We start from the raw sequence: 72,089 nt of genomic DNA, 5'->3' as shown, positions 1-72,089 counted from the left end.
TCAATATTTCTTCTCCCAGACACGTACAAATTATGTTTAACTCAACGACATTTCATCTCTGTTAGCTGGATTCCTTTCAAAGTTAAATCTTTGTTCGTGTTTATAACTTTCTCATTCAAAGCTGCTACCCAACCACCAGCAAGAGGTTTCATTTCCAATTCTTTCAACCTCTTTCACACTTGATTCGTGTATTTCACCATATCTAATAACGAGGTCGTTACTCTTTGCTGATATCTTGAGTATACTTCTAATATGTCACAGCTAAATATGATAATAAACGTAAGTTATTTAAACTGGTCTGCCAATTATAATATCTTTGAGTTTCTTTTTCATCGCCAATTTTAGATTGGAAGTACAGAGTTAAAACATTCCATGACAGTAAAATAGCTACTACTTATAGATTGGTGAATTCAGTACAACGAATATCATGATATTCAGGTAGACTCACCAACTGGAGACTTTGCCTTTGCCAAATCTCTCCCAAAAAAATAAAAGAAGCGATCGAGATGATTCTTTGATAATCTTTCCTATCTCAGGTTCAGTTTTAGTCGTTGAACCCAAGGATAATCCAGACTTAAAAAGTATCAACGTTTTTTTAGTTTTTTACTGTATTTATTGTTAGTGTAATGATTTAATATGTAGATGCAAATAATTATTTTACCTGTGCACACCATATTTTCAGATTTGGTGGTAAAGAACAATATTCCTTGGGAGTAAGGCTTTTTACATATTCTTCAAAAGACACCACAGAACATTTTTTTCAGCTGTATTCACGGAGACTCCGTCCGTAATCAGTGACGAAATATTTTTCATAATGTTTGATAACTTTTCTGATCCAATCGTCGATCCAATAATAGCATTGAGAAGTCCTTTTACACCCCGTTCTTGTAATTCAGATGCGCCAAGAAAATAAAACTTTTCAGTGCCATCTTGTGAAATAGTTTTAGCCATTGTGTACATTTTGTCAACTTGTATTCTGTCTATCGATCCATCACAACGTAATGAAATAGGTAATGTTTTATACGCTCCAAATTTAGTCTATCACATTTAACAATCATTTTTAAAAGTGTTGGATTGATATATTGAAAATCATGATGTAAAGCTAAGATTACATACTCGATAGATCTGCCACTCTGTATAAAAAATTGATGACAAAGTTCGATCCTAGCGACATCTCTCAAATTGGTTTAGTACCAAGAAAAAAGATTTCTATAATCAAAGATTTGATCTAAGGTTCATATCCATGCTAATTTCGCGGGAAATTTAAAAGTAACTCGAGTAATTTTAAATGCTCGAAGCTAGTTGTCGCATCAAATTGTGTATGAAACAAAAGTATTATGCAAAATAATTTCATTTCAAATTCAAATATTGTTGTTTACAAGAAAATATAAATACCTGAAATTAAAAAGCTGTTTAAATGAAGTATTTTGTAAAATATTTTGATTTCATTTACAATTTTTGTGAAACCAGATCCGACCACCTAAATTTCAAAATTAAATGGTTTATAAAGATATAGGTAGATGGAATATTGAAACACAGGATGATTATTATAATTTTTATTTTGTTTTGTTGAGATTTTATAAATTATAGAGTTGGCAACAATGCAGTTTGTCAATGATCCATTCATTGGCACTTTTGGCGCGATATGATGTATTAATTTAAGGTTAGCTAGTAGTTTTTCACTCACCACGTTGTGTTATATTTTTGACCAAAAATCAATAAACCTTTTATTTGGAGGATGTTTTAATCTAGTGACAACCTAAAACCGTAACGGGTTCTTAACAGGTTATGGGCCCAGAAGGCGAATAAGAAAGAAATAAAATTTCTAAGACATTAGAAGTTAAATAAGTTAATAAAATGGCCAATACCATAATAAAGCTTCCTCAACTCACAACTGCGACAAATTTCAATAACTGGAAGTTCAGAGTTACCATATTATTAGATGAAAGACAAATATCTGAAGTTTTGGAGAAAACAGAAGAAAATTACAGCGAAGAAAGACAAAAAGCAGAATTCAGAGCCAAGGACTCGAAAGGCAAAAGCATAATAGTACAATGTCTAACTGACAAGCATTTAGATCTGGTTAAAGATGCCAAGACTACCCAAGAAATGATTAAAGCACTAGAAAATATATTTGAAAGAAAAAGTGTGTTCACAAAGCTAACTCTTAAACGTAAGCTGCTGACATTGAAGCTAAGGCGAGGCGAAAAACTAGAAGATCACTTTTTAGTATTTGACACCCTTATAAGAGATTTAGAAAACTCAGGATCTAAACTGGAGGAGGAAGACAAGGTATGCCACTTACTATTATCGTTAAATGAACAATATGAATCAGTAATCACAGCTATAGAAACAATGAATACAAGTATTAAAATGGACTTTGTAAAATCAAGATTACTGGATGAAGAAATGAAGCTTAAGTCGAGGCAGGAGAAATTATCTACTAATGAAATGTCGTTTCAAACTAGTCTACAGCTCATTTGCTACAAGTGTCACAAACCAGGACACAAAATGTCTGAATGTCGACAAAAAAGGAGAGTGGATTCTAGAGGCCATCCCAGAGGAAATTTTCGAGGTGGTTTCTCTTCCCGAGAAAAATTTTTAGCTGGAAATTCCAACACATATAATGGGCAAAATCAAGGTAGTAGTCAATCACAAGCAAATTCAGCAAGTGACATAGCCTTCATTGCTTTAAGTGGCACTGAAGCTAGCTGCAATATAGCAACATCTGATGTGCAAACTTTTATTTTGGACTCTGGATGCACACAGCACATGGTTATGGGAGAAATGGTAAAATATATGACTGAAATGGTGAAGAATGGTGAAGCTTTGTTTGCAAACAAAAAAGGGACATTAAATGGCAAATGTCAAGGTAAAGGTATAAAAATTGAAGCGCTCATTGTATCAGGTATGTCACACAACCTTATTTCTGTATCAAAACTACTAGAAAAGAATTTTAAGGTAACATTTGTTAATGGGATTAATGGGACAAGACAAGCAATTTTAGATAAAGAACATTCTAAGTTTAAATGTGAAATGTCAAATAATTTATTTTGTCTTTATGTTGATTTTAATAATAAACCAGATGATGTAGCATACATGAATAATAGTAATACTGATGTAAATTTATGGCACAGGCGATTAGGGCACATAAATAGGAATAATTTGAAAAGATTAGGTTTACCCTATAGTTTAGAAATATGTAAAGCTTGTATGGAGGGAAAAAGTACACGTAAACCATTTTTTTTATGTAACAAAACCAGTACAAAAATTGGTCAATTGATACATTCAGATATTGCAGGTCCAGTTACAGTAGCTACACCAGAAGGGTACAAATATTTCCAAGTTTTGATTGATGATTATTCACATTTTCTGATAGTAAAGCTACTAAGAAATAAAACTGAGGCAGATCAGAATATCATTGACTTTATTAAATTGATTAAGACGCAACATAATTCAAAAACGCAAAGAATTCGTATTGTCAATGGCGGGGAGTTCATATCAAATGATTTTAAAAATTTTTGTCGAAGTAAAGGTATTGAGCTGGAATATACTATGCCACATTCTCCACAAGAAAATGGAGTAGCCGAGCGAATGAATCGAAGCCTACTGGACAAGGTACGCACCAAATTTGCCGAAACAAACTTGCCAAGAGAATTATGGGGAGAAGCTATTTTATGCTCAGCATATGAATTAAATCGAACGCCAACCCAAGCCAACAATGGGGAAACACCAGCAACCAGATGGTACAAGAAGAATGATTTAGAAAAATTGAAAATATTCGGAAGTCAAGCATGGGCAGTAATTTTACCAAGACAAAGTAAATTAGAAAGAAGAGCACAACCTTGCATCATGATGGGATATACCAAAGCTGGATATAGACTTTGGAATTATGAGGACAACAAAATTTTTCACTCAAGATATGTCAGATTTGATGAAACAACAACAGATTACAATGAAATTATTAAGGCTAGTGGGAAGAAAAGTATAAATGAAAAGGTCATAGAGATACAATACGAAAATGAATTACAAGAAGAACCAAATGCCATAGAGGAAGAAGCAATAGAAGAGACTGACGTCAGCAATAATAATGATGAAACAGAAAGCACAAGGTCAGAGGATGTAGATGAAAGCTTACCCAAAGTAGAGAGTACACAGAGAGGAAGAAAAACTAGACAGCCAAAATATCTGAATGAATATGAAGTCTACACAGCTTATTGTCTAATATCAGCAGAAGAAGATGACCCTATAAGCTATAAAGATGCCGTAAAGGACCAAGATTGGATAAATGCTATGAAAAAGGAACTAGATGCGCACGAGAGATTGAATACGTGGACAGAAACGGAGCTACCAACAAATGGAAATGTTATTCAAACAAGATGGGTTTTCAGGACAAAGGAAGATGGAACGAAAAAGGCAAGAATAGTTGCAAAGGGGTTCCAAATTAAAGAGGAGGATCAGTTTGAACCCAACTACTCACCAGTTGCAAGGATTTCAACGATTAAGTTACTCTTGTCTGTAGCATTACAAAATAATTTTAAGATCAGACAAATGGATATCCCGACTGCATTTTTAAATGGAAAACTTGAGAATGATGTCTACATATATGCACCAGCTGGACTTAAAGTGAATAAATCAAAAATACTAAAACTTAACAGAGCTCTGTATGGATTAAAAGAAGCATCAAAGGTGTGGAATAATACATTTAATGATTTTGCAATTCAGAATAATTTTAAGAGATCCTTATATGACTGTTGTCTATACAGTAATCAAAAGGTTTGGATACTTATTTATGTTGATGATATTTTGTTAATAGGAGAAGACAAAGATGTGAACGAGACTATGAATTTATTGAAAAGCTGTTTTCAAGCAAAGGATTTGAATGAAGTGAATAATTTTCTAGGAATGAAGATCACTAGAACAGAAGATATCATTAAAATCGAACAACAGCAATTTATTGACAAATTGCTAAATTATTTTAATATGAAAGACTGTAAACCAAAGAGGACTCCAATGGAAAAAGGATTCCAATATAACGACAAGGCCAAAATTTTGACAAACATTCCATATAGACAACTCATCGGAGGTTTGATGTATTTAGCAACGACTAGTAGACCTGACATCAGTTATGCTGTGTCATACTTGAGCAGATTTTTGGATCGTGTAACTGAAGAGACCTGCACTGCAGGAAAACGAGTCTTGAGGTACCTACAGGGAACTAAAACTCTAGGATTGACTTATACTAAACATACAAATAGTGACGTAATACTTGAAGGATATTCAGATGCTGATTGGGCAACGGACAAGGAAAGTAGAAAAAGCGTTAGTGGATCTATAATTTTATATGGTAATAACCCAATATCATGGTCATCCAAGAAACAAACTTGCGTGGCTTTATCAACAGCGGAAGCTGAATATGTGGCAGCAGCACAAACAGCTCAAGACCTAATCAACGTAAAGGGTATTTTAGGGGACTTAAATACTATTGCCAAAACGATTCTATATTGTGATAATAAGAGCACAATTTTAATGTCCAAAAGCAATGAAAATTCGAAAAGAACCAAACATATTGATATTAAAAACCATTATATAAAAGATTTAATTAGTAAGAGGGAAATAGAAATAAATTATGTATCAAGTGAACAAAATTTGGCTGATATGTTTACTAAATCATTAGGTACAGAACTCTTTACAAAGCTTAGAGACAAAATATGTATAATTTAAAGCTTCATGTTTTTAGTTGTATATTACATAATATCTTAAGTTGATTGAGCGATTTTCATTAATACATGTCAAATCGAGGAGGAGTGTTGAGATTTTATAAATTATAGAGTTGGCAACAATGCAGTTTGTCAATGATCCATTCATTGGCACTTTTGGCGCGATATGATGTATTAATTGTAAGGTTAGCTAGTAGTTTTTCACTCACCACTTTGTGTTATATTTTTGACCAAAAATCAATAAACCTTTTATTTGGAGGATGTTTTAATCTAGTGACAACCTAAAACCGTAACGGGTTCTTAACATGTTTTTGACATTTTATACCTATATCCACAAGCAAAAAATTTTCCTTCACACTTTGGCAAGCTTAGGACTGTCAACAGTGAGATGTTGGCATGTTTAAAAAATGTTTCTGTTTGTACATGGTACATACAATGGCATATAAAAAACTGATTTTATAACCATGGTTAATTAATGATTACCATTGTCTTTCTTGCAACTTTCCCTATATTTAACATATGCCGTATTCATCACAACATCATAGTCTTTATATTGTTGATCTTTGCCCTTCAAAATTTTATTAATAATACTTATGAAAGATGCATATGGTAAACTAATATTTACAAACATATTTACATAATCCTTATGATCTGAACAAAATATTGAGGAAATGTATGTCAAATTCTCCAAACGAAATATTTGTTTTTTTTTATGCCTAACTAATTGATTAACTGGGGCAATCTTTCGAAAATTTTATCAGAAAACCTTTTAAAAATATCATAGAATTTTGCTGAAGGCGCCCATAAAACATTTTTTTATGTTCCCTAGAATATATTAATGAATTGGCCTTAATTAATTCGTTTGACAATATTGTATTTTTACACAAGTGGCAATTTGAGACTTTTAAATAATTTCTTCCCTATTGAACCTGCTACATAAGGAGTGACAAGATCTAATCCAATATATTTTGAGCTTCTATTGAATGGTTTATAAATTGGGACATTGACTATTGCGAGTGATTTGTTCAATAGGTGTTTCACTGAGTAAATTTTTAAAAGTATCCAATGCCCCCGTTGAAAAGTCGTCTTCACAATTAAATCCTGGTGAATGTTTGGACATGAAATTATTTACAATTAAAGACTTGACAAATGCAGGAAACATGAAGGATTCGTATTCCTAATGCCATGACTTCTTACCATGCCAAAGAAATTTTCAATAGCATCTTGATTTAAGTTTCTGGCACTCAAATATTTGAATCCTTCTTGCCTTAACTTTTGCTAAATGTACACAAATCCTTTAATGGTGAATGGTAGTTTTTTAATTGATGGTGTTATACATCTACCACTCTTTTTTGATGGGTCTATAAAATGAAATGAATTTAAAACTGGCATTGCATTGAGCCAAGTATCTAGATGTTTGGATGTGTCAGTGGTAACTCCCCTCAATTCTTTCCCTCAAGGAGAATTTAACAGATTTCCATTAAGGCTGTCAAACAACATGTCCAAAAACAATAATAAATCTGCAGTTTTAGTTTCTTTGGGATTCAAGTAAAAATGAGATTCTGGCTGCAACTTATTGCTGATCTCTGCACGAGTTTTCATTGTCATTGCTACTGTCCGACTAAATACTTGCGTACAATTTTTCACCTAATCTTCTCAATTTTGTCTTTGAAAATATGTTGATCCGTTAGTTTGGGGAAGCTACTGAAAAATCCCATTTGTTTATCCATACTATATAATTTTATAATAAAGAAGATACTTTTGAAACCCCATTCTGAAAAAAATTGTAGATTTTTATTTATTAATCCATTTCTCAAACATTTAAATAACTGAAGATAATCAAACAAATGGACTATTTCTTCTCCATCTATTAAATACCCCTGAAATTTATTATCTATATTATTCCTGATACAGTACGCTTTTGTATCATCCAGCAGTTTATTAACAGCACTAGCATTAGTAGATCCCAAATCACAAACTCACCCAACTATTTTCAAGCCAGTACTACGTAGTGCTCTCACAGCATCCTTAATAATTCTTACTAAATCCACAGTTTTTGTGGAGTATATGTGAGCCCAGTATCTAATGACATTTCATCAAATATTAATATGCAATATTTATCAAGACTGACCATTTTCTCTACAATCCCTTTTAAGTGATTAAAAATATGTTTGTTTATTCCACAACTGAAAGGCATACGATTTAATAACTTAATTAATGTTCTTCGACTCAGTAAAGAAAATATTTTAGAAAGAAACCTGTAACCTTTTCGACTATTCCTGTAACAGGAGAGTGAAAATATCTTGTCATCTAAGGTAAATATTCTTCCTCTAGATTTCAATTTTTGATTCCTTTGCTGTTGCAGAAAAAAATTGTGAGTGGTTATATTTACATTTTTAAGCCATTTTAAATGTTCCAGATTTCTTTCTAAGTATTTTATTATTGTTTTTGAACAATATTTTTGCGCTTTATTAGCAGCTGACTTCCACAAACTGACTTTGCATCACAAAATATTAATGTTCTCGGGATTGGGGCTACATCTTTTATTAAGTTTTCTTGGTTGATTTCAATCTGAAAGCATATGACTATACTCACCTGTCACAGTCGAGTGCCCTTCAAGTTTAACTGTTTCCATATTAGTTGATATTGATGATTCATACAGGATGCTCGAGGAGCTACCTACAAATTATATAAATTCATGACTTCAGGTTCAATTTAAATTTATTATATGGACAGTGTCAATAGTTGTGACTACAACTATTACAATTATATATAAAAATATTGCCATTTTGAATTCATACTTACAAGATTCTTCAACAAAGGTTTGAAATAATCGCTTCCTTGTGTACACCTTAACAGGTTTTTTTGTTCCCCCTAGGGTGCTGGTGCTGATAGAGGAACTAGGCCTTCCAATTGGGTTTTTGGAAAAAAATTTTTTTTGTGATAAATGGAAAGATTATATATTAGTTTTATAACAAAACTATTTTATTTTTTTGAATCCAGTACCAAAGACATGCCGATAACTCCCGAACAAACCCGAGCGCGTGTGACGTCATAATGTTAGTTTTCACTCATTGCAGTTGATAGAAAAATAATAAATACAGTGTTCGTACAGAACTTCGATTACATCTTTTTCTAACTCTTTTCCTCGTGTCATAGCGCTTGTCTCATGAACTTTACTTGCACCAATGATTTGTTGAACTAGCGAACCATTATTACTTTTACAATGAGCAGCTTCATAAAATTTTGATGCAGTAATGCGTCCATAACGAAGTTCATGCCAAATTGCACATTCACTTTGCTGCTTGGTTAGCTGTTCAGCTTCTTCACACACATCTTCTGCCATTTCAGTTTTAGCGAATTCCAAAAATTTCTCTACTCACAAATCAATATTTTGATTAAAATCCAAAATTAATCGATGTAACGATAAATTGTAAGCTTTTTTGGATTCTAAATCAAAATTTAATTGCCCAATTTGAGAATTTATTTGTTTATTTTTGGCAAATTCAACAACTTGTAAAAATGTACTATTATCCAGAAAATTTTCAACAGGAGTATTAGAGGTTTTTTTTGTCAGTTTTTCTGCTTCAATATATTTTATAACTGTACCAACGCCTGATAATCGAGATTTTTTCCAATTGCAAGCGACTTCTATTGGTGTTGGATCTTCACTTTTACGATGGGTCCACATAAGTAATGCTAATGCATGTTTGCAACCACCTGTAGACACAATATAAAAGATTATTATTGCTTAAAACATCAAAAAACTTAAATTTAATAGGAGTATAAATTACCTGCTGAAGCTGCACAGTCATGGCATTGAACATCCTGAATTTTTTTTGACTTTTCATTAATAGTTAAAGTAACTGAATAAGCTTTACTCTGAACTCGGTGTTTTGGACATATCCTTTCACAATACGAATATTATTTTTACGACTTGTTGAACATAACCTATAGCTTTGTCTCCGTAACTCTCACGCGATGCTCTACAATTTATGAAATAAATAATTATATTTAATGTAATGGAGAATAAATACTTAAATATTTTCATTTATTATATTATTTTTTAACAGACTTACCTTGATGCCTTGGCACCTCGAACAGCAGAATTAAACTGAACGTCATTTTTTTAAAAATCGGTGATCATAAATATATCAACATCAGGAATATTATCAGACTTTGCCTTAATAAATCCTTTATCACACATAGCTAATTGAAACCAACTAACAACTCGTATTTTAGCAATTAATTTTCAATATTGCTGTACTGTTATTAAATAGCTATAAGATTATGACGTCACAACTATGGTGAACAATCATGGCGTGTTTATAGTCATGTGATTTTTATTTAAATTTCATCAATTTTTAATTTTTATAATTAATTGAAAAAAAATTTTTTTGCATGAAATATCAATATTATTAATAATAAAGTTTTAAAATATATAAAAAAAATCAATAATTTTTTTTTTCAAAAACCCAATTGATTCTAAAAAAATGTCTCAATATAGAAAATATTCAATGACATTTATCTTTCACTTAAATTATTATTGAGTAATCCTTTTGGTTATTAATATGAAATAAAAAACATGAATAGAAGAATTAACAGGCATATTTTTATGGAAATAATATAATACAATTCATACCTACCTATCAGCCTTTTTGGAGTTGAAAATGAAGATGGTTGCTCCTGTACCCAAAAAATATCATTTTCACCTTTTTCGTAACCTACAAACAAAAATGGCAATTCTTTCCCTCAGCATAACTTTTCACTAGGATTCATAAGAGGTTTATTGTCACAGTAAATATAAGTAAAATGTAGAGGTAAATGTAGAGTTGGCAGTGAAAGTTTTTTTAACCTTCCATTGGGGTTTTTACAAATTGATTCAAAATTAATATCACATATTCTATGTGATGTTAATACTGTATCTGCTATTATTAACTTGCGGTTATTTATTCTTTGCAACCAAATTCTGCAAACGTCTTCATTTGTAGGAATGGAATGTCTATAAAAAAGTAAAATCAGGATAAAATCATTCAACATATTTAACCATTCACCTTTTCGCTTGCTTATTCGTGCATCCTGGTAGACAGCAGGCCTTTACTTGTTTACTCATATTTACTAAGTAAACTCGACAGCACAATTCGCAACAAATAATAACTTTCAAATTCACAAAAATGCAAATAGCTAATAAACAAACAATATCAAACACCATTGCAAAGATTTTATACACGTTTAAAAAATGGACGTTGTTGATTCAATAATGTTGGTTGTTTCTCGATGCATGATTGCAACTTAGTTTCAGAATCCAGATTGACAAACATTCAAAAATAAAACACCAAAAAGTAAGCTTTTAGATGTAAACCGATAACATAGATGGCGCTTAAAATCGTCCTGAACTTCTCCTATTCCAATGTACAGGCCCTGATGTAAAGACTACAAGGTATGTTCTTCCCGAGGGCCCATTTTCGACTCGTTCTGCGCATCTCTCAAGAGCCAATGAGAAATCGCTCCCAAATTGGTGTTGAAAATCGTCGTGGGCGTTCCATATGGCAACTACAATTGTTGTGGTCGAGGTAAAAGCGCCACTCATGAAGTCATGACTAAAGTTCACGACTACCCTTGTCATGAGTTGAGTCGAAGCGAGCGGTAAAAGAATTAGCAGAATTTTCAAAATTCAAGCAACGCATATTGCAACCATGAGAATCAATCTCATTATTATATTTTCATTTTACTTCAATGTAAATTAGTTGAACATTTCACTAAAGAATGCAATGACTAACAAATTGTAACATAACTTCTTGAAGCTTTTGCTTTATTGTTTTTGTTTTGTCATTCGTTAATATTTATCTCAACACTGAAAACGCTTCGTAAGTCGTAAGTCATTCTTAGATTTACGATAATAATGCTTTAAACTAAATGGAACGTGAAAGGTCGTGAACGTGATTGTCGTGAGTGCTTAGCGGAATGCACTTGTTGTGTATAATCATTGCTCTACTCCAGTGTCTCTTTTCAACATATTAGTATCAAAATTTGGTTTAAAATGCCTTGGTAAATAAATAATTATGAAAACACCTTGAACCCAAACTAAATGAAGACACAGAAAAATTATAGATATACTTGAAATCTCATAGAAAAATTAATGCTCGTCACTGAAGCAATCACTTCAAAAGTTTTTGTAGTTTAGATTTAAATTTGAATTTTTAACTGAACACAAAACGCGACGTTCAGAAGCTTCTAAATTCCATAGATTAATATTTTTTATTTCTCTATGATAAATTCTTGTCCGAGGTTAGGATCCTTAATCTGCTAATATGTGAACTATGTGATGTAAGATCATCTAAGACGATAGTTTCCGAACAACACTAGATGATATTTGTCGCAAATTAAAAATTATAAAATAAGAAAAAGTCTTCAAAATTAAGAAAAATAAGTTAATTGTATTGAGCAAAATGGAATTAATGGAGTTTAAAGACCCCAAATGTATACCGGATATAATTCATAGTTACCCACTAACAATAAGAGAAAATGCTGTACCAATTGTAATCGATAATGGTAAAATTTTCATTTGCTGTAAGAGTGAAAATTTAATATTGAACCCTTTTAGGATCATACATATGTAGAGCTGGATGGTCAGTCTACGAAGCACCTTTACTCCAATTCAAGAATTTAATTGCAAAGCCCCGTAAAGAAAGACTGAAGAAGGATACTAGTGAAAATTCTCAAATCCCTCAGCTACAAATTGGAAATGATATAGTCAATATCGAGGCTGTTAGGTTTCAACTGAAAACTCAGTTTGATCGAAATGTTGTTACTCATTTTGAGGCGCAAGAACACTTGTTTGATTACACTTTTTCACATCTGGGAATAGATACAGATAACTCTGTTAACCATCCATTAGTTTTAACAGAAGCATTTTTGAATCCAAATACTTCACGTCAATGTAGGTAATAGAACATTACTTCTTTATTTGAGTATGGTAGATGTCCAATTGTAAGTCATTCAATTTTTAGTGATGTCAGAGTTATTATTTGAGTGTTATGAAATTCCTGGTTTATCATATGGTGTAGATTCACTTTTTTCATACCACTATGCTCAAGTAAAGCCTCTGGAAAATGCCTTGATAGTAAATTTGGGATACCAAACTTGTCATGTAATTCCTATTATCAATAATCAAACAATTTTTGAAAACACTAGGAGATTAAACATTGGCGGATGGAATGTAGTTACATTTTTGCATAGAATTTTGCAATTGAAGTATCCTGCTCATGCCACAGCTATTACTTTGAGTAGAGCTGAGGAATTACTGCATTCTATTTGTGCTGTATCACCGGACTATACAGAAGAATTAACTAAATGGACAAATCATGAATATTATGAAAAAAATATTAAAAGAATTCAACTCCCATATAGTATTATCACCAACAATGCATTAACATGTAAGTAGTTCAGTATTAACATAACAAATAACACCCCTCTCTTGATAATGATTTCAAAGTTGGTGTGAATGAATAATAAAAATTAAATATTAAAAATTAATTTTTAATTTTTCTACTCAGACGCAAAAAGATAAGTTGATATCTTCATTTCTAAATTTAAAATTATCCTACAGCATCAAAATCATGTTTTATCTAGATTCATTTTCCAAGTCATACAACTATCTATTACTGAATCAACTACTCTAATAAGAAAATTAGGAAACAAAAAAATACAGATAAAGTAAATGAAGTAATTTCTATTAATATTTTACAAAAATTTAAGGAAAAATGTCGAGAAAGAACTGAATAACTTTTTAATAAATGCAAAGAAAAACAGCAACCTATTCTTGAAAACACAAATGAAATAAAATCAAAGGGGACCGAGAATTTAACTGATACTCTCATACCAGATGAAGTAAAAGAAGTTTTATCTTTAGGTCCCAATTTTGCACAAAATATTTCTAGTGACATAGTGACCTGTAACAAATATCTCATGTAATATTGAATGCAACACCAATCATCTAAGTAACGAAATTCAAAATAAAATAAGATCTGATATTTATCACTATCACTAATTTCAAAAATAAATTGAAAAACAAAAGACAACAAAACAATATCAAACCTCAAAATATAACTAAAACCAAAGAACTCATAAATAAAAATAGAAATCTCAAAATTTTGAAAACAGATAAATCTAATAAAACTGTTATCATGAAATCAGAAGATTATAATAATAAAATGATGAAATTATTAAACGATAACAACAAAAATTAAATAAGACCCTATGAATTCTTATCAAAAACAATATAATTATCTAATTTGATCTTGGGAAGAACAATTTTTTATTTCGTCATCAGGTGCAAAAAAATGAAAATTCACAATGTCTTACCCCCCAAAATATATGGTTTACCAAAATTCCACAAACCTGACATTCCCCTTTGACCGATTGTTTCAAGTATTCAAACTCATCTCACCCCATTATCTAATTATTTGAACAATATTTTGAAAAAAAATTTATATCAAAATAAATACTATATCAAAATCAGATGGGTTTTCAAAGAAAAAATTAAAAGTATCAAAATTCCTAATGAATATGTATTTATTTCATTAAATGTAGTTTCCTTATATACAAATATTCCTATTACCATTGTGAAAAATATATATTAATGAAAAAATGGGACACAATTAAAGAATATACAGAAATACCTCAAAATGAATTTGTAAAAGCTATAGAACTCACACTTAACAACATTTTTCAAATATGAAAATGAAATATGGACAAATTGATGTTTGTGCTATGGGAGCTTCCATTTCAAGTGTTATAGCACAATTGGTAATGGAAGATCTTGAGGAAATGGTCTCTACAAACTTTATATAAATGTTCCATTCTTTTTCTGATATGTAGATGATTGCATTACTGTTGTACCAAAGAATCAAATTGAAAATATAAGTAAAAATTCAATTCTTATCATGAAAAACTTCAATTCACAATCGAGGTTGAGCAAATTAATAGAATCAATTTTATTGATGTCACATTATATAAAATTGACAATAACATAAGAACAGAATGGTGTACTAAACCAACTTGGTCCTAAAGATATTCAAAAGATATTCATCCTATGTTACAAAAAAGATTAGTGATAATAAGTTTGGTTGATAGATCTGTCCAACTATCAAATACTGACTTTAGATGTTTAGCTATTCAAAAAGCAAAAACTGCATTGAAAGAAAATAATTATCTGGAAAAAATGGTAGATAACATATTCAAGAAAAGGATAAACAGATACTACAATCAATTTAAAAACAAAACAGAAACAAAACATCAAAACATAAAACATTTTTCCTTACCATATTTATTTCAATTTCAGTATCATTTTCATTTCTGTTTAAATCATATAATCCTATATACTGTAATTCCACGTCTAAATTCTCTTTATCAAATAATTCTCTTTTTGTATCATTATTAATTTCTTTTTTCATTAGAATCTTTTATTCCGATTTCTTTTCTGTTACATTCAATTTATTTAATAAATTATCTCTTGTTTACTTCAGTTATAGATAAGAATAGAGATGAAAAAAGGGAAAATGCAAGTAAATAAGAAACTTGGCGCTTATAGATATTTGATGGCCGAGTCCTATTTTTTGTCCCTCGTAGATTGTAGATCTTAGCTCTACATATTAAGATATGGAGTCTAGTTTTTTATCGTGATACTGTGCTGCGCCAATTATAAATTTCACTTTCGAAACTTATTTTTTTTAAAAACTTCATTTACAAATAAACAAGTTACAATTTTACAATTTGGAAAGTCTTCTGGATGTTTCTAGATGTACCTCCAAAAATAGTTATTTTATCTATATTAGGTTAGTACATAAGCTTTTAAATTTTAAAGTATTTTGTGATCAGAAAATAATGTTCTTGAAAATGCTCTTTCAATATTAAAAAACCAAATAATTGATACAAGTAATGAGTTATTTCATCTTATTAAAAACAAGCACAAGAATAAACTTCCTATTCTCATTAAGAAAAAATTAGTTCTGTGCTTGATTCCCAATTGGATTAAAAATATTTCAAATAACTTAGGATATTTTACAGTTTCTATAACTAGTCCCCAAATTCAGTATTAAACATACAATTACTAAGAATATTTAAATTAAAATGATGTTATCCAATATTGATGTTGGTCTAAGAGGTCACTCACCAATTGGGTTCCATCATACAAAAGATAGAGTTAAGCAGAAATATTTATATAGTTCGTTAATTTTTCTTGACTTGTTTTGTCAATTTGATAAAAACTTTTTTAGCAATCTATTGCAATTATTAGTGCGATCATTCGTGAGTTCTTTATATGATGTATTATTGTCAATCAGTTCCCTGGATAAATATTAATATTACTATCTCTCCTTATAACTACATTATATATACAGTGCTTTTCAGATAAAAGTATCCACCTTTAATTACTTTTGTAATACTGGTATTTAGAAAAAATCCAAAAACACGTCAATTTATGTTGGAAGGGGTAAGCATTATGGCTTATTTAAACTTACTGGAAAAGCCACCCCCTCACCCCTAGCAGCATCCCCTTTATCTTTTTAAATTACTTTTCATATTTTTTATGTAAAATTTGGATACTCCTCTTTGAGCTGATTTCAAAAATGTATAATACTTCTAGGTTAAAGTGGTTAGTTTATGAGATAAACAATTTTTCTTTTAAGAGCACAAATTTTACTTATTATTTACTTTCACCTTATTTGCCTGTACTAAAATGGGTTGTACAACAGTTCAAACTCTTTAATCTTTTTAACTGTGCTATTTATTATGAAGTTACAATAAGTGTTCAAAATGAGTACCATTCACTTCCATACAATGGTATAATCTATTTTGAAATGCCTCTCTGACATTGCTTAATACGACTGGATTTAATTGTTGACATTCATTTTCTATCCTCTCTCGTAAATCATCCAGAGATTCTGGTTGGGTAGCATAAACTTTTGTTTTTAAATACCCCCCATAAAAAAGTCTAGGGGTGTTAAATCCGGTGACCTAGGTGGCCACTCCATCATCTGCCCCCTTCTACCTATCCAACGTTTAAAAATTGTCGGACAGGCATAGCATAGTGTGGGGGAGCTCCGTCTTGTTGAAATATCAGTAAATCTTCGGAAAGGTTATCATCATTTTCTATTATTGTTGTAATACGTGGGTCAACCCCTTCCCTGAGTAACTCAAGATATGATTCACCATTTAAATTTCCGTTGATGAAGAAAGGTCCGACAATGTGGTCACCTAGGATACCACACCAAACGTTTAACTTTTGGGGATGTTGTGTATGGAATTCACGCATAATATGTGGATCACTTTCAGCCCAATATCTACAATTATGCCTACTTACTAAGCCATTTAATGACCATGAGCATTCATCAGAAAAGCAAATATTGTTTAACAATTGTGGATTGTTATTGATAATTTGCGTCATTGATTCGCAAAACTCTAGACGACGATCAAAATCATCTTCATTCAACTCGTGCACCAACTTAACTTTGTATGGGTGGTACTTGAATTTATGTAGAACTCGGAAAACTGTAGAAGATGAAACACCGATCGCTCTACTTATTGTTGACAACGATTGGGGTTGTTGAGCCTCTGTCAAACTTTAATAAAAAGTAGAGTTTTTTGTTGTTTGGATTTTTTAAGTAGAATAAATAGCACAGTTAAAAAGATTAAAGAGTTTGAACTGTTGTACAACCCATTTTAGTACAGGCAAATAAGGTGAAAGTAAATAATAAGTAAAATTTGTGCTCTTAAAAGAAAAATTGTTTATCTCATAAACTAACTACTTTAACCTACAAGTATTATACATTTTTGAAATCAGCTCAAAGAGGAGTATCCAAATTTTACATAAAAAATATGAAAAGTAATTTAAAAAAATAAAGGGGATGCTGCTAGGGGTGAGGGGGTGGCTTTTCCAGTAAGTTTAAATAAGCTATAATGCTTACCCCTTCCAACATAAATTGACGTGTTTTTGGATTTTTTCTAAATACCAGTATTACAAAAGTTATTAAAGGTGGATACTTTTATCTGAAAAGCACTGTATATATATATATATATATATATATATATATATATATATACAGTGTGTCCAATTAAGTCGGAACCATATGGAAAACATTTTTTTCTTAGTTTTATGAAGAAAAGTAGAAAAGTTATTCTTCATAAAAAATTGTACATGGTTCAAAACCATGCACTCATCAGATATCAATATTTGTTAGTCTTATACGAGGAATTTTTGCTCAAGAGTAAAGTACCTTCATTTTTGAGAATATTGACAATTGTTATAACAAAAAGTTGATCATTATTGAAAATTATTGTCAGATATCCAATATTATCCATCTGCCATGAAAAAAAATTTTTTTTTGTGTTTATAACTTGTATATAACAATGTATCAGCATTGCCCTGACAAATTCAGGAGATTAGCAATTTGCGTATAGAAAGATTTGTCAAATCGCTAGTTAGATTTTATAAAATACAAGAAATGACGGTTCGGTTAAGTATTGAGGAAAAAATTGAAATAGTGTTGATTGTGGGAGATAATTATAAGACTCATCGAGAAGCAGCAGCTATATTTAACAATAACATCAGAATAGAAATATTCATCATTCGACAGTTTCAAAAATTATAAATAAATTTAAGACGTCTGGAAGTGTTCACAATAGTTTTAATAAAAAACGCCAAGAGGGTTGCCAGTGAGGACACGCAATTACAAGTGATGTTATCTGTAGAACACACTAAAATGTCATTAAGAAAAAGAATGTCTTTGATGTGAAATGAAGTAAGTAAAGGTACAATGGCAAATATTATAAAAAATTACAATTATCATCCATACAAACCCCAGTTTGTGCATACATTGAAAGATAGAGATTATGACAGACAGTTTGAATTCTGTTCCTTAATACACTAGAGTTAGAAGAGTATCCCTTTTTATTAAGAAATATAATTTTTAGCGATGAGTCAACATTCACATCAAATGGATCTATCAATTCACAAAATTGTCGCTGGTGGTGTGACAGCAATCCTCACATTACCACCAAAACCCAAGACCAATATTCATTCAAGAGGATGCATATTTGTTTCGACAATCAATGAATGCTGAACGTTATCTAAGTTTTTTACAATATGAATTATGCAATGGTTTTATTAGCGAACTATCCCTAATAAACCGTCAACGTGCATGGTTCCAACAAGACGGTGCTACATGCCATACCACAGTAATTGTGAGGGGATACCAAGTAATACACAGGCAATCACACATTTTTTGGACGGCTCGATCTCCAGACTTAACCTCTCTGGATTATTTCTTATGGGGCTACTTAAAACATAAGGTTTACCAGCAAATGCCTTTTCAAAATATTAATCATTTGGAAAGGAGAGACATGTCAGGAAATTAAAGCAGATATAATCAAGCATGTATAAAGGGAATTTAATAGACGAACCACTAAATGTTTAGAAAGAAACGGTGGATATGTTGGGGCTTTAGTCAATTGAAGCAGAAAATAAATTATTTTACTTCCATTTTTTTATTTTCTTTCGTTCAATGAAAAAGGGACCAATTATTTTGTCGCCTTTTATTTCAGCCCATATATTCAGTTTTTTCGAGATATTAGGTGTAGGATTCACGAATCCAACGAGGATTGTTACTTGATAAGTATCTACAATCATACCAATTTATACCATTTTTCTCTATCCTGCATCTGTTTGCTCCAGTCACGTACTCCCAGATTTTCCATATCTTGCACAATCTGATCTTCCCATCTATTTTTTGGTCTACCAGGCAATCTTTTCTCGCTCGGTCTTCATTCTGTGCTTTTCCTTGTGCCCTGCCGTTTTTCGATTCCTTTAATGTGCCCGTATCATTGTATTCTTTTTGCTATAATTGTATTTACTATATTCTCATTTTCTAATATATTCTTAATTTCATAGTTCATAAGTCTTCTATAGTCATTATTTCCAACTTTTACTGATCCATGAATTTTCCTAATTATTCACCTCTCATATATCCTCAGTTGTTCTTTGTCTATATTTGTTATTCTCAATGTTTCAGCGGCCTATGTAGGTACTGGTTTTATCGCAGTCCTGTAGACTCTTAATTTGGTTGCTCTGCTAATTCGTTTGCTCTGCATTATAGTTTTGTACTTATACATGTCCTATATCCCGCATAAATTCTTTGTCTTGTCTCGTTTTCTGTGTCATTTTTGTTGCTTATCATTGTTCCTAAGTACTTAAAGGTGTCGACTACTTTGAAGATGAGATCATTTATGTTCACTGGTTCTTGTTTGCAAAAACCTTCTTTCTTTCAATTTTCATATATTTTGTCTTTTTCTGATTTATTTTCAATCCTCTTTTTCCTTCCTCTCTTACAATTCTCTCTAATGTGTTCTCTAAACTCTTTCGGTCTCTTGCTATTAGAGTCAAATCATCAGCATATGCTATTACTTGTAATGATTTATTAATGATACTTCCATCGATACATTCTCTTATTATGCCTTCAATGTTAAACAAAACCCCGAGAGTCCGTCACCCTGCCTTACCCCAGCATTTATTTCAAATTCCTCAGCTGGTCCGTTTTTTGTTATAACCCTTGCCCTAGAATTTAGTATAGTCATTTTCACCAATCGTATCAACTTTTGGGGTACATGTCCTTTATAATCGTCCTTCTTTTCAGACTGTCAAATGCTTGTTTGAAGTCGATTAATAGCATTAGCATATAAATGTTGTGCTCATAGTTTTTTTCGATCACTTGTTTTATGTATGGCAACTACTGTAGATTTTCCTTGCCTAAAACCTTTTTGATATTTCCCTATTTCTGGTTCATTACCTTTTTAGGTCTATCATTTATTAATGTTATTATTTTGTATACGGTATTAAGCAAACTAATACCTCTATAATTACCACATATGCTGGGATTTCCTCACTCCCCTGGTATAATCAATTGAGTGGACCACTCTCTTGGAATTGCTTCTGTTTCCCATACTCTTTTTATGATCTTGAATATTTTATACCATATGTTATTTCCCCCATATTTTATTATTTCATTCACTATTTCCTCTGGTCCTTTTTTATTGTGTTTCAATTTTTCTATTATGTCATTACATTCTGCTTCGGTCAGTTCTTCTTCATTTTCTAGTATGGTACCATTATCACTTATATCATCTTCTTCGTATTCACTGTCTTTCGTTAATAATTTTTTGAAATACTGACTCCATTCTCTTTCATTGATATTTGTTATATTTCGTTTTCTATTTTGTTTCTTTATATGTTGATATAATTTTACATTATTTTTAATGTCATTTTCCAAGTTGTCCTTACTATCGCTTTGCCATTTTATTCTCTTTGTCTTTATTATCTTGGTGCTATCTTTTCTTATTTTTCTATATATATTATAATCATCTTGTTTCATAGTTCTTAGCCATTTCAACCTAACTTATTTTTTCTCTTCAATTTTTATTGTACATTCCATGTCAAACCTATCGTTATTTTTTCTAAAATCTCTTATACCAATGACTTTCTTACTTTTCTTAATCTCTTTCCCTTGCTCATCAATAGTATCTTTTCCTTCTTCTCTTTTGTAATTGTCTTTCTATCTCTTTTACGTACCCTTCTTCCCTCGTTTTCAGTTTCTGTACATTCCATTTTATGCTTTTTATTACCTTGTTCACTATATTTACTATTTTTAATTTAATTTTGATTATTACTAAGTGATGATCAGTCTCAACACCTGTTCTTCTGTATGATCTTACATCTTGTACCATTTTTGATATTAGGACGTGATCTATTTAGTTTCCCTTGGTACTTCCTGGTACCATTCACTCAATTTTATATTCTGTCTTGTGCTTAAAGCTACTACTATACATGTTGAATTCCTCGAGTATACTACATATTCGCCCTCCATTATTGTTAGTTGTTTCGTGTAGGGTGTGTTTTCCTGTCACACTTCTTAAATAGTCTTTTTTCCTATTTTTGCATTCATATCTCCAATAATCAATAATGTATCATGTCTTGTGACGTCATCGCATACCTTAACCAGGTTTTTCATAGAATTCATATTTATCTTTTGCTTCTTCAGTTGGTGCGTAAATATTAATTATTATTATGTTTGCTATAGTTTTTTTATTCTTAGCTTTAATATTCTCCCACTTATAAGTTCATATTATAGCACATTTCTTTTCATTCTTTTACTGATCATAAAACCTGTACCGTTCCACCCTTGTTTATCTTCCCCGCCATAAAATAGAGTATATTTTTCCTTATTTATTTGTCCTTTTCCCTTTCATCGTATTTATTGGAGTGCCAATATATGTATTTTGTATTTCAACATTTCTTTTGCAATTTTTCCCATTGCCAGCATTGTCCTGATATTCCATGATGCTATTCTCTCTACATCCTTTCATTTGTTTTTCTTGTTTTTACCTTTAGCTCTTATCCATTCCATTGCGTTGTCGACATATATCAATGCTTTATTATTATTCCCTCTTCCATTTTCTGGGTAAAAATCGCTGGCTGCAGGTTTCTTGTTATCATTTTATCTCGACTTTTCCTCCATACACTCGTATGCCTCCATATATTTTGTTATTTACAATTAATTTGTTATATTTGAGACTTGCGTTGTGCCCTTGTTCTCTGGCTAATACCACGTTAGGTAACAACTTCTTCCTTTCTATTTGCACTTTCTTTTAGTAATCTTTATTAATCCATATATTGGTATCTTACAGTTTTTTAGCTTGGTTCAAAATTTCTAATTTTTTGTTCCATTTTTATATTTTAACTATAATCGGTCTCTTTTTGTTTATTTTAAATTCACCTATTCCGTAGCATTCTACTAAATCAGCTTCCAGGTCGACTCCTCTATTTTCCCCATTATGAATTGGATCTTTTCTTCTATTTTTTGTTGACTTTCATTTTCCTCATCTTCGATTCCTTGAATCAGTAAACAGTACAAGCTCTTTATTCGCGGAGTATATGTTCCAAAAATATGCCGCGAATACAGAAACCGTGAATACGGAATGGTAATTTGTATGGGATTATGGGGGATACGTTCCTAGGTGACAAAATAAATAAATAAATACATAACAAACAAATATATAAAAAAATCAATTTTATTTAAGTTTTTGAACAATTTGATTAATTATCTTTAGGCTTAGGCAATGGTTTGACGAATTTTGTAATTTTCTCTTGCTTGGCAGTTTTTAAAAGCTCCTTCAATTCAGACTGACACGGAGCAGTCGCATTAGCAATTTGCCTCTTAAAAATAAGGCTTCGTTCCATAGACGGATCAATGTTCATAAAGAAATCGCAAAGCTCATTTGTCATTCTTAAACCTTCACTAAGATTTTTCAAATTAAATGTTACGTTTCGAGTGATTGTTGAAGCCTCTTCTTCAATAGGCTGTGAATTTAACATTTCCTCTAAGTCGGTTTCAGTCATATCTTCATCTTGCGATTCAAGCAATTCCTGAATGTTACTTGATTTCTATCTGCTCGAACCCATCTCGTCCTCGATTACAATTTTTATAACGAATGTGAAAGACGAAAAAATAAAACACGCAAAGCGACTTTTACCATAGAACGGAACAGCAACATTCAAAATATGTATATGTACTTCATCATTGAATAATAAGGTTGCTTTCATTCTGTTTATTTACATTCTAAAAAACACCGATTGCGGCGAAGGCGGCTTATTTCAAAGTCGTCGGCAATATCATTTAACAACATATTTTAGGCAAAGTTTTTATAAGATCTATTTTACTTTTTTATTAGTCCATTTGACGGCATTTACAAAGGATTTTGGGTTGGTTACCTATTGGAATCCTTTTATTATTATGTATGTACTTATTAGATCCGCGAATAAAGAAAATTTTAGCCGCGAATAGTGAAAACGCGAAAGAAGGAAGCGCGAATAAGGAACTTTTACTGTATTATATTATTGCGCCTCATTTTTATTTCTACGTTTTCCAGTTTTTCTTCTTGTTCGGCTATTATTTGATGAAGCCTTTGATTTATTGTTTTAATTAATCTATAATATATGTATTTCTGTCTATTTTTCCTTCCATGCTCTTGAGACTACCATTTATCTGAAACAACTTTCCTTCTATAGTTTCCATATCGTCAATTCTTAAGTTCCACGTCCCGTTCAGTTTCGCTAGGCACCTACCCAATTCAGCACCCAACACTTACCCGGGCTGGTAAAAACTCGTCTAGCTACGTTATTAGTGTGGTTTAATTTTGCTATTCTATTCGGATTCAGTCCGGGTCTGTATTTTTATCAGTTTGGATTTCTATTTTTATTGGTTTTTAAATGATATTGGTTTATCGCTTTTTTTGTTGATATTAATAATCCTGATTTGTTTTATATCTAGTTTTTCTCTTATATTAATGTTTCGGAATTACGCATCAGTAATATATGGTAATTTGCACTTACACAAGATATTTCTGAACTTTCTGGTAATTATAGATTATTACTTTATTCACAATGTTGTTTTATCACTCCCACGATTTAACCGTATACTTCTCACATTAAATGCAGGACCGTATCTCCATCGCAAATCATAACATTACTGTAAAAAATGGATCGTTATTATTGTAACATTGATTGATTAGGTCTGAAAACTCTTCACGTCTATCAAAATTATAACATTACTTTAAAAATGTTTCTAGATGTTCTAAAAATTGACGTTTCGACTTTTCTTTAACTCTATCAAAATATGATATTGACACTGACAATTTGCGTATTTATATTGATCAATAGATCACCTCTATCATGAATATCAAAATAAGAATAAAATCAAACTAGAACTTTGTTCTGATAAGAAAAATTAATTTTTCTTTATTCCGCACATCTCAAATATATAGCAGTTATCAATTAAATTATTTGTAGTTTTATTAGAATTTACAATATAGAACTATAAATTTTAGTTAAACTATTTTAGAAATGGTTCGCATCCATAAGAACGAAAAAGCTATAAATGATAAAAAAGACCTAAATAATTTAAGTAAAATTTATAGTTCTATTTTGATTTTATTCTTATTTTGATATTCAAGATGAAGGTGATTTATTGATCAATATAAATACGCAAATTGTCATTGTCAATATCATATTTTGATAAAGACTTAAAGAAAAGTCGAATCGTCAATTATTATCTATCTTTTAAAAATCCCAATTTTGCACAAAATATTTCTAGTGACATAGAATTACCTGTGACAAATATCTCATGTAAGATTGAATGCAAAACTAAGATCTGATACTTGTAATATTATCACTAATTTCAAAAATAATTTGAAAAACAAACAACAGAGCAATATCAAACCGCAAAATATAACTAAAACTAAAGAATTCGTCAATAGAAATCTCAAAATTTTTAAAGCATATAAAAATAATATAACTGTTGTAATGAAATCAGACGATTATAATAGTAAAATGATGAAATTTTTAAACGATAAGACAACTTACAAAAAAATTGAACAAGACCCTAAGAATTCTTATCACAAACAAAATAATGATCTAATTCCATCTTGGGAAGAACAATTTTTCATTTCGCCATCAGATACAAAAAAATTGAAAATTCACAATGCTTTACCCTCTAAAATATATGGTTTACCAAAACTGTATAAACCTGACATTCCCCTTCGACCGATTGTATCAAGTACTCAAACTCCTCTCACCCCATTATCTAATTATTTGGAAAGTATTTTGAAAAAAATTCCTAACGAGTATTTATTTCGTTAGATGTGGTTTCTTTATATACAAATATTACCACTGAAAAATTTATTAATAAAAAAATCAGACAAAATTAAAGAATATACAGAAATAACTCAAAACGAATTTATAAAAGCTATAGAACTCACACTTACAACAACATATTTCAAATATGAAAATGAAATATCTAACAAATTGATGGTTACGCTATGGGGGCTCCATTTCAAGTATTATAGCACAATTGCTAATGGAAGTAAACTTGGTATAAATATTCCATTCTTTTTCCGATATGTAGGTGATTGCATTACTGCCGTACCAAACAATCAAATTGAAAACATAAATAAAAAATTCAATTCTTATCATTAAAAATTTCAATTTACAATTGAGTTTGAGCAAAATAATAGAATCAATTCTCTTGATGTCACATTATATAAAATTAACAATAACATAAGAACGGAATAGTATACGAAACCAACTTGGTTCTTTTTAGAAATGGTATAAATGGTAAAAAAGACCTAAATAATTTAAGTAAAATTTATAGCTTTATTTTGTAAATTTTAATAAAACTACAAATAATTTAATTGATTACTGGTATATATTTGACATGTGAGAACTAAGAAAAAATTAATTTTTCTTATTAGGACAAAGTTCTAGTTTGATTTTATTCTTATTTTGATATTCATGATGAAGGTGATCTATTGATCAATATTGATCTTCTAAAATCCGGCAAGTTCTTATCTTCGTTAACTACTCTCAGAACTTTATCCATTGAATGTAACTCGTTTTGAAAAAAAATGTGCACAATTTTTCTGATGGTGTTCCTGTCGAAGACATCAATTTTTTTCTTGATGGATATTTTTTTTGGGTCGGCCACTGAAAGATTAGCCCTGTACGCATGAAGTTTTCTGTATATACTTGAAGAAGATAATCCGGAAACATTTGTCATTTTGGAAATAATGTCATTAATAGTCTTCGCTCTTTTCTTATGCGGAGTATAGCTAATGTCAACAACTTTATAAGCTGTATCCGTGTCACACATGGTTAAGAAAATTTCGCTACAGACAAAAATTAACAATCTCACTGCAGTGCGATAATACGATGCCGTCCCTGTACTACACCTGATCTAACGGCTTCTACAGCAATGCGGAACTCGTCCCTCCCACGTGGCTTTTCATTTGAGGTTTTTTATGGTACCACTGATTTGGACCAATAACGATGCCTTGTTCCGCCCAGCATTTTCACGTGATGATCATGCACTAGTCATTGTTTTAGTTTACTATTTTTCTTCGATAAATAGACTATAGTAACTATCGTCCTATTGCATTGTTACCTATCCTATCGAAGGATAATTGAGCGACTAATGAAAAACCGTCTATTACTCTTTCTTTTTAAACATTAAATCTTGAAAGCTCAAAAATTTGGTTCGCTATCTAATAAATGCATTACTGACGCTTTGTCCTCTGTTCTCAATGAAATTTATACCACATTTAAAAATAAATTTAATAAATATATTTGCCAGTTGGTAGTGGTTTTACCTCATGGTTCAGTTTTGGGTCCAGTTCTGTTTTCGGTATTCATCAATGATGTCACAGACTTACGAATTAATGGTAAATTTACTGACACCAGTGTAACCTAGAGTGGTCCAGATATACAAGCTTTACATTCTACTATAGGCAAAGATCTCATTTCTAATACTGGTCTGACGCTAACGGTCTCTCTTGAAATTCTGAGAAAACTTTAGTTTTATCCTACAAAGAAGCTTTACAACCTCTAAAACTCAACAATAAATTAATACGATCCTTAAATTTGATCAAGTCTGTACATAGTGAAAAATTATCCTCTGCTTGCCAATATATATATATATATATATATATATATATATATATATATATATATATATATATAAATTTTTCGAATCGTATCTTTGCTATTGTTTGTCTTTCTGGGGTTATTGTAGTTTGCACCTCTTCGGATCTATCAAAAAAAACTTTTCGTTACATTTTTTGTTTCAGTAGTAGAAGACATGGCGAATTCTATTTCAAAAAAACACAAAATTTTAACTCTTCCTGTCCTTTTCATTTTAGAATCCGTTTGTTTGGTTCGCAACCACTTTCACAACTCAACTGAGAGACCCATTCATAGCTACCCTACTAGAAGAACTACTACTAACTGAACCCACTTCTGATTTGTTTCCATTCCATTTCCATCATCTTCAGTGCCAAAAAATCATTCAATCAGCTTCCTTCAGAATTAAAAATGGAAAGTACATTCAATAAGTTTCGAAGATTGGCAAAGGAATTTCTGCTTGAAAGACCTTATTATTATTGTCACTTTGTCTATACAATTGTAAAATTTTCTAATGACAATAAAGCTTATCTCTCTCTTTTGCTAATTTTTTTACTGTAAACTCAACATAAGAAAATCTATATAGATGCTAGCTAAAATTTTCCGCTCACAAATAATGTATGTCTAATTTTTTACTGCGATTCATCTACTCAACATAATAGAGCGCGAGCTGGTTGCAAAAAAACCTGGCCTATCGAGTTACCGGATGAAGTATTTTTTGAATGATACTAATCACTGTGACTATCGAAAAAATTATTTAGTGCAAGGGCAAATATGGTGCAAAACATTGCTATATTTTTTGTACGGTACATTTTTTCGGCATAAACTGCCTATCGAGTAACCGCTTGAAACTGATTTTAAAATTTAGTTTCGAGTGAGTAAAAAATAATTATGAACAAGTGCCTTGTTAAATCTGGTGCTAATCCCATGGCACGACATTATTTTAACTTTTTTTTGCGTTACCGTACCTATCGAGTAACAGCTTCAAATTATAATCATCGAACGTTCGATAAAATAGCAGAATTAATATTATCAAAAATTTGTAATATAACTTCGTCTGAAATTCACATAATTTTTGATCAGTATTTTATTCCTTCCATTAAAGATACAGAAAATTAAAATCGCAATACATCTTATTGAATATCAAGACCCGCACAGAAAAGTCCTAACGATTTTTATAAAGCTTCAATTTAAATAAGCCTTAATTGATTTTTTAAATGAATATACACTTGGTGATCTTATGTGTTCTTTGCCCGGCATACACTGGATGCGATTATACAGTTAGCTTTTTCAGAAAAGGTAAAATTAAGCCTTTTAAAGAATTATTAAGAAATCCACAAGTTCAGCAATTATTCCCTAGTTTAAATAATATTGACGAAATTGATAATTTAAGAAATATGGAAATATTGCAATGATACTTGTAAAATTCATGAAATAAGTTGTAATAATGTAATTGATGCGAGATTATTAATGTTTCAAAATCGATTTACGTCAACGTCTGTAGCAGACTTGATTCAACTCAACTTCCACTATGTTGGAAATCACTGAAACAAATTCTAGGAACCATTTTTGTAACTTCAATGTGGCAAAATGCTATAGAAACTAACTGCATCAATTTTTCACCAGAACAAAGCGGATGGACACCTCTCTTAGTTGAGACATTGTTATGGTAGAGCTTGATGAAATTGATAATTTTGACGATGATTATTATGATAATGATGATTGCAACAAAAATAATGACAGTGATCATGATGAAAATAACGATGATAATCATTTTGGAAATGAAGGTGACCATGATGATAAGATAGTAAAATACATGATAAAACTTTTATTGTATTTTATGTTTACACTTTATAAAATACTCGTATAGATAAAAAAATCACTAAAAAATTACTATAATTCTTGCTCATCACATGTTATTTTCTTAATAAGAAATCTTTAAAATTTAATTTGATTATAATTCGAAGCGGTACTCGATAGGTACGGTAACGCAACAAAAAAAAAGTTAACATAATGTCGTGCCATGAGATTAATACCAGATTTAACAAGGCACTTGTTCATAATTATTTTTTACTCACTCGAAACTAAATTTTAAAATCAGTTTCAAGCGGTTACTCGATATACAGTTTATGCCCAAAAAATGTACCGAAGAAAAAATATAGCAATGTTGTGCACCATATTTGCCCTGGCACTAAATGAGTTTTTCAATGATTACAGTGAGTAGTATCATAAAAAATACTTCCTCCGGTAACTCGATTGGCCAGGTTCTTTGCAGCCAGCTCTTGGACTATAAGAAAATTGATATGGACACTATCTAAAATTTCCCGCTTAAAAACACGGGCGTATTTACATACCTGGAAAACGCCCAAAAAAATACTAAATTACCTTTACTAGAAAAAGAGATCCACTTACATGAAATTTTTTTTCTGGATACTAGGCACTATATTCGGGCTTTGATCGGTCTAGATCGCGGAGCGAATCTACTTCAGGTCGCAAAATGACGCTCCGAGCCGTGGAGCGACTCCACTTGCGGTTGCGAGCCGTTTGAAAATTCTCCATTTTATTGAAAATTCTCCATTTTTAGATAAATGCGAAATACATAATGTCGTAAGTTATTTAATAAAGTTGGTTTAACTAATAAAAAAATATTGCCAATTTGCAGAATCAGTGTTTATTACATGTAAAAGTAATTTATAGTTATTCTATAATTGTTCTATGAGTAAAATATTTCAAATTATTCTTTTTTTTTCAATCAAGTAAACTCATATTTGGACATACGTACAGTTCAGCACCGGAAAAATTGTATAAAAAAGAATTAATCACCAAATGTGATGGAGATCGAAATAACCGCATATCTTATTATTACAAAGTAGGCAAAAACAAACAGAAATTGAAATAGGTGACAAAGTTCATGGAAACAAATTCCAATTAAAAATAAATTAGTGATATTAGAAATGCACAAACATTTCACAGAAGTACTATATTTAGATGAGAGTAACAAATAATATTATTTGTTACTCTCATTATCTCTCATTACTCTCATAAAATCATTAGTAATGATTGATCTTATGAAACTCAATATTGAAGATTAATTTATTCTCAGATGTCTGCTGCTGATCGTAACATCAATATAAATTAGAATTCAGTAAAAAAACTGTCCGGATCTAGTACCATGACGAAACCAAAATAATGGTCTCCAACGATTAAAAGATCACTTTACACATAAAAATATTTCAACTTTGAAACAAATAATTTTAGATATTATTCAAAATGATTTTAGTTCAAACTACTCCATGACAATGTCCTATCCGAAGTAAAATTTTTGGCATTATTGCCACAAATTACGAAATTTATCAGTATCAGTGAAAAATTTAGTGAAACATCTTTTGACTCCAAAATACAAAAGAGAGAATTGATTAATGATATTGACACATTGGACTGTGAATACTTACACACTGAACTCATAAACTGAAATAGAAAACTTCTAAAAAAGCAAATATCGGACACAGGCTTTTATAACCAACCTCAATAGTACTATCGATCAATTGAAATTAAATGGATAAATATTCAATGTAGAAAAAATTCAATAATCAACGAACTAAATTGCTTATCGAAGCCAATTAACTTCTTCGAAATTAGTGAAAAACTGACTGATTGTTATTCTTAAAAATATTATAAACGATATAGTAAAGTTATCTTAAACAACCCTCTTTACAGCGGCGCATTATCATCAATTACATATTTATTATTATGAACTCTACCTCATTAATTTATCTTGCTATAAATCTTGAATATGTTTAGCCAACGCACATATATCGTTATTCTGAATTGTCGGCTCAAATTTGACACGCCTCGCGCATGACGTCACGCTGGAATTAGAATGTTTTCTTGACCATTAAGATTAGGCTGGAGTTATACGTATTTACGAGGTTTTTGTGTATTTTTGATCTTTTTTGTGTTTAACGGCTATTTTAGAGTTGACCTAATCGTTATTATTTTCTTTTGAAAGATTGGATTTTCCATTATGAGGTCATAATGCCGTCGCTACATGTGAAGCACTAATCGAAATACCAAAGAAATAAGTAATAAATACTTTGGTTTAAAAAAAAATAAGACTTGGTGAAGTAGTGGACAGGACCCTATGGTGGAGAGGATAAAATTAATTTTAAAATATTATGAATGAAAGTCGTAAATCACAATATAACACACACAATTCATATTTGTTGTCAATAATTATACTTATTTTATGTTATTGGGATTCAGGTTTAGAATTATCAACAACAACGGTTTCAGACTGGTGGGAAATATTTAAATACGATATCCCCCATTTATTTATTTTTTATTTTAATTCCTTTGTTCCATTCATTTCGAATAGGGTAGTCCCATATAATGCAAAGTGTTTAGGCTTGAAATATGGTTTATTTACTTATATATAATTCGATCTAAGAAATAAATAAAATATACGCATAATATTTCAGAAACAATATTTTTAAATTGAATAATTTTATAATTTTACTAATCATATTTTAAATAGTCTCTTATTTCACGAACAGGCAGGAAATTATATTTCTTGTAGGCACGCAGGAAATTATATTTCTTGTAGGCACGCAGCATTAAGAATGTGAAATTTAATTGATAAATTTAATAGCCATATAAATTATACATATATAGATATGTTTTTGCATCAAATATTATTTTTGGAATCACAATAAAACAGGTATACAGCATACATTATACTTCACATGATTCCAACGTGACGTCACATTCTGCGAGAGAGTGTATGTGTATCGTGGCTTACGTCTATTCTACAGAAAATAACGCAATTTTCCAGGCACATTTGTTAAGACATTAACTGAAAATTGTAGATGTGCGCTAGTTGGATCATGTTATAATAATATGCAAAAACGCTCGCTAACCGGACACTAGAACCAAAACATTAATTGTAAATGAAAATGAAGAACACCTAAAATTTTTTTTACCTCTATCTGACTGTTTCTACAATTTTTGAATTGTTATAATTGAATATATGTATGGTTTATTGGTGATGCTTTATTTTTTTTTTTTTCGTGTTGATAATTTTTTTATCTATTTTCTAAATATTGAGATATTTATCCAATGAAGACACTCATTACACGATACTTAATATGTAATAATATTACTTCTTTTGTTTTTGGGTGTGTCAGTGAAACTTAAAATAAAATGAATGTATAGCTTAAGATACGCCAAAGACATGTTTAATAATTCAAATTCTAAAATTTATTTATTTTTAATAAGACAAAAAATGTATCAGAGCAAATATAATGTTAACATTATATTTATATAGATATTATATATATATATATATATATATATATATATATATATATATATATATATATATATATATAATGACATTAGATAATTTAGCTTGCAATATTTAAGTTGATTAAACATGTATAAGCAGATCATCGTTTTTAAATAGCTTTTTTATGGTCTTTATAACTCGTTTTCTTTTTCAAGAGGTTGTTACGTTGTTACGTTATCCTAGAGTCCTAGACAAACAGACAGGGTAGAGTACGTTGTTACGGTAGCGCTACAGACAGGCCATGAAATTTTGAAATTTCAGCGTTACGTAAATTATGAACAGTCCCTTATGACACGTACTTAATTTTTGAAATTTTCAATTTTCAAATAACTTGTGTCCTATAAAAAATCTTTAAAAATAAATTCATTAACTGCTTCGAATTAAAAGCTCATGTACTAACCTATTATAGATAAAATAACTATTGTTGATCGTTTGTTCCTGGCGTATTATATTTTTTCTATATGTTTGATAATAATAATAGAAAAGTGGGAAGAATGTCCTTTTTTTCAACATTGTAAGAGCAAACTTTTATTTTCTTTCTCCATTTTGGGTATATTTTTAAATCATCATTTTATTTTTAAATAAGCTAATTACCCATAAGTTCTTGACATGGTTTGAAAGTATCACCTCATATTTATATGTAAACCGAAACGAAATCTTTGACAACTAGTTTATGAACTTTTTAGTTGTGGAATTTTGACAATTGAATACCAAAGTATACGCTTTTCAATTTATATATCGAACTTTCGAATACTTATGTATTCATCATCGGGGACTGGAAATATAGTCAATGTATAATGTGAAAAATATGTATGAAAGTATAATAACATTAACATGTACTTGAAATAATTAATTGGGGGTGATTAGTTGCGAGGAGTAGCCGGATTGGGATCACTGAACCGGATCACTTCTTATTAATGAACGAATAACCACCCTACACACTCCCCTGTCTTGATAATGGCTTCAAACTGGGATACGTCGAGAATTGTGCAACCATTTAGATGTTAGAAATTGACTCGGTATTGAAAATAATTATTTCTTTGGACATGCATTGTACCTTCGAAATTCATTGCAGCTAAGGGATGTATGTTGTTCAATTGAATTCCATTTTTATTTTAAAACATTGCTATTAAATCATTTGGTGTATTAGTGTACATTGAGATGACAGATATGAATTTGTAATTATTAGGACTATTTATTTCATCTAAAAATCATTCGAGCTTGAATAAATCTTTCAGATAAAAATCATAATAGTTAATTATGATAAAATGTTCTCTAGATTTTTGGATTGATTGTAAAATGGTGACTGGATATATAATACTATGGAATGTTGGGTTTGTGTAATTTCTATATAGTTTTGGTGGTATTGCATTAAGTATTTGTAATGATTTTTAATCAATTGTATCAATCGAACCATTGTTTTAATTTTTTGAATGAATGTGTTATTTTTATTTCAAAGAATATTAGTTTTATCTGTTTTGATTTTTTGAGAAATATTTTTGTCGTTCAGTAACACCATCATTTGATCATTGTAATTATTCATGTCCATTATCAATAGATTATTATTTTTATCTGGTTGTATAATTATGATTTGAGAATTACATTTGAAGAATCATCTAGTTTATTCAATTCTTGTTCCGATATATTTTGGAGCTTTATTGATTTTTTAGTTTAATTATGATGATGTTTTTCATTATTACTGATAGCATTAACTACAGCTCTAATTTTATCTGATTTATGTATAATAGTAGATTCTATACTTGCTATATATTCAGTACAAGGTAAATATAAGCTCAAGACAAAAAATATCTTCAAAGATTTCAATCTATAATTTTGTATAAATCATTCGTATTTTGTAGTAGAACAACAAAAAGAGCGAAAACGTGAGCTGGCCAGACGGTTAACAGAAATAAATGCAAGGAAGCGAGAAGAACGGCTTGCTGAAGATCAAGATAAATTGAAACAGTTCTTAGAACTCCAAGAAATTATTGATTTTGGGGCTGAAAAGGAGGAAGTTGATCAGATATTGTCTGAATATGAATTAAAAAGCGTACAAGATTTGCAAAAAACTGTTGCAAATTTGAACGCAAGAATTGAGAAAACTAAACAAAAAATATTAGCTTCAACTAATATAGATGATATTGAAGAACCACCTATTAAGCAAGCCAAGAATTCAAAAATGGTATTTGAGAATGACAGTGCATTACATTCCTTCTTGGATAATGTTAAAAAAATGGCAAGTGTACAATTTTTTCTATCAATAAAAAATGAATAACAATAAAATGTGCAATGCTGATGTGCCAATGTCCTTCTGTCAATTCATTTGAGATGACCTTTTTTCATTAATGTCAATCATCATTTTTTAAATTTTAATCATTGAGTTCCTTGAGTCAAGACATTTATATAAATTTTTAATAATTTTTTCTCAACTACACAGTTTCTGAATTATAATTGCTATAATTCCTTCAAAAACAATACACATACGATAAGGCCATTTAGTTCAAAAAAGGAAGAATTTTTAACTTTAAATTTATTAATTAATTTAATTTAATTAAAATAATTAAAAATAATATTAAACGAAGAAATGAAAGATATTTTTGAGGGGTTTTGGAATTTGGTAGATTTTAGTGACTGCAAACGTGAAGTGAATGCTGAAAATGGGATTTCTTTCAAGGAAACATGGATGATAGAAATAACTATAATTGGATCATTTTGTGAGGAAGTGAAAAATAAAGATAGATCATTTTCGAGATCGTGTTATTCATTTATAGAGTATCCAGATGTTGAAAATCAGTACTTCCGGTTTTTCCACTAATTGATTAGTAAGAACATGATATATTTAAAACATAAATTCAGCCATGTAAACACTAAAAATCAGGAACTTTTCACGTATATTTAGATAATTAATTTCTTGTTCAATTTCCCAAAAAAATCTCTCCCACTTGATAATCTGCATTTGAGATGAATTTATTGCATCAAGATGTCCTCGAAAAACACTTTATATGTTATAAGAAAGTTTAAGAAATAAAAGCACAAATATTTTCAATATAATGTGGGATTCTAACAAATAGATTTTTGATTATTCATTTTTAACAGATTATGAGATGGATGATATGTCGTCAAAGAAATCATTTACTATTTGTCCCCAAAATCAATCCTAACCTAACCAAGATAGTACTAATTGATCGATTAAGAAAGTTTTAAACAAATGAATTCAAATATATATATATATATATATATATATATATATATATATATATATATATATATATATTAATAACTTATTTTGAAAAATAACCTAAGTACATTTATATAAGGTAGTTTTTTGTTTATAACTTTAAATTTGTATTCATCAATAATCATCATATATATATATATATATATATATATATATATATATATATATATATATATATATATATATATATATATATATATATATGTATATCAAAATCAATTATAAAAATATTTCCATGTTTTTTCAGAGACAAGATATTATTAACAAAAAACTTACACGTAAACAACGTAAACAAGATATATTCAAAAGAAGAACTGCAGCAGGTCAAGAGAGAATGAGAATAATATCTCAATTGGCACGAAAAGAAAAAGGAAATGATGATTTTGGATTAAGAGATGAGGATTGGGATATTTATAAGACCATTAGCAAAGATGGTGAGTAAAACTTTATTCAGGTTTTATTTTCATCCTACTAAATTAAGTACGAAATACCAATGGCCTTTGTCTGATTGCGAACCTTATAACTGGTTGTAACGATCTAAACTCACCTCAGTTACATTTCGCAAAAAGCTGGATTCAATCTATATACTATTATATGGATGTCAAAGGATGCAGTTTTCTTATAGATATATAAAGTATTTTTTCATAACCCTTGTCGATAAAAGGGGGAAAAGAAATGATAACTCGTATTATCTGAATATCAAAAATTTTCAGTTTTAGAAGGAGCAGCTCAATTGTTTGACTGTCTGAAATTAATAAATCTGATTATAGTGAAGCCTAAACTTATATTTATGTAAGTTTTTGTCTGGAATTGTAAACTGGATTGAAACTTACATTGCAACATTTTGGCTAGATTTTTTAGATCAGATTGAAGTTGTTAATTCATGAGACTTAGATGGTAAACTGTTCTCAAGTTTATCAAGTATCATTCAGTTGCCCGACTTTAGTTACAGTTGTCAAGCTGTTTATGGAGCTACTGTCTATCTTACGTATGTTGATACATCGTATTAGATACAGTCTAATTCCATTTCTGCAAAGAACAGTATAAATAACATGGCATTTTATTATTTGGGAAGCCACAGAAAAATCTTTTAAATACTGACTGAAGCATGTTCCAGGAAATACAAACCTCGGTTTCGAAAGTTATAAAATTAGAGGCAAAATGACCAATTAACCCACTAACCGACGCCCCTAAGAGAAGTTGCAATACATGACAGTTAATTCATAGTTACATTGTATAATACTTATTTCAACCTTCATTTTTAAGGGGGAGATTCTGACAGCGAGGCAGAAAATGAAAAGCTTCTGGAACTAGAAGAAGTTATAAGAGCACATGAACCATCACAATTTGAAGAAGGTGTAAATGTGGACGAAATGCATCAGCTCCATGTTGGTATTGAGCGTTTTAGAGCTCCAGAACTCATATTTAAACCATATATGTCAGGTTCGGTAGAAGCTGGTCTCTCTGAAATTATTGGTTATGTTTTATCTTTGTTCAACGAGGAAGATCAATTGAAATTAGCAGCTAACGTTATTGTCACTGGTGGCTTAGGTTCTCTGAAAGGTTTCAAAGAACGTATTTTAAACGATTTAATTTCGATAAGGCCTTTCAAGTCCGAGGTTAATGTTAATATTATGGAAAATTGTAGTTTGACTGCTTGGTATGGTGCCAAGGAATTTGCAATGAGAGGCGATTATACAAAGAATTTATTAACTAAATCCATGTATGAGGAATGTGGTCCAGAATATTTCAAAACCCATAAAGCATCAAATAGATATTATCCTACACCAAAAGAAATTACCGTTGATGTTGATTGTTAATGATTCAACTGTTGTTTATTATATCAGTGTCATCAATTTCATTGTATACATGTTAGATTTTAAATAAAAAAATACATTTGTCTCTTAAATTAATTACAACATATATATTATAAAACGTGTAGTTTTATAGAAGCTAGTAGTAGAAGCAATTCCGATGCTCTTCAGCCCATTGGCGACGTTCAGCTCTATGTTGAGGTAGAAGTCTAGGTACCCTTAAAGGTCTTCTTGTCCTGAGATTTAAGGAATGTAAGCTCCTTCTTATGGTACTTCTCGAAATTACTCTTCGGTAGGTATGCAAAAAATGACTTCGAAGGGCCTGATCTTCCCTCTCTGAAGTCACTCTAGGTCGACCAGACACCGGCCGTGCAACGCCACCAGTTTCTTGAAAAAGCCCACTACACGCCTTATCGAAGTTCGCGGCATATTTAAACGCCTAGCAATCTCATCTTAGTGACAAACTTCAACGAATACACACTACAATTCAAAACTGACTTCTTTTACAAAATTCTGAATATTTTCATACGAAAACCAGTTTTTGCTTCCTAATTGCTTTTATTTGTATGATAAGATAAGAAGATATTTGTAAACAACAAATGCTGAAATTAAAATAAACATGTGACAAATAAACAATGGGGCCAAGACTTTTGGAGGTGTGTATATTAATCAATAGATCACCTACATGAATATGAAAATAAAAATAAAATCAAAATAGAAATCTGTTTGAACAAGAGAAAATAATTTTTTCTTAGTTTTTATATCTCAAAATATGTAGCTGCCATCAATCAAACCATTCATAGTTGCATGAAAATTTATAAAATAGAACTATCAATTTTACTTATATTATTTAGGTCTTTTTTATCATTGATTACTCGTTCCTATGTATGTGAACAATTTCTAAAAATTTTCATTTTTAAGTGTTTGATTCCGTTTAAAGTATTTTTTAATATATATATATATATATATATATATATATATATATATATATATATATATATATATATATATATATATATATATATATATATATATATATATAATTGAATGTGTGTTTTCTAATACTTCATGTGGTTTATTAATACAATTTTATTTTTTATCGTATTACGAATTCGTCGACGACATTGACAGTGAAGCTGGTCCTGTTTAATTATGATAATGGATCTAAAATTTGGTGGGAGCGTCGGGTGCAAATTTCCAAGAATTACAATGTGAATTGTTTTTAAAACTTATTCACATTGTTGATAGGTCTGGTATTATAAGTAAATAGTGAAATAAACAGATATAAACAGAAATAAACAGGTTAAGAGACTAGGTGTCTAGGAGACTAGACACTAGAGTGACAGAACTAAACACAGAATAATCGTGTGAAACGTTCGGGAATTCGAGAGATTCAAAGTGGCATTGGTAAGGTAAGTGACAGCTTTGATTAAGAAACATTTCTGTTCAAAGTCTTTCATTTTGATCTTGTTAATTTCTGAAATTAAAAACGATGATTCTACTAAAATGGATGAGAAGATTTCGAAAAAAGACGATATTTTGACTTTGAAAAACAATATTTCCGTCAATTTGGATTAGAATATTTCAATTATGAATACTTCTGCCGATATTTTATCATTAAAAATTGACATTGCCGTTGAAGTTGGAAATGAAATTTCACCCCTAAAATCGAATATGGAGAATAAAATGACAACGATGGACAAGAAAATTAAGGAATTAGGGAAAAAGATTGCAAGCAAATTCAAGAACACGAGACATTCCAGCAGAGGAAAAGAAAGTCGAACATATAAAATCACGCAATCCAAAAGCACAACTCAAGAGACAATGAGCAAGTTCGATACCTTAAAAAGACATTTAACCACTGCACTGATATGAGGATATCCGTTACAAGATAGGAACTTCATTCTTGACTCAAGCAACGTAGGTACTGAATATATTGTTTTCGCCAACACTCACAGTTATGTGAGTGCCTCTTTGATTACACTTGATAACTTTCTCCGTTTATTTGCAATACTTCCAAGCTCTTAACGGCGATTTTTCAACCACCTGCCTTATAGTATTATGCCTTCACAAATGTCTGTTTGGTGCCTCTACCACATTAGATCAACTGTTTTTCCAAACTCCGTCCATACAGCTCAGGTTCACTTCATTCCAAGCTGCATCAATGTGTTGTACAATATCATAATGTTATAGGACTTCCACAGATCACGCATAGATTGTTGTCCTCCACCTATTTTTCAAATCAGCTGAACAAATGTGCGGCGGTGATAGTAAGCCTTGAAGTTTGCTTGGGAATGAGGAAGACCAGGACGACCACATTACATACTCTAGATCTAGCGGTAAACGATTATGGTATCTAACAAAGAAGGAGAATGGGCGACATACACGACTTGTTCGCTCAAATCTGCAAGTTCCCAGCGACAGAATGGGAAATCGATAAAACTCTGAATCCACAAACGGCGGTTTTAAGGAAGAAGACAAAGTATGGTTGCATAACTCGATGAGGAGTTTTCACTACAAAAATCTATACTTAATCAAGAATAGAATCAAAGATGGCATCTATCGTATAAGCAAGATCCACAATGAAAACCCGAAAATGTAATTGTAGTAATAAGATTCTTTGTTTATTTAGAACTATTATATTATATTTTGTAGGGACGAACGGACGAACACACTATTGGTATAATGTGTACCTACCATAAACGAGAACCAATCTGAGATATATGCAAGCCATCCATTGATTGTATCAATTATTATTTGAGTGCAGAGGTTTGTATACGCATATGGAGAAACAAACACCAATCATATTTTCTAGTCAATGAACGTTGCAGAAGATGCGTTTGCTCTATATGAATGTATCAATAATAAAGTTCTAGTTAAAGTCAAAGCAGCAGCTTCAATTCAATTAATTGACATAAAAATATGCAATATTATACAGGAGGAACATGAGAAGGATTTTACAAAGAATGTATTCTTCAGTAAGTGAACTTATGACGAGAACTGGACAAAAATGTAAATAATTTTACATTGTAGCAATCAAATTCAAAGTTACCCATCATCCTTGGGAGAGACTGTACAGGAATCGGTCCTAAAGTTACTAGATTTGAAGTGAGAGACTAAGTTTGATGGTTGACTGTACCTTTTTGGATGTAGAGTATATTGAGTTAGTCGGTACTAGTTGCCGAAAATATAATCTGAACAAAACCAAATAATTCTGGATTTGAAAGTGCTTGCACTCTTGAGTTTGGGCAACGATTTTCTTGAAAATCCAATTTTCTTGTTTAATTCCTAATTTAAGTGTTTTTATAGCGCCTGTCATATCCGCAACCCGTTATAAGACTAGCATAGATAAAATAATAAATTTTTTGAAATGAAACCTCAATCCTTTTACTTATCCTATTATTATACGATTTTGTCGCCGCCTATCGAGCGATGCCGGAAACTATTAATAGTCTTATTCATGTTATTCAACAAACATTTTGTATGATTGGTTGCCTCTCCTTAAGGGTGAGACTAAATAAATTATATACAAATTTGATATTTTTAAAAACAGCTATCTAATCTCATCAGAAAAAGAAAAGTATCGAAAAAAATGTGTGGTATCATGTATTTTTCCATGGAGATTCCGAAAATCACATCAGTTTTGAAATTTGAGCATTGTTGCTTCGCTTATCATTATCAAAAATAATGAATATTTTATTCATGCGTGTCCCAATTTTTAAGAAAATTATTCGGTTTTCTGCAAGAAATTGACAATTTTTGTACCTATAGAGTGAAAATATGTAAAAAATGACATGATATGATGTATTTTATTATGGAAATTTCGAAAATTATATCAGTTTTTGAGTCTGAGCCATGGTTTCATAGAAAATTCAATTTTCATCACTTTTTCTCCCTTAATACATTTTTTTCGAGAAACTGATACCTTTTTTGAGATCCTGATTTAAAAAAAAATACCTGCGTGATATTCGAATGGAATCAGAGGTGCAAGATATTTTTTCCATTTTAATAACAAAGGGGTTAACGTTAAAAAAATTGAAAATATGGAGATATTTAAAAAATCATCCTTGTTTCCAGATATGTCTTGAGACCAAGGTCTAGAAAAACACCATTATTGCTTCGAGTTCATAATAGAAGAAAGGACAATTTTTATTTTGTCGTTAAAAAGATTTTCATTAACTTTTTTTATCGGCATTGATTCACCCTATAAGTTCTAAGTTATATTCATATAAAAATTAGGATATTTGGTTAAAATGTTAATTCATGAAATTATTATATATGGGTAAAATTGCAAGAGAAATTTTAAAAAGCACTATTGTGATAAGTAATAATAAACCGTATAGCAACAGACGCCTTTTTTGTTCCAGCTTCATCCAAGTACATTTTGTAAACAACATTGACGCCGTCTAGCGGGCGGAAATCAATGTACTTCAACGAATTATCCTCTTCCGCCTTCTTTCTCTTCATTGTTCTCCTGACACGACAAGAAGGCGTCTGTTAGTTAGTTAACAAATTCAAATATTTTTTCATATCTCACAGTTTTTGTGATCCTAATGTGAAATTATTGTCTTCCGTAAGTACAAATTTATTAATTTTGCTCAATTATGTAGTGCTTCTTTATGTTTTTTTTTAAATTTTTGCTCTAAACCAGCGGTTCTCAAACTTTTTTAGTGACGGAACCCTTTTGGAAAGCGAAATACTTGACGGAACCCTACAATAAAACAATAGTCTCTAAAAGTATAGTCTTTATTAATAAGCATAATAAACGTAGAATGTAACATATACTTATTACTTATTTACATAACAAGTATAATAATAGAAATAGAAGATATTAAAAAAGAAAAAAAAATAACTAATGGGAAGTATGAAACTGTTTTTTATTTTTCATTAATTGGTTGATATCAGGTTTGATAGAAGACAGTTGAAGTCTCATATCAGGTTCGGCGTCCAGTCTATTTCGGTATTTTGTTTTCGTGGCTGCATAGGTTGAGAATCCTGTTTCGCACAAATATGTTGTTGGAAATGGAAGAAGAATATTCAGAGCCATTTTGGCAAGCATTGGGTATTTATCACGGATTCTGCACCAATAATCGTTGAGAGATGTCGTTTTGAACAATGACTCCATACTTGTGTCTGATGACATTTCTAAAAGAGATTCATATATCTCATTTGACATACTTTCGGGCTTTTGCAAGGTGGGTAAAAAAGGATTATGAATCCATGAATTCAGTTTCAATTTTGTATTCTGTTCTTCGGGAAAATACTTCTCAAAAGATGAGCGCATCGAAGTGAGATATTGGACCAATTCTTCAAATACATCATCTTGAAACATTTCTGAGTCGTTATCGCTAACAAAATCACTGAGTAACGTAAAGCTTTCTATTTCTCTCTTACTAACGCAAATAATCCAAAAATCTAATTTTCTTTTAAAGGCAGTTATTTTGTTACAGGCCTGGAACACTTGTCTGTTTACCTTGCAATGATAAATTTAATTCGTTCAGTTTTTGAAAGATATCCGCCATGAAAGACAGTCGGAACAACCAAGTTTTAGCCAGACCAGCGACATCAGTAGACTCATCCATTTGCAAGACGAATCGTGTTTTTTTAGGCGTGTAACTAGTTCTTGTTTGACGTAGATTGCCAGATCATGAATTCGACGTGAAACATTATCATTTGATAGTGGCACAGTAGAAAGATGCTTTGCAGATTTTTCATCGAGCATACATTTTGTTATGTTTAACACACATGGTTTTATTAAAATCTCAGCGATAGTGCGCGCTTTACCTTCTTGTAATGCGATAGCCAACTAAATATGATGCCTTTGTGACCTTTTCATTGATAGTTTGGGTTACTTGCATCATAGTTTTTTGACTTTCCAATAACTGTTTTTTTTACGTACAAAAAATTCTCTATTCTTGTCTTTAGACTCGGGGTGTACAGTTTCTAAATGTTGGCGCAACTTGGCAGGTGCCATGGAACTATTAAGAAGCAGTTTACTACATAACATGCAGAGAGGTGAGCCGTTGGAATCAACAAATCCGAAACTGATATATGATTCATCATACTTCCTTTTTTTCGCCTTTGAAACCGTGAAACTTGACGTCGTTGCATCATTATCATCGATAATTGCTGTACACTCCGCGCGTACTGCTTTTGAACATTCGGCTTCGTTAGAAGATGTTGTTGCAACACGTTTAACGCCTTTAAGCCAACGTTCCATTCTTCTTTATTAATAATTACTTGTCAGGGTGGTGGGGTCAAATTAACGCACGATCGTTTCTGAGTAGAAGAGTTTAGTCCAAAGAAGATATGTACAAAACTGATACAATCAGAATACAGCAGTAAAACAAAAAAAACTTCGTTTCTAGCAAATAGGTACTTATCGCTCCGAACGCTAATCGTCGACTGACTCGAGTGTCGAAGCGCGGTCGTCGCTTTTATAGTCCTAGCCTCGATCTCGAACATTCTTAAAAATACTTGAGTCGGTGCCTTTGATAAATAAAAAGCCGAAATAAAAATAAAAATACAAAAAATGCGGTGTAAACAATCTCGACTTGTTTTGAAGTTATATAGCCGAAAGTCGTGGTTTACAACTATAGCGTCTAATCTCAGCGGCGGCTTTTATCAAAGTGACTGCGCGCTCACAAGTAGATATCGGCGGTCGGTTTTCATCAAGACTAAAGCGGCTTGCGGATCTCATCGGTGCGACATAAAGCATAAATAAATCACCTTAAACTTAAGTATTAAGTCTATTCTTTTTATCTAGGCGCGTGCCGTCCTGAATAAATATTTGGGCTACTGTAGAGATATATTTTTTTAATCTTCTGACTCTCGTATTTTGTACAGGGATCGGTGTAAGTAAAGAACTTGCAATAGGTTTGCCATAAAGTTTTATTGAAGAGCGGCGTGATGTTAAACTCTCCTCGTAAAATGTACTGTTTCAAGTTAGAATGAAATTACTTTACTGTGCTGGGTGGCGACTGAGTTCTAAATTCTTGCGGAACCCTAGGGTTCCGCGGAACACACTTTGAGTATGGCGGCTCTAAACTATAATTTCAAATAAATGTATGATTCAACAAAATCACGTTGGCCAACTTGTTTTTAGAACAAATTTTTGATAATTTTGTTTTTTAATTTAGTTGTATGCTTGAAAATTATCTCAAATTATATGTTGTGTAAAAGCATATTGCATGATAAAATGATTAATTGTATTACAAATCTATAAATAATTTTTTTATCCTCTGGATTGAAATTTTTTCGTAATTGTATTTTATGTATTAACAATAATTGACAAAATTTAAAATTACTTGAATTATTATTGCTTTATTTTACATATACAACCAAAATGTTAGTTCCCGATGATGAATACATATTTATTCGAAAGCTTGTAAAGCATATTTAAAGTTGTAAGCTATTAAGGTCATAGGTTAATAGAAAAATTGATGTACGAAATAATATTACAATTATTGTCAAATTATGTTTGTTGTCATTTGATTTGGTTTTTGAGCAAATTTTCAATTAAATATAGTATTATTTTGTTATTATTCTTTGTTTGAGGGATAATTATACTGAAGCATCATTTAATTATGTATTACCGTATAGTACCTTTTGGAACTAACAACTTAAATGCCTCATAAACAGCAGGTAAGAATTCGATATTTTGGAGCTATCTTCATTAAATATGTTTAATTTTCGAATAGAACAAGATTATATTAAGGTTAGGTTCATTTTTGGAATTAGGGATTGTTATAGGGCTATAACAATAACTCTGTTGTAGTTATGACTTATAACTATAATTTGAATTCTTGTATTATTCATCTATAACACTAACACATATTTTTCATATCTATGTAAACATAAGTTGATTATATTTTCATGATATTTTAACGGGAAGGAAAAGCAATGCTGAAAATCAGACTAATAAGATATTTTTTATATGGGAAAGATTTGCACTCAAAACGTATCTACAAATTTGTTATTATTATTTAATAGAATGTATAATAAAAGACGTTGACCGGGGCAGGTGCAAGTTAAACAATAAACTTACCAGGTATCATATAAATTACTTAATTAAATTCAAATTAGGACAACGACCATTCTACAGGAATATTCTGGAACAGCACATCTAAAGGACCTAAATCAACTGTTTCAGGCAAAATAAAGTTATCGTCAAGTTATGGAAGACACTTCAATGTTACCATCAATGAACATGAAGTCTGAGAAGTCTCATCTGGATCCATCTTGAATAGCAATCCATTTGAAAACAAATATGAAACTTGAGTTGACAACTCTTAAATTGAAAAAAGGTGAGTATGTATCTGAATGTCTCAAATTTCATCAATATATTACTTTTCTAATTTATTCGATGTTGCATTGAACTTTGAAAAATTCTTTTTGTATATTCATATATTTGGCAATCGTTTTATGATAGTTAGAATAATAAATCTCCATGTATTTGGTACAAATGAAAACAGAACTAGATTCATTATATTTTTTTTCCAAAATGCTTAAATCAAAGATGTATTCTAGATTTGCTTTTTTTATTAATTTTATTATATTTCAACTGCTAGCATGAATGGTTTTGAACTCTTAAAAGTTGATCATATATCTGCCTGTTTAAATTTTTGTTCTTTATCAATTTCAGATTTGAAGAGTACCTGATGCTTCCAATGTAAAAGCAGCCAACGTTCCCGTATGAAAGTGTTATCAAAGATATGGATAGAAAGGGGCAATTTCATTACTTTTCAATATCTTGATGTTTGTTTTGTTGAAAATATAAAAAAAACTATTAAAAATGAATACACCAAACTGAATGACATTTATGTTAGTTGGAATATCATTTTAATATAGAATAAAAGTTCCAAAACTGTAGCATCTTATTAGTAGTTTTACATAAATGAAAGTAAGTGTGTTAATAATTCGAAAATTATTCCAATGGTTAGAAAATTTAGGAAATTTGAACATATCATAGAAAACGAGTTAAATTGTCTTTGAAAGTGTATTATTAGAGAACCGATTAATCAACCGAAAACTCTTAAATTATCAGGAGCTAAAGCATGGTGGAATGTGAGTATGGATTAGATTTTCTGATTCATTTAGTATCAAACTGAAAACAAAATTTTGAAATGGAAGATGCCGTTTGTGTGATTTATAGGAGTTACACTCTCTTGCATTGCTTACTTACGATGGACTGTTATTGATTTTACTCGATAGAAAACAACATGCATTTGTTAGAGTGCAGCCTTGAATTGGATCCAATAGAGCAGCACCTCTGGGATGTTGTAAAAATATTAGTTTGGTATCTTTATTGGTATCTTTATCGTTTTCCAACGAGCCTCCTGAAGTTGGAGGGTGTTATTTTTTTTTTAAGGGGAAAACAAAACTTAAACAACCATCCAAAACTCGATAAAAAATTTCCAGAATTGGAAGTAATATAGGAGTTCGAGGAGTTATCAATAGTCTTATATACAACTGGTAATTTACTAATTAATTGTTAGGGTTTGTTGCTGAATGAAATGTTGGGTTAAGTTTCAATCAATAATCCTAATACAAATCACATTACTGAAGTAAATTTTGTTTTGGGAATAAGGAATTTTTTTATTTTTATAATTTTATTTAATGGTAAAATTTCGTATAATTCTAAAAGTTTAATTTATATGATCATATCACACGAATGGATAATTTTAGAGTACCGAAAAATACATCGAGAGAGGGGTAAAAAGAAAAAAGAAAGAACAAAGAAGAAATGGGGTTAGAAGGGGTGAAGAAAGGTATAAGAAAGTTTGGGAAGAAGGGGCATATGACAGGATCAAATGGAGAAAAGCGGCATGTTTAATGTTATATAGAGTGTCCCACATAAAAACCGACTCAGCAGAGGCGTATAGGGGTTGTCACGATTGGGGATAATTCATCTCTATATCAATTTTTCCCCGAGATGTTTTCTTTGTAACCCTCCAACATAAAAATAGCAAATTTGGTACACTCGATGAGACTGTTAAGGGGATCAAGTAATGGCGAGTAGAGGGCGAACGAACCACTCTAAGGGGATTGATTAATTAAATTAATTAAATGTGAATTTTTTTTATCTATAACTTCTCAGGAATGCAAATAGGTATAGAAGTGAATTGACCCCGAAGGTCGTATTTTGGGCTCCCCTATACGACTCTGCTCTGTGTCGTTTTTTATGACACTCTGTATATACAGCACTAACTCTAAATTTTATAGCGTTCTTCTAATTTTAAACCGGAGTTAAATATTGTTTATAAATATAAAAAGAAGTGTACATATATTCATTATATTTATTTAGTCCCCATATTCATATTTAATTCTGAAAAACAAAAATTATTTGATTTTTTTTATTAAATCTTTAGCTTTCAACTTGAAATTGAATGGATCATTCCAAATTTTTAATATTTTTTTAGTATAATCAGATATTCCATTTAAATAGTTTTATTTTTATAAACTTCCAAAACGGACATGTGAGTCATCTGATGAGCAATAGCGAAACTCATAAAGAAATATAAACGGATATTGAATATTTCCATGTACATTACAAGTTTTTTTTATTATTTGATACGAGATCTCTAGATGATACTTCATACACATTTTTGCTATCGATTTTTAGCGATGGCGGCGCCATCTCTGTACGGAGGCGTTTACTGACCTTATATCAATATTAATTTCGTACGTCGCGACCCTTAGCTTTTTTGTCCCTAACAAAAATACTGAATGAAGATGGCGTCTGTTATTTTCATCTAGATAAAGGTAGTATCGCAATGCGTAAACATATTTTTTTTAATTAGGAAAACAAATAGAACATCCAAAACCGAAGAACATATTCCTCGAACGATGGAAGGAGGTCGAATATCCAATAGAGCCATCTCTTATTGAATTGGTCGATATCAAAAAAGTTTGTTCAGAAAACTACTAGATGTCACTGACGCCCATATTTTGAAAATATCTCGAACGAGCGAAAAATAAAATTTTTAAAAATTGAGAATAACGATTTTGAAATATGGACAAGTTTATATGAAAACCGTTAATAAATAAAATAACACTCCGTAGCATATATTGTACGTTAAAGGAAAATAAATTTACCTAACTGACTTTCTTAATAAAATACAATATCCTCGTAGTCGATTAAATTGTAATTATTTTCTATTTTGTATACAGGGTGACTGGAAACTCGAAACTCTTTTTTTTTATTTCTGCTTTCAAATGTATCATACTGTATTATCAAGTGCTTTATAACATCTATTAGTTTAACGAAGATTTAATTTGTGTTATAAAATACAGGGTGTAGGGTATTTAAAAGTAGAAACAACACCCAAACTATTAATTATAAATGATTTTAATGACATAATAATGAATAACCACTATGATTTAGTGTTATACACAGATGCATCCAAAAATGAAACAGGAGTAGGCTGCTCTGTTACAACGTCACAAATTGCAATAAAATCTTCCCTTATCCCATCATCCTGTAACGTTCACACAGGTGAACTATTCAGCATTCTACAGGCCATCAATTCAATCTCTCCACCTTATAAGCTCGTCGCCATATGCACAGACTCACTTGCCTCTATTTTATCCATCCAAAATATATTTACCGAACATCCTATTGTCCAATAAATACATGACTCCTACCAGCTTATCTCATCCCAAGGAATAGCAGTTACTTTAATTTGGATACCTTCCCACATTTGCATCGAAGGCAACGAACTAGCAGACAAACAGGCAAAAATTGCAGCTACATATACCGTCACCAACAATGTAATTATTGGAAAGGATTTAAAATCACAGTTCAAAAGAAAATCCAGAGTTACATGGCAGCAGCATTGGGACACTATTAACACATCCCTACGTTAAATATAGCGTTCAATTGGTAACCAACCTATTATCTTCGCTGGTCTCTCAAGGCAAGACTTAACTGCGATTAGAAGAGTAAGAATTGGCCATTCAAGACTTACTCATGGATATCTTATGACTACTACTGCCAGACCATTTTGCTCCAGCTGCAACTCGTACCTAACCATGAAGCATATTTTGACCGAGTGTCGCAAATATACCGTCGAAAGACAACAGTTTCGGCTTAGCCAGAACTACAATGAAGTCCTTAACAACTCGGAACAAATTACCTCTCTACTTCAGTTTCTCAAAGATGTACAGCTGTACCACCAACTATAGAACAATTGTGTTACTGTGTATTCATATTGTATACTTGTATCAATGAACCATTTCATATTTAATGTATTATAACCGCTCCCGTGCAAGTGGCCATAGTAGCCGAGCACGTTAATTTTAAATAAAAAAAAAAGTAGAAAGAAAATTAAAGACCGGATCTTTCTTCGTCCACCGTGTATATAGGAGACTGATTTCACTATAATATATAAGTTGTTAATCATAGTTATTTTTATATTATTAAATTTTAATAACATTTTTTGATATCCCTCAAAATTACTCAAATAACGAACGTTGTCGTAAGATTGGTACACTCTGTATAACATCTATAGTATGCAAGAAAATAAGAATTAATAACTAGGTGTTATAGATGTTAAGATCATATATTATGTTTCTTTAACTATTTTTGGGATTCTTGTAGATATGTTAAGATTGTAACCGTAATTGATGTTTAAATAGCTACGAAAATGAGTTTTTTAATATCAAATACAGAAGACTCACCCTATATATATGATCTACTTTCCAAAGTTTTTACAAGACAATGTGTTTGTAAGAACAGAATTTTTTTGCAAAACTACTAGGAAACATATAAATGATTGGTATTTTTCTTAGATTTTATTGTAAAATACAAATAGTTGAGAAAAATCCTGTATATCATAATTGATAAAAGTAATTTCAGAAATAAAATGATGTGGGCCTCTTTTCTGTTAAATAACAAAAAATCTCAAAACTCGCAAGTCGCAAATTTATTGAAAAAGTAATGTTCTTGTTATATTTTGTGTAATTTGAAAACCATGAAGGGGAATTCGAAAATTTGATCAGGTGGGTGATCTTTTACTTGGAATTGAGTCTATTTTGAAAATTTTATTTTATTTATATAATTTTCTTTTATAACTAAATTACTTAAGTCGAATAAATTATAACATCTTGGGTTATATAACTTTGAATTTATAATACCGGATACCATCTGAAAATTATGGACTTGATATTTTACGAGAAGGAAAATTTTAGTGGCTGACAGATTTAAGAAGTAATAAAAGTTTTCCTGAGTAATTAATTTTATAATTTTTCTTTATTGTTCATACATATACATATTTAGAAAAAATATTACAATTCATGTTTTTGTTTCAGGTGTTGGTGCGCGATTCTACGCGAAATTTTAACCCGTTAACGAAACTAAAGGTAAATGTAGTGCATGTTCGATAATGCGGTTTGCCAAAAGGTAGGTGATTTGATTGGATTGGATAAATAACAAAAAAAAAATGATTTTTCAATCTTCATAACAAATATTTCGAACTATATATTTTGACATTTCCAATATTGTAAATCAAGTAATTTTTTTCCATCAATTGTTCTAAAATTTATAACGAGAAATTTATTTTTTTCCCAAGAATTGGATGTAGTAACACAATTTCAATATGATATACGAGGTATATCCACAAAGAAAGTTCCAATTGGTTATAAAAAAACATACGTGTACTGGTCAGAAAACATATTTTTTATGTTAACCTAATATGTTGTTTCCAAAATTTTGTAGACACTGTCATGACGTAGCACAAGTTTTTGTAAGCCTTCTTCATAGAAGGTTGCCGCATGTGTTTGGAACCATATTGTAATATGTTCTTTCTGCTCTTCGTCAAAGTTGAAGTGTTGATCATGAAAGGAAAGATTTCAGGTGTAAAAAGAGATGAAAGTCGGTAGGAGCGAGGTCCGAGCTATACGGAGGATAATCAAACACACCCCGGCCAAATTCTTGGAGCAGTTTTAATGTCACGTCACTTGTGAGATGGGGCATTATCGTGAAAAAAAAATCAAAAACTATTTGACAGTAATCCACGGAGATTGCTCTGTTTCTTAATTTCCACGCATGTACCTAAATCAAACGGCAAAAATTTGCTTAGGGGTATCGTAAGATACCAAAATTTCATCCCCTATGACTATTCCAAATGATTTTTTTTTGTTATTTATTGAGTGAGCAGAACTTTGATCAGTTGTTGTTGGTTTTTGTGTTTTTGGGAATTCTGGGAATATTTTATTGAGATTAATATAGTTACAGATATTAATTAATGAAGAAAAATAGATTGGATTTATTTTTGAATAACTTTTTTAACATTCAGAAAGTTTTAACAAACATCCAATTAAACTTACGAAACAATGTTTTCGAAATTTTTAGGGACTTTTTGAAATATAAAGTTAAATTTGAATATTTTATTTGTTGTTGTTAATCTCGATAGAATTGATCATGTTGTGATAGAATTTCATGTAAAAATTAGGGAAATGGAATAAAATATGTAATCGAATTATACAGGAAACAGTGTGAAAAAATTATATCTTAAGAAAGATTATTTTAAATCGATCTATAACTTTATATTAAACGAATCATTTGAAAACAATACGTATATAAAAGTATCTAATTCTGAATTTACAACTTTCTTGTGGTTACACAAGCTTCAAAATATGTGATGATATAATGTCATCGCCTGGTTATCACCCGGTATAATTCAAAATTTGACATATTTAAATCTAGTATCTATATTTTATGACTTTGATGATGATGATATTCCAATTGAGCTGTTCCAATACACCTCAAATTCACTTTGATTCGAAATAGTAGTACATGGATCCTTCTGATCAAAATAAATGATAATTAGATATTTAAGTAAGAAAATGTGATTTCCATTCAAATGACTTTCTGGGTAATCTGTTGAGATTTTCCTGATCTTTGAGGACAAATTTGTTGGGTTGATGAGATGATTGTGTGATGAATGTCTTTGGAATTTGATTATAAATGAGACAGGCAACCGCCGCGATATGGAAAAGTGATTCGAAATTTTCGGTATCGATTTCGGTGTATCGCGAATCGGTTTTAAGTGATGGAAATCATGGAAATGGAAAATGGATATGGAGGCTTTCCTTTGTGGACAAAGATATGTGTGTACAAATCATTTTACGTATCAAATTAACTCCCTAACTCTATACCAGGTATGGGCAACCTTTGACATGCTGAGGGCCAAACTTTAGCGTGGATAACGTTCGCGGGCCGCGTTTAAAAGTACTTAGTGATAATATTTTTTTGCGATAGATATTAGACATGAAATAATACGACAACGTTATTATTGTATTATGTATTTATTGTTGACATGTATGTGTATATTGACAATGTGATATTAAAATAACAAAATGAAATTTTAAAAAATGGTACAACATTATAATTAAATAGTTACATTTGCAATTGTTACAAACTACAAAAGTTAAATACACTAAAATCAATGAGACACTTGAGCTTGAATTTGGGAAACTAATCCATCGATATTTGGATGAATTCCACTGATACAAAAACGTAAAGAATTTTCCAAATTATCGTCAGTCAGTCTTGTACGATGTGTTGATTTATTAACTTTCATCAATGAAAAGAACTGTTCGCATTTATAAGTACTGCCAAACGCAGAAATCAATCTTCTTGCGAATTTTCTAAGCTGCAGAAAATTGTCTTCTTCTAGGTATTTTTTGTAGAAATCGCACAACTCTACGTCTTCAAATTTGGATTTTAGGAGTGCGTTTTCTTGAATCTCGATTAACTCCATTTGTAAGTGTATTGGAGCATTTTGTACATTACATTCTTCCATGTTTTTGAAGTCGCTAAATCTGTTCGAAAATTGTTCCGACAGTAACTTGAGTTCTTCAGCATATTGAGCATAAGCAATATTTTCATACGCAGAGAGCGTGTTGAAAATGGTAACTGTTACCAGACTGCATCTGTGACTCCCACAAGCGTAGTTTGATCTGAAACGCTTTCAAATGGCTGTACAAATCATTTACTAACTGTCCTTGTTTTTGAAGTTTCAAATTTAAATCATTCAAATAGCCTGTAATATCGACCAGAAATGCTTGTGACGTATCGCTTTGTATATTACTATTTATTTGTTATCAAGTTGTTGCATAATTATGTTTGTGAAATAAGAATAAAGAGTATCGAACACAAGTTAGTCTTTCGGGAATGATAGAAGGGAGAACTTGTGGACGACTAGCGAAGTATACGAGTGTTTTATTTCTATCAAGGAATGTGTTAAATAATATCTGAGTGGCCGATATATACAGGGTACATAACAAAGTGGCGACGAGGATTAACAATTTGAATGTGTAAGTACCTACATAAATAGGAAATAACAAATATATTCAAAAAAAAGTTGTAGTATATAAAAAAAACACTGTCTTTTAAAAGTATTAAGAGATACTTACCTAATAGAAGTTGTAAAGGTATAAAGAAATATCTGTTTAAAGAACGAACAATAGGGTATGAAGAGATAACTTAAGGTATGTAGAGATACCAGTAAGAAAGGGTATGAAGAGATACCAGTTAGAAAGGGTATGAAGAGATACCTTAAGGTATGTAGAGATACCAGTTAGAAAGAACATAATAAAATTATGGAAAATATAAAGAATTAAAGACAGGAACTTGAAAATCAGGCAAAGGCCGTATTTAAGTGTACAAAATAGTTTACAAAAATACGTAAATACGTATATAATATAGTATTTTACAATTGGCGCTACAAATCTATTTAGATGCAGCAAGTATCAATGATCCTAAGAAGAGAAAAGCCACCCTTTTATACTTTGGTGGACTCAGCCTTCAGGAAATATTTTATAATTTACCTGGCGCTAATGCCGATGTACCAGATGAAAATGGCCGTGACATTTTTGAGATAGCCATAACAAAGCTAGATGAATATTTTTCACCAAAGCAATCAAAAGTGTATGAGAGGCACTTATTCCGCTTATTAAAACAAGAAAGTGGGGAGAAATATGAAAAGTTTTTAGTGAGACTGAGACACCAAGTGGTTAAATGTCAGTTTCAAGCAGTTGAAGAACAATTAATTGACCAAATAACAGAAAAATGCGCGTCTGTCGACCTACGGAAGAAAATACTGGCAGCCGGCGAAGTCATAACTCTAGACCAAATAATTCTAGAAGCTAATACCTTGGAGACCATAGAAAGGCAGCTTTCTGGTTTTAATGAAAAGCCATCTCCTAGTTCGTTGCAGACGCTAAACGCAGTTTATACCAAAAGAAAACAGAGGACAACCATTTCCAGAGATTGTTCTAGGTGTGGATCTACAGAGGCAGTACATAACAACTGTCCAGCAATAAACATTACTTGTCACAAATGCAAATTTAGAGGTCATTTTGCAAAATGTTGCAAATCAACAAGGACCTTTGCCCCGTCCAATAAATTAAACAAGGGACCCTCAAGAAAGAAGTTTAGATTAGGACAATCAGATACAAACAATGTAGACAACATTTCGAGAACTGCAGAAGCAGAATACGTGTTCCACCTGGACAGTGACGACACTGTAGATTGTGAAGTAGGAGGAGTCAAGGTTGAAATGTTAATCGACTCTGGAAGTAAGTCAAACATTATATCTCAGGAAACATGGGATTTCCTTAAGAAATCTTGTGTTTCAATCACAAATCAAATAAAAAGTCCCAATAAAATTCTTTTCGCATATGGATCAAAAGAACCCTTACATGTTTTAGGCTGTTTTAATACAAAAATTAAAATTGGCGATAATCAAGAAAATGCAACATTTTACGTAATTAAAGACGGGAAAAGAAATTTATTGGGGAAAAATACCGCAATCGCATTAGGTGTTCTTAAGATTGGACTTAATGGAAATAATGTAAGCATAGAGCCATTCCCAAAATTTAAAAACGTGTTAGTACATATCCCTATAGACAAAACAATCACTCCCATAAATCAACCGTACAGACGGGTGCCCATTCCTCTAGAATCAAAAATAAATAAAAAACTTGACGAACAAATTCAACTCGATATAATTGAAGAAGTAAATGGTCCATCGGAATGGGTGTCCCCGATAGTACCTGTTTTAAAGGAGAATGGAGATGTACGGATATGTGTTGACATGAGAAAGGCCAATACCGCGGTACAAAGGGAAAACTATCCACTGCCAACTATCAATTCGTTTTTATCAAAATTCCGCAAAGCTAAATATTTTTCAAGATTGGATATAAAAAACGCCTTTCACCAGATCGAAATATCTCCAAAATCAAGATATATTACTACATTTATAAGCAGTAGAGGGTTATATAGATATAAGAGACTACTATTTGGAATAAATGCAGCCCCAGAGATTTTTCAAAAAATTTTTGAAAGAATGTTGTTATCCTGTAATGGTACTGTTAATTTTATTGACGACATATTGATTTACGGAAGCAGCGAACAGGAACATGATGAGCGGGTTAACCTCACATTAAACGTACTAAAAGAGAATAATATGTTTTTGAACAATGATAAATGCATTTTTAAAATTAGCACAGTTACATTTCTGGGACACACTTTATCCCCAATAGGAATAAGACCCCTGGAAAGCTATGTAGGCGTGGTTAAATCATTTAGAAACCCCAAAACCATTGGTGAAGTACATAGTTTTTTGGGATTAATAAATTTTGTTGGTAAGTGAATACCCAATCTGGCCACATTAACAAAGCCTTTACGCAAACTTTTAAAACTTAAACTAGGAAAAAACTCAGATATTTCAAGATATTGGAGTGATAATCAGACGGATGTTTTTAAAAAATTGAAAAATTGTTTATCCAGCATAAGAACTTTAGGATATTACGACCCAAATGACAGAACTCAAGTTATAGCTGATGCGAGTCCAGTGGGGTTGGAAGCGGTGCTCATTCAGTTTGATAATAAGGGTCCTAGAATTATTGCTTATGGCAACAAAAGCCTCACAGACGTGGTAAAACGTTATTGTCAAACTGAAAAAGAAGCTCTTGCTATAGTTTGGGCAGTTGAACATTTTAAGATGTACTTATACGGAAAAGAGATATTTGAATTGATAACTGACCATAAACCATTAGAAACGATATTTGGACCTAGATCACGACCGTGTGCCCGCATTGAACGTTGGGTTTTACGCTTGCAATCATTTAAATTTAAAATTATATACCGCCCTGGAAAAAATAATATTGCCGACCCGCTTTCTCGACTTTGCGAATCTAGCGATAGAATTCCATTTGAAAACTATGATTGCATCCAACAAATTGTTGAATACTCTCGGCCAATAGCCGTAAGACTAAATGAAATTAAGGAACATTCAGAAACAGATGAGGAAATTTTAAAACTGAAAGCTGGCATTGAACAGAATATCTGGAATGATCCAATAAAACATTGCCAAGCATTTAAAGAAGAATTCTGTTGTACTGAGGGAATTTTGTTAAGGGGTACGCGGATTATAATTCCACAGAAGCTAAGACAACGAGTTTTAGAAGCCGCTCATGAGGGTCACCCTGGAATTGTGGCTATGTAAAGGCTTGTAAGGCTTGTAAAGGCTGTACGTTAGTATCAGCACCAACTACTTCTTATCCAATGAAAAGAAGACAGATTCCTACAGGACCATGGATAGATGTAGCTGTGGATTTTATGGGGCCTTTACCGAGCGGAGATCACCTTTTTGTAGTAGTCGACACTTTAGTAGATACAAGGAAATTAAAATCATGAAAAGTATAACAGCAGCAAATACCATCAATGCACTTAAAGAAATATTTTCAAGGTTAGGTTTTCCAGCCTCTATTACCTGCGACAATGGAAGGCAATTTACCAGCGAGGAAACCAAATCATTTTATAATGAAAATGGCATAAAAATTTATTATTCTATTCCTTACTGGCCACAAATGAATGGCGAAGTGGAACGTCAAAATCGTGATATCCTGAAGCGACTGAAGATCAGTATGGCACTTAAAACTAATTGGCATGAAGAACTTATTGATTACTTAATGATGTATAACAGTACTCCTTACACGACAACTGGAAAAACTCCAAGTGAACTGTTCTTTCGGCGCCAATTTCGAGATAAGCTTCCAAGTAGCACCGATACACAACACAGCATTTTAGATGATGACACAGTTGACAGAGACCAAACACAAAAAGAAAGAGCAAGGTACTGCGAGAACTTAAAACGAAAAGCATCAGAAAATACAGATATTAATATCGGAGATCAAGTATATCAAAAATATTTTATAAAATCAAACAAGGTCACCCCTAATTTTGATTCAGCCACTCACACTGTAATTAATAAGAAGGGAGGAGACATCCTTATAAATGATAATGAAACTGGACAAGAAAAAAGAAGGAATATAGTCCACTTAAAGAAAGTGGAAGGTCAGTGGCAAGTAACAAATAAAGAAAACTCAGAAGACTAAGAATAATAATTAAATAATAATAATACCCGGAAAAAAATAATTTTAAATAAACATAACTGTGGGAAGCCGGGATTTATGGGCCTATGTATCTTAGTGTATATGAAAATATTGTAAGGAGACTATAATTATTCTAAACAAAATATGTACTTTATTTCAGGTTTGGAGGAAAATAATAAATACGAGTTTTGATTATACAAATAGTTACTTTGTTTCAAATATGATACTATGTTGTAGGTTTAAAGTTTTCTAGTTGGATTAGTATTTACATTTTATATAAAGTCTTTTATTTATTACATTAGTATATATTTTGTTTTGTAATTAAACTAAGTAGTAAGTAGTAAAGTTAGGTATACTGTTAGTCACTTTGGTTTAAATATGATTCTATGTCATAGAGTTAAGGTTTCTAGTTTAATTTAGTACTAGTTTTAGCATTTAGATTTATATACATTATTTGCTTTATTATATATTGTATTGGAAAAAAAAGGAGAGATGTGACGTATCGCTTTGTATATTACTATTTATTTGTTATCAAGTTGTTGCATAATCATGTTTGTGAAATAAGAATAAAGAGTATCGAACACAAGTTAGTCTTTCGGAAATGATAGAAGGGAGAACTTGTGGACGACTAGCGAAGTATACGAGTGTTTTATTTATATCAAGGAATGTATTAAAGAATATCTGAGTGGCCGATATATACAGGGTACATAACAGAACCGAATTCGCAAGCTATCACTTTTATGGCTGGTGGAAATAAATTAATTGAAACAAATCAAAATAAAATTGTTTTCTTGCTAGATTCCGGAGCATCCGATCATATTATAAACAGGGAAGACATCGCCAGAACATTTGAGCCACTTGATACACCAATTAAAATTTTGGTTGCCAAGAGCGAGCAGTACATTTCAGCAACCAAACGAGGTTCAATTAATGTGACAACCAACAAAGACGTAAAGGTGACAATATACAGGGTACATAACAATGCTAAATCACATATCCATTTTGGGTCACTCAATTCAGATAGTGGCTTATCTTTTATTTTCATAAAGTCTGCTATCTCATTTCTAAGCTCGTAAAACCGTTTCAACATTTTTCCTTTCCTCATCCATCTGACTTCACAATAATATGTTACATCGTTATATTCAGATGATATTTCATCCAAAAACGTCTTGAACTGACGATGGTTAAGCCCTCGGGATCGAATAAAATTGATGGTTTTTACTACCACATTCATAACATTGTGGAGTCGAATGGACTTAGAACACAAGTTCTGTTGGTGGATAATACAATGAAGGACTATCAAATCATCTTTTTGCACATTTAATTCTGATGCTTTTTTATTCAAAATTCCGATGAAACCACCTTTTCGTAAGCCGACCATAGAAGGTGCACCATCAGTGCATACTCCAATTAATTTTGACCATGGCAGGCCAAAACTTGTGAATACCTTTTGAACTTCATTAAAAATATCCTCTCCTGTAGTGGTTGCTTTTAGCGGCTGTAAAGCTAGCAATTCCTCAGTAACAGTGAACTCCTTATCAATACCTCGAATAAATATAGTCAGTTGAGCTGTGCCAGACAAATCGGTGCTCTCGTCTAATGCTATGGAAAATGAATCAAAACCAGCCATACGGTCAGTCAATGTTGTTTTTATATCATTAGCCATCATTTCTATACGTCGAACAACAGTTCGTCTTGACAAACTAATTTTTTCAAATTCATTTTTCTTTCCAGGACACAAAATACCGCAAACTTCCAACATACACTCCTTGATAAATTCTCCTTCGGCAAATGGTTTTAATGCCTTTGTCAATTTTGAGCTAACTATAAAACTAGCTTTCACAACATTATCAAGTTGTGTTCTTTGTTTATGAAACATTTGTTGCTGTTTTTCAATATTTGCTTTAAGCTTCTGGATTTTGTCTGTTCTTAATTGTCCTGTCAGTGAGTGCTGTGTAGCATGCTTAGTTGAGTAATGCCTCTTTATATTGAATTCTTTCATTACCGAAATGGATTCATTACAAAGCAAACAAATAGGCTTACCATTGTGCAAGATAAAAAAGAATTCTTCAGTCCATTTTTCTTGAAAATGGCGACCGTCTGTATCTACTTTTCGTTTCTTTCCACCAGACATCATTTTTTTTTTACTTTTCGTTCAATAAACTTAATAACAAACTATAGTTAGTAACCACTCAAGATGCACACAAATTCACAAAGCAAGTTGACGGCTCTAGCCGTTCGCTAGGATATCGCTTGTCTGAGTTATCACCTCGGTAGCTCAAATAGAACTGAACTAACTTTCGGAGAGAGAGAGAGAGATTCGTTGTGAAAAATTAGGAAGGAAGGTTTTTTTTTTTGGTAATTTGGTTATGATTTGCATTAGGCCCTGATATAGGAATTTTTTCCTCTGCAGGGCTGGGTGTGGGGATATTTTGTTGGGAAGTGTTTGCTCGGCTGCTTCTAGCGGTGCAGTTATATTTTTTTTTTGTTAAGATTTTTTTTTTTTGGGTTTTTTTTTATATATTTTTTTTTTGTTTATTTTTGTTTTTTCCTTAATCTAATTGGGGGGGCGGGTACAGCTGCGGCTGTATTATTCCCTATCGTCGGACATTTGTCTGGAGAATCGGTTCTCCAGGTTGCAGGGAAACCGCAACCTGCAACTCCGACGATGGACGAAAATGAGGGTGTTTGTTGGGGGTAGGAATTTATCTGATTGATATGGGAGCTACTATTGAGGAAATTGAGGAAGGATGAGGAGGGTCCCTTTTTGCAACGGAAGTCTTGATTCTATGGATCGAATCAATTAGAAGGGGCTTGGAGGTCATTTAGGCGGCTTGGAATGGGGGTTATGTCAGTATTGACATAAATGGCGTTGCTAGGGCTAATCTACACTTTTTCAGTGGGACGTGTTTGGTTTTTGGGTGAAAGCGAAATGAATGCGGTTACCCACGCCGCTGGTTACGGTACAATTATAACCGTAAAAAGGGGGAATGAGGCGTTGTAGCGTTTCGGCTACTAGCGCCCGAGAAGTAGGGATGGCATTCATTATAGTTGTTGCCAAGATTTCGATCAGGATTTTGGTGTCAGTAGACAGGTCGTAAGGGGTTTGAGGTTTTTCTAGGGTGACTAGGGCTGTATCCTGGGGGGCTTTCGGAGTTTCAATCCTTTTCGGACAGCGGGGGTGGAAGGCGGGGTGAGGTCCGCCGCAATTTTTACAGGTAGGGGAGTTAGCTTTTGGGCATTTTTCTGGCTTGTGACCAGAAGCACCACAGGTTGGACAAATAGGTTTGGCATTGCAGGTGTCTGCGGAGTGGCCGGTAGATGAGCAACGGTTGCAGTATTTGGGGACTGCGGGTATGGTGTTTGAATTTGAGGCTTCGCAGTAGTGCGGAAGCCCGTGGAAGTTTATACCCTTGGTTAGGGCGTGATGGTAGGCGGTTTCGGAATCTGTAATAATTCGGAACATGGATGTGGGTTTATTCGTGGATCTAGCTATGATTCTCCAAGTTTTAAGGACAGGGAATTTCAGGATAGAGAGGATCTCCAGGAACTCTTCTTCGGTGTAAGATTTGTCTACATTCTTGCAGACCAGAGAAAAGGTGGTTTTTTTGGTTTTAGTGGTGAGGGGTTTTTGGGCTCTTTGGGGAGGGTTTATCGGGATTACGACGATTTTCTCGTCGCCTATGGCGTAACGGATTTTCCTTGCCAACGTTTCGTGATGAAATGTGGAAGGAATTTTTAGGAGGGCGGTTCCATTGGGGTTAGCTTTGAGAAAGCTCATTTGTCCCCTCAACAGCTCTTGCGTGTTGAGGAGATTGTAGAGCTCTCTCTGTGAGGTATATTTAGTTGGGAGGTTTCTCAAATTGAGTGTTTGGGTGATGGTTTGGGATTGTTGGTGGGTTCTGGGGGTCTGGGATTGTTGGTGGGTTCTGGGGGTCTGGGGTTGTTGGTGGGTTCTGGGAGTCTGGGTTTGACTTGGTGCCTGGGGTTTAGTGGTATTTTGGGTATTTTTTTTGGCTTTTGAGGTATTGAGATTGACTTGGAATTTAGAGGGGGAATTTTGTTTTTGGGGATCGCGCCTTGTCGGGTATAATCAACACGCTGGGATTTAGAGTTGGACGACTTCTGCGAGACCCTAGAAGCATAGGAATCCGCAGATGGTGCTGGTGAGGAGCTTCTATTATTCTCGAGTGATTTCCGTTTGATATACTCAATGGCATTGCGAACTTGGGAGAATTGATTTGGATTGTACTGCGAGAGTTCTGCGACCATTTCTGCGAAGGTTTTCTCCTCAGAGGGAGAATTGGGGTTGGTTGGGAGAGGTGGGAATTCATCGACGGTGGATACAGGTTTACTTCGGGTTTGAATAGGGGAACGGGGTACTCGGGGCATTTTCAAAAGTGAAATGGGTGATTGATAGAGTCAGATCAAGTGAGGATAAAAAATAAGGATTTCGAAAATTGAAATCCTTTGTTAGTACCTAACAAGAGTTGGCTATCAAAGCCGACAGCGGACTCACTGCCGGAGGGAGTTTCCTCCCCGGTTAAAGAATTCCTGACCCTTTTGATTGCCTGTTAGTGTTTTTTATAAAAATGAAAATAATATTCACCTGAAACTGGCTGATCCTAGGACTCACGATGGTTCTTGAAACACTTGCCCCCGAAAGGGTTTATTTCATTATAAAAAAAAGCCCCGAAAAGGGCAGGTAGGTAGAGCAACAAAGCCCCGAAAGGGGCATTTTTTGCAATGGTATACACTAATAATACGAGTTTCTTTGTCAGCGAGAATTTTAATCGCAGTAGGCGACCCTGCATTTACCGGTGTGTTTTCTAAAATAAAACAGTGACCGATTATACAGCAGTCCTTTAATCCGTACTTGCGACCTTCTCGAAGCACTCTAAGAAAGCAACGCTAACTTTCGGGCCATCCACCCGCTTATATAGACAAAATGAAGGAATGATCTGGAATAAACTAGTTTAGAATAATCGAGAAGCAATAAATAAAATCTTTTGATGTGTAGCCCATGAGGCGGCAAACTTCAAAGAATTTGATCGAGCAAGCCGAGTGGCGGTGATTATCAAAGAGTGAGGCGGCAAACATCGAAGGTTTTGATGTTTGCCGCCTCACCGTCACTCCCATGAGTAAACTAAGGAAACACAAGGAAACTTGTGTAGGCTATGGGATTCATTAATCTATTGATGACTTCACATTTTTATAGTCAATTCATATCATATCCGGTGCCGGATCAGATAAAAAGCACAAACAAGTGTTTTCTTTTAAAGATATGTACTAGTATAAGTATATGTACTAGTACTAAGTATAAGTACTTAGTTTAGTGTAATATTTTTTTAATTGGGTTTTTCCAAAATGTCTCGCGGGCCGGATCATATCTTACACGGTTCGGATCGGATTCGAATTTTTTTATAATTTTACCATCTTCAAACATTATTATTGAAAAGTAATGAACATTCTGTATTATTAGTATCCAAGCAAGATTTATACTCAAAAATCGTAAAATTGAACCTCATTTTGGAAAATTTTCTCAAATGTTTCAAAATTTACTGGGATGTTTATAATCTGAATGAATTCCTTCTCACTGTTTAGTAATTTTAGCCATTATATGTTCAGAAAAACAATGGTTATTCTAAAAGAAATGTTTATAGTGAAGGTAGATTGTTTAGAATTCAATGTTTTTAATGGTTTACTATGGAGTCTGGTATGTTTATTTTAGATATATTTTACGGACCATTATTACACCCTTTTTTTTGTTAAAAGTATCCTTTATTTATTTTTCTACATTGGTTATCGAGAATTTACAAGAGGTATAATATATTTGAAAAACAACACGTGCGGTGCAGTTTTGGAACCCTTTTTATCAGTTTGTAGAATAGATTGTTTACATTATATCGAGGGATTAATACCGATAACGAAAAATGACCGTGCAGCCCCTTCTTGGATGCCTTTGTCTTTGTCTTTGTTCGTTTCGAATATATTTTTTTTTGATATTTATGAGATTACGTTCAACAGAATTCTTAGAGAGATAAGGACCACCCTACACTATGAGAAATTTTAAATTCACAGAATTCTATATAAATAATCGATAGTTATACCAAAATAACTATACATGTTGAGGGCTTATTACTGATAACGAAAATTGACCTTGCAGCCCCTTTTTAGATGCCTTTATCTTTGTTGGAAGAATTTCTTATTTACTTCACACTTCGAATTTATTTTTGATATTTATGAGAAAAATAACGTTTAATAGAATATTTTCTGATATGTTTTGTCTAATTTGGGGATGAGGACCACCCTACACCAAGATAACACAAATGTTTTGATTTATATTCAGCTATTTTTATGAAACTTGAAATAAATTTCAATAACATTGTTCTAAATTCTACGTTTTTCAATTAAGAAACATTTTCATGTACCTGTAATCACTAATCAAAGTACTAATTCGAAAAACGAAGCTATATCGTAGAAAAATTAAAAGTATGTACATAGTGTCTTAAGAAGAAATGACTATTCTTTACTGCTCAAAACATTTGTAGAGTCATTTAATAATATAAATAATTATGAATTGTAATAATTAAATCCATATCACGAGAAACTTTGGAATAGTTGAAAATAATGAATGTTATTTGTACTAGAAGTAATCTTGAAACAAAAATTCTTGTATATTGCAGCATTTAACTTCTAATTATTGTTCATACAAGGACACTCTGTAATCAAAGAGTGGTGAATTTCTATCAATTGAATTTCAGTTTCATCTTTATTTAATCGAATTATCTTTTTCTCTCGAGTATTTTCAAAATTTCAAATTTCATTTTGCTTGTAATTCGAAAAGAAATCAGTTTATATTTCATATGAATAGTTTGCAAAAAAGGTCGTAGGCATTCCATTACGCCGTTTCGAAAAAATATTCTCACATCTGTGGACCAGTTGTTTTATTCCTTGTTCTCGTTTTTATGGCTATAGTAGGTAAAGATATTGATTTTTCAAATAAGACCCTTTCAAAATGTACAGATAACACAATAATAAAGTAATAAATATTATGGGTTCGGACGGTTTTAAAATTTGTATGGAGCTGGCCGAAAGAGGAAATGCTGATATTTTCACCATCTCTCCAAAATAATATAAGTCTCAGCACCTCTTAAAAATTGAATTCTTTTCTAATTTAGAATTGTTTTCTTGTTAAATTCGAAGTTTGTTTAAACTTGGAAAATCTATATGATAATTGAGTAATATAATGAAAAATATCTATCTAAATTACAAAGTATGATAAGTGAAACAATTGCAATTACATTTAAGTTAATGAATTAGACGTTTCATACGTTACCGAGGCTTTTCGAACTCGTTCAATAAAGCATCTTCTTGTATTCAAATCCAATTTAATTTAGAAAAAATCGTTGATTATATTATTGCAGCTTGCCTCAACGTGGGGGTGTTCGTTTTGGAGGAAATAGAAATCATTTTCTTAATTAGTACCATCATTTTGTATTAGTGCGGAATCAATTGTTTGTACACACTTTTAATTTACAGAAAATAATCTCAATTTGTTCTGTAAGATAAATAATACATAACTAGTACATAACGAAGGTTGTTTGACGGAAATATGACTTTTCAATGAAACAGTTAAAAACTGTTAAAAATTATCTCTTCATTTAATAAACTTTTTGTCATCATTCCTTCATTTGTTGAGAATCAATCATATTTCACACACTAAAAATTCTTTTCTCTTCTTATTAATTGAATAACGAAAACATTTTTCTTCATATCTGTATAAAAATTGATTGTTACTAAATATATACAAATAATTGAATTTTCTTCCGAAGTTTCAAAACAGTTGAGTATTATTTTCATTTCATTTAATCGAAATCTCAAATTTATTCTCCAAAGAGCTTTGATGTGCAAATTCTAACAAGTATATACGGGGTGTTTCTCAATAAATCTTCATTTTGAGATAGGAATACGAAAACGATATAGGGTGTACAAAATTTTAAATCAAAATGAAAAATGTCCCATAAATCAAGAATTTTTTTTAAATTATAAATTTATAAATTAATATTTTGACATGAGCAATCTTTGGAAAATTTAACTAGTGGCACCCTGTCAGGGTTAGTTGTCACTTTTATCCCTCTGTTTTTTCCATCATTGGAGCAAATTCTTTTTTTATTTTTAAAATTTTGTTTTAAATTACCTGATTATTTCTAATTAAAGAACTAATAAACTTTTATGAAGCTAAAATGAACGGTGTTGTATGTTTTAGAAATTTCTCTCTAAACAAAAGTCTGCAAGCACGTAAGTAATTTACAAATTAATTAATAATTCATTTAATTTCGAATAATGATTAAGCGTGAGTAGTTCAAAACAAATAAAAAATATTCGGACGAACGAAGAACTTACAAACCAATATGAAAAAGACATAGACAACTTGAGAATACCCACAGAAAGACAATGCAGGAACCCATGGAAAGTGAACTTAACTATAAATGGATCAAGAGAACTCACAATAGCAATTCTAAAACAAGGGTACATCTACTACGACCTCGAACACTATGAATATTTTCCACATGAAATCTGTTGAATTTCTCTGAGCAAAATTGAATCCTATTTTACAAATTATTTTTTTTTATTTTAGTATTTTAACATTATGCTTAGATTTTATGTTTAAGGAAACTTAACATTTAGTTGAAAGATATTTTAGAAAAGGAAAAGTAAGTCCTACCTCTGTTTTATGACCCCGGACACATGGGTCACACAAAGGACTCTTTTACTTTTCGGAGTAATGCATATATTTTAGTAAAACATCTGTAATTTTACGATTCTTAAGGAGAGGCTTAGACCTCATTGTAAATATTTTATTATTAGTTTTTAGACAGTACAAACCGACTCTTTCAAGCGTGAGGACGCTTCTCGAAAACGTAGCCTTTTAAATAAAGACTTAATATATGAATGTTAAACACTGTGTATTTCATTTATAAATATAAAACCTAATAATCACGATTACCTATCCATAACTTTCAAAAAAATCTTAGATAATGTTGAATATTCTTTATACCAGATTTTCTCTATCCATAAACACTTTTTGGTATTACCACAAGTGACAAATAAATTCCACATGAAATCTTTGATAATGTTGAATATTCTTTTTTTAGCAGTTTTGTTTTTAGATGTAGAAAGTAGAAATGTTATAACTAAAGCAAATGAAATCTTTGAGACATATATCTCAAGGCTCAAAGAAAATTGTATTCAATAGTAGAAGCTTGGAATAATTCACACATTTCCCACATTAAAGTCAGTGTTATACAGAAGGATCTATTAGATTAATTTCAGCTATTTCAGTTATGTGAGTATAAATCATTTTACTTATCTAATTAAGTTTTAGCTTAGATGATAATTCATTAACGTTGTCTTCGTCCAATATTGTTTGTTGGTTTTGCTTCTTTTTTGGTTTTGTAGTGTTGTCTTTAAGAGTCGTCTCGTTTTCGATGTTTCTAGCCTGGAATAGGTCATTATTGGTCCAATTGTTGCTTTGTAAATTCGTACCTTTGTTTTTCATCTTACTTTTTCCTTATCGAGTCATGACATTCTTCAATTTGTTTTTTCCTGTTATTGGTAAGGAAGAATTGGTAATTGAACCATTAAATCTATACAAAATTACAGATAGATTTAAAAAAAGCATCAAGATGTTGTATTGCACCACCATTATAAAAAAATTAAATTTTGAGAATTCACACTAACAGAATACAGAATATAAAGACCTTTATTTGTTATTATAGGTTTTAATAATAAATAATCCTATAATAACACATTTGGAGGCCACATTCCAGTTATATGATGAACTTGGTCGATTGGTTACAATACAAAATTTATACAGAGTGGATCACAGAAAAACGCCACCCCGATATTTGGCATGTTTCAATACATTTTGGGGAAGGTTGAATTCCCTCGAATCTTGTTCATTTTCACGATGGTAAATAGCAATGAAATCAAGAAAAAACTAGGGAAATACTAAGATATTGAAGTACAAAAAGTATAAAGTTTGATACAAAATGGGACGTCCTTAAATTTCCCAAATAAAGAATGTAAATGTATATTGGTATGGTAAATAACTACTTTCTTCTCAATAATTTGAATGTAGATTCATTATGTTAAAATTTTTTGAAATGCTATGTGAAAAGGCTTTTCTTTTAAATCCAGTAATAATGATTGTTCAATATAAATTATTTATTCAGGTTAATTGGTGATTTTTCAATTGTTTCCAGAAAGATCTGACGAAAAATCTTCATGAAAACTAGTACACATTATGAAATTTCAAATACGGGGTAGCGCGAAAAACAAATTTGGTATTATCTTAGTGGTTGTCAACTAAAATGAGCTTCACGGAAAATTCCCTTTTATGAATTTTCCGAAAATTGTTACAGATAGTTTCCAATATACATGTCGACCCAATAAATGTCTCGAACAATTTTACCATTTTTCGTTTATTGAAAGAAAAATTTATTTTGGAAAAATAATCACGATTTGTCTTTGTTAGAATATTATTTTGAAATTTCTACAAATAAAATCTAGTACTGGCATCGATAGAACAAGTTACAAAACTTGTTTGAAAAATGTCTCATTAGTCAACAATTGATTTCAAGTCTAATTACCTTTAAGGTATTATCAGTATGAATGTGCATTCGACGACGGTGGCGTCGGCGATAACAGATTATACATTTCCGATTGAATTTTCAAAAATCGGTTTTAAAATAACTTTATTGCGGTTTTCTTTGAACGTTTGACATACGCGGAAGATTTTAGTGAAATAATTAGGTACTTTTTCGTGTCTAAAAATAATATCGAGTTGTGTAAAGTGAAAAGTTTTCATAGAAAATGGAAATTGGTGAGTGATTTTTGAGAAATTAGTAACTAGTAACTAATAGTAATAACTAATAATAATAACATAACATAATAATAACTAATTAGTAACGGAAAATAGTAACTTTTAGTTTCTTTATTATCAAAATTGTATTTATGTTTCTCTCAGAATTTTAAGTATTTTTTATTTTATTATACTATAGGGGGATATATCCATAGAAGTTATAATTGAAATATTTTTATTTTTGTATAATTGTGTGTAATGAAAATGTTTGTCTTTTTCTTTCTATGATAATGATGTTTATATTGTACTTATTGTCAAAAAATAATGGGGACGAAATTATTAAATTATTTAAATTTCTCTTGTTTTATTTTTCTTGGAAATTTCCTTTCGGTGTGCAAAAGTACGACGAATTTTTCACTTATTTTAAGCTATACGAAGTTAAATGAAATTATATTATAAAAAATAATGTTCAAAAGATGCCAGATCTGAAGACTAGGACGGTTATTCGTATTATGCTTTTGGAATACCAAAGATTGCTTTACAGCTTTCATATCCTTAACTTTTGACGGTTTATTTTTAAAAATTTTGCATTTGAAGTTCTCCAAATAAAAAAAAAATTAAAAAATTGAGATATGGAAATTTCTGTGGTGATTTCCATCTACGTATCTATTTAACCGAGTAACTAAATACTCTCGAAGAGATTTGCAAAATGGAAGAAAAGGCGCAAATTTATCTTGAAATCAAAAGTATTTACTCAGGACACAAATTAGCAAATTGCTTCACTTATTCTATTTGCAAAAACTCTAAAACGTGAATTTGGTTTAGATTTTTAGTAATATTAGCTACGTACAGAAGCACATACTGAGCTCATTTCAATATTAGTTTCTACTATTTCCTATGTCTCAGCTCTTGACTTTTTGTCACCTATTTACGAAACTGAAAGGAAGATTGCGTCCGTTATTTTCACACCAATTTATTTTTTTATTAAGACCAAAGTTGTGTCAGAATGAAGAAACATATTTTTATTGAATAATGTGTCGATCATCAGGGAAATATGAATGGAAACTTCTAAAAAATTGAATCCCATATTCTTCGAACACTGATTGATGGTCGAATGCCCAATAGTACCATCTCTTATTGAATAGCTGGATTCCATATATTTTGAGTATTAATTTCATTAGGAAACATTGTTTGTTAATTGCTTAGTTCTCTTTGTTTCCAATAGAAATTTATTTTGATATACAGGGTGCGCCAATTTTCTTAAAAAGTTACCTAACTGACTCCTTTAATTAAATAGTAGTCGATTAAATTGTAATTATTTGTTATTTTATATACAAAGTGATCCCAAAATTGAGATTCTCATTATATTTCTTCTGTCTAATGTATCACACTGTAATTTATCTTCGTGTAAATTTTTTTATACGTTGAATTTATAAGAAAATTGTCAAAATTTATCGTGAACCTTAATTATTACCATTTCTCCAAAAAATGTGATCAATCCGGTATACTATAGAAGAGCTCCCATCTAACAAAATAATATGTTTGGTTCGAGATAATTTCAAAATATGATTTTTAATGACATCAACTATTATTTGGTACACTCTGTGTAACTCTTTCAACATCTATATTATGTTAAAAGACAAAAATCTCCGAAAAAGTAGTATCAGGAGAACAGAAGGTGAAAGGTATGTGAAAATGTTTTATTCAAATTATACATCTTGAGTTTTCTACCTGTGGCCCTCAAACATGAAATTTTAGATAATGTTGAATATTCTTTGTATCAGATTTTCTCTATCTATAAATACTTTTTAGTATTACCACAAGTGACTAATATTTTTAACATGAAATTTTAGATAATATTGAATATTTTTTGTATCAGATTTTCTTTGTCCGTCAAAACTTTCTAGTTTTTATGATGAACAGATAGAATTACTAGCTTATAATACATACATTCAAATTAAAAATGAAACTATAAATATCGATATATTATAGTTTCGAAAATTTTGCTGAGACTTGGGAGTAGGCTGTTGGGACGATAATTTTTTGGGAGTTTGTCTTTGCTAGGTTTGGGAAAAGCGATTAGTACATTGGCTTCTTTCATGAAGTCGGGAAGTAGGATGTTTTCATGCAAGTTTGTTTAGAAATGTCTTTATTTTCTTTTTTGTTTCCCTATTTACAATACATCTAAAAGATAACAATACATGCGTTGGCCGTTGTTCTGGCGATCTCTAGATGTGTTGTGTACGTCTGTAAGTACTGTTGTGGTTCCTTGCATCGGGGCATTATCCACAAGTTTGATGTAGCTACAATAATTCTGTCCCTGGTATATAGTTGTGACTCCCAGAATCTTTCGGCTGAAATATCCCTGAAAAGCAGCTGAAAAACAGGGTTTCAAAAATCGATCGGGGTTCTAGTTTTCGAGAAAGCAACGTGGCTGACATTGGATAATTCGTATGAATATATTGAAGTTTTTATTTACTATGATTTCGGTATATATAAATTTGGATTTCCCGAACTGAACTACGTGATAAGTGAACCATGCAGAAGCCTACAACCACTGGACTTATTTCTGTCCTGGAAGCTTTCTCTAATATAACTCGTATTATTTGGGCCGTCGTACTGTGTCCACTTCTGAATCCGTATTGCTCGGGTGGTATAATTTTTTGTTTCTCAATAAAGTTTTGTAATCTTTTGTGAATTACTTTATCTATCACCTTTGCAATATTGTTGAGCAAGGATATAGGTCTGTAACTATCCACATAGAATGGTTGTTTATTAGCTTTGATAATGGGATCGATGTTGGCAATTTTGAGCTTATCGGGGTGATGTCCTGTTTTTAGAACAAAATTAACGATATGTGTAAGTTGCACTAAAGCTTTTTTATAGTCCTAGAGCTGGCTACAAAAAACAGGGTCGATAAGGTGCGCGCCATTTCAGCTTGTAAACTGGCGGTTCCCACTTAATACATCACCGAACGCCACTTCTTAAGGTCAGCACAGGTCGGATATGAAAATGCCAGCCGGTTTTCCCGGACGAAAAAATTGGCTGAAAAACCTCATAACGGGCGCGCGTGAAACCTTTAGTAACGTGGGGTTCAAACCTCAAATAAGAGCGGTGTAATAGCGCAAGAAGTTTTGCAGG

General features: G+C 31.4%; 3 protein-coding genes across 3 annotated transcripts; 2 read left to right on the top strand and 1 right to left on the bottom strand.

The window, feature by feature from the left end:
* The first annotated feature begins 12,001 nt into the window (after nucleotides 1–12,001).
* LOC130449063 (actin-related protein 5) lies at nucleotides 12,002–37,799 on the top strand. The gene is made up of 6 exons (XM_056786717.1): nucleotides 12,002–12,272; nucleotides 12,325–12,660; nucleotides 12,731–13,156; nucleotides 34,486–34,862; nucleotides 36,112–36,298; nucleotides 37,131–37,799. Exons 1-6 carry the CDS (start codon nucleotides 12,170–12,172, stop codon nucleotides 37,682–37,684), a joined length of 1,983 nt encoding a protein of 660 aa, XP_056642695.1. The 5' UTR covers nucleotides 12,002–12,169; the 3' UTR covers nucleotides 37,685–37,799.
* A 13,264-nt stretch (nucleotides 37,800–51,063) lies between these two features.
* LOC130449008 (uncharacterized) lies at nucleotides 51,064–58,574 on the top strand. The gene is made up of 3 exons (XM_056786640.1): nucleotides 51,064–51,080; nucleotides 54,390–55,261; nucleotides 58,242–58,574. Exons 1-3 carry the CDS (start codon nucleotides 51,064–51,066, stop codon nucleotides 58,271–58,273), a joined length of 921 nt encoding a protein of 306 aa, XP_056642618.1. The 3' UTR covers nucleotides 58,274–58,574.
* Nucleotides 58,575–58,895: 321 nt separating this feature from the next.
* LOC130449007 (general transcription factor II-I repeat domain-containing protein 2-like) lies at nucleotides 58,896–60,218 on the bottom strand. Its single transcript, XM_056786639.1, has one exon. It carries the CDS (start codon nucleotides 60,216–60,218, stop codon nucleotides 58,896–58,898), a length of 1,323 nt encoding a protein of 440 aa, XP_056642617.1.
* Nucleotides 60,219–72,089: the final 11,871 nt, after the last annotated feature.

This window comes from Diorhabda sublineata, chromosome 9 (assembly GCF_026230105.1).
Source record: "Diorhabda sublineata isolate icDioSubl1.1 chromosome 9, icDioSubl1.1, whole genome shotgun sequence".
Lineage (NCBI taxonomy): Eukaryota > Metazoa > Arthropoda > Insecta > Coleoptera > Chrysomelidae > Diorhabda > Diorhabda sublineata.
The sequence above is the reverse complement of the archived record's forward strand: the minus strand, read 5'-3'. Positions and strand labels throughout refer to the sequence as shown.

What these genes read in the sequence shown, in the direction of transcription:
- LOC130449063 (XM_056786717.1), top strand. Translation starts at nt 12,170, where the DNA reads ATGGAATTAATGGAGTTTAAAGACCCCAAATGTATACCGGATATAATT. An exon ending in ACCAATTGTAATCGATAATG is followed by an intron (nt 12,273 to 12,324) that starts GTAAAATTTTCA and finishes GAACCCTTTTAG; the next exon opens with GATCATACATATGTAGAGCT. An exon ending in TCCAAATACTTCACGTCAAT is followed by an intron (nt 12,661 to 12,730) that starts GTAGGTAATAGA and finishes TTCAATTTTTAG; the next exon opens with TGATGTCAGAGTTATTATTT.
- LOC130449008 (XM_056786640.1), top strand. An exon ending in AATGTTAATCGACTCTGGAA is followed by an intron (nt 55,262 to 58,241) that starts GTAAGTCAAACA and finishes ACTTTATTTCAG; the next exon opens with GTTTGGAGGAAAATAATAAA.
- LOC130449007 (XM_056786639.1), bottom strand. Translation starts at nt 60,218, where the DNA reads ATGATGTCTGGTGGAAAGAAACGAAAAGTAGATACAGACGGTCGCCAT.